Raw genomic sequence first — 72,089 nt, 5'->3', positions numbered from 1 at the left:
CCCGGAAGGAAAATTCAAGAACCTTTTCCCGCGGAATGGTGCAGAGGAGTTATCCCCAATTTGTTCTGTATAGCAGGATTGGCGCCATGATGAAAAAGATAGGCAGTGGTCTCATGCTTTCCATGCAAAGTTTCCAGGTAAATTGGAATTGCATCTGAAAAGGGAGGATTATTGAAAAAGAAATGCAAAGTTCAGAGAAGCGAACTCTTGAGCACGCAAGTATTCGCCATGATAACGAGCAATCAATATACCGGAAGATCAAATCAAGAAAACAAAATTTTCCGCTCAAGAAGAAGAAGGAAGAAAAGGAAGAAGAAGAAAACCTTTGTCGGAGAGAGAGTTAATGTCGAGTTTGATCTCCTCAGCCAAATACGTGCACACTTCCTTTTGCCGTAGATGGCACCTAAATGGAAAGCTCCGCTGCCGAGTTCGTTCTTCACATCTCTGATGGTTATGGCTAAACCCCTTCCATCCTCGAGCATTCTTGCCGCCTCTGCATCAGAATAGGAAAAGATCGAATCCTCACCAAAAGAAGGAACCCTAAAGAGGTTCGAGAGTACGCTTGAGAACAGGGAGATCTCCACGGGAAGAAGCTTCGAGGACCCCTTTGGGCCAGTCCGGAGCTGGAAATGAAAGGAGAAGAGAGATCAAGAATTGGCGTTGGAAGATAAGAGATAGAAGAAGGAGAACAGGAGAGGGACGAGGACATGGGAGCTAGGGTTTGTACCGAGGAAGGAGATTGGAGTGGGGGAAAGGGGTTCGTTTTTCGATTTCTTGGCTCTTCGTCTCCTGGGTTTTGTTGGGGTACAGGACGCCATGAGGTGATGGAGAAATGGGAAGACGAGGGGAGACGATAGGCGGTGGTGAAATTTATAGTAAGGAGTATTGAGGCGGCCCGGCCGGAGAATTGATGTGGGCCGTTCGATCATGCTTTCCCGCTCAGAACGCGATTTCACCAGAAACATGCAATATCCCGTCCGTGCATGGAGCTGATTTCTTTTACTTTGTTACAGTTGCATGGACGGCCGTGATTGGCTAACCGACCGTCCCCAATCTAACTCCAAAGTGGATGAGATGATCAAGAATCATTCGTTAATATACAAGTGATTAGTGATTTGAATTAGAGGCAGCAATTTATGACAAGATTCCATCTAAACATCCACTTTGAGTTGATTCAAATTTGGTTCTGAATTGTATATAGATCAACCAAACCTAACTTTTTATATTAAAAAAAAGTCGGTTCATATTTAAAGTTCTAATCTATTAACTTATTTTAATCTATTTAATAGTTGGATCAAATCATATGACCGATCTCTAATTAAGACATATTTAACTCATTTGAGTTCCGTTTATTCTATTTAAAACTCATTTAACCCATTCAAACCTGCTTAGCCCATTTGGCCTTCTTCGACCCATATATTAAATAAGTTATGTAGGTTGGTTTACTTGTTTGATAAAAAGGAGGGCTCAAAAAGACATATATTTGACCCATCCACAAGGCAACGTCCAATCCGACCTATATCTGCTTGAACTTTTTAGCTTTGGTATGATTAACATAAAGTAGGCATATAACTAAGCTTGATTTGGATCAAGATAATCATGATCATGAGTTAATCAAATTTTTATCTGATCATACTTTTAAATATATAACCTTATCATTTGCCACTCATGTTCAGCTGCCTATAGAATTTTTTTTGATCCTTTGATCATCCAAACCATATCGAGATCGAGTATGATGTAATATACAAGAATTATACATTATTTATTATATTTATTTTCATTAAAATATCCATATAATTCATTCTATGTTTCTAAGGGGAGCTAATAGTCACAAAAGCTAAAAGAAAATTTTGTATAAATCTTCACTATGACTTCAACTTACAAAGTGCTAGTTGTAGCACCTAACTTACAAACTTGTAAATGATAGGTTTTGTAAGTTTCAAGTTTTGGGTTAGATCAAATCAAGCAATGATAGACCATCCAATATTTGATCTGTATTAGATCATGTCAAATTGATCCTAGATTATGTAAGAAACAAAGACAAAAACCAACAACCAAATGGATCATTTTTCAAACCCAATCCATGATTCTAAACCAATAAATCAAATCATGCCTAATAAGGTTGGATCATCTAGTGATCCAACCCTATCGTAGCCCTAATAGGAAGTATCTGCCTTGCTTGGCATTGAATTTATAAGGACATTAACATTCATGCTAAAATATTTTTTTACGGACAATAACCTCCTAATGTCTTTCCAACTTGCTAAGACGTGCATGTTATTAAATTGGCAGCACCGGTTTGTTACATTGGATGATTAGAAGACCCACCTTATGGAAATGCCAGGAATGCATGGCAAATTATATTAAAAAAGAGGACAGAATATTGCAAAGTGGAATCGGTCAACCTATGCAAACTTTTTATAAACATCTGAAAATTTCTAGAAGTTCTGCCTGTCACAAGCAGTTCACAGATGCTAACAGAGTTGGTGATTGGCTAGATGTGGTAGTTGGACCCTCGACTTTCACCAATCTATCATCGTGTATTGCATCAATCATGACCGTCACATAAGACTATTACTAGATGGGAGATTTGTGGCGGTAATCAAAACATATTTCACTACATAAAGGGGTTCTCTTAGCGTCAAAACATATTTCTCTGATGTTTATACTCTGTTTTTCTGAACTGGCCATTCAAGTTCAATTAGATGCCATGGGTTCCAGCATGTCCTCCAACACTTTGTCATCCAAGTATTCAAACTCAAGTTGAGCCTAACGGGTAGTTCGCTCTGAGGCAATTGCATTAATAACCGTGCACGATGGAGATGGAGGGGAGGTCGAAAGATGGGAAGGTGGTGGCGGACGCTGTCATGGGCGAACGCCGAGCACAACCAACGCGGGATTGGGAATTGAATGTTGGGCGAGGCCCGGAGGCTAGGCCATCGAATCTCGGAAACATAGGTGGAGAACCTCCAGCGGTTTTTCACGGTCGTGCTCGAGTTGCCGAAGGAACCCATAGAGGCATCATGGAACGAGTGGGAGGGCTTGGTGGTGGTGGTCTGAAGTCTTGGCCGAGTGCTGGCAGACTAGGTCGCCCGAGACGTCACATCCCAGTGGAAGATGGAGGCGGAGGTGGTAGCGGTTCCCTTGGCCGAAGACCACCTCATGTTGAAGTTCAAATCTGTTGCCCAAATATGCAACCCAAGAGGGAGGGTGAATTAGAGTTTAAAAACTTTTTAACTAAATAAAGCAGATAAACAATAATTTCAATTTGAAAGATACAAGTATTGAATGATGGCAGAAATTTAAGAGCAGAAGTATGAAGTGTTGGGAACCCTAGTAGTCGCATGCATATATTTTTTAAAAATTTTACAGCGGAAGCATGAATTAAACTATTTAATTCCTATGCATGCTAAAGATTATATCTCTACAACAAAATTGGATCCAGGACTTTAAATATTTATCCTAAATAAGTATGCATGATTCTATGTCTAACATGTAGTCATGCAGAATTTCAGCAACCTAGTTGATTTCTAATCCTAATTTCTAATGAGATCAGATCTAATACCTTTTCGCTTTGAGGACTTTGATGATGCCTTGATCACCTTATGTAGCTGCACATGCGTCCGGCCTCTATGGATAGTCCACGCGAAGCTCTAGGAAGATCTTCCTCCGCGGGAGTGCTAGCTCGCGCAGAGGTGCTGCAATGGCTAAAATTTTCTCCCTCAAAGCACTTAACTTTTGACTCTTCTTCGAGAGGATGAAAGATGGAGATAAAGGAGAAGAAGGAGAGAGGGCGGCTGACTCTCATAATTTTTCCAGAATTTATAATCCTTTCTAAAGACCATCTTTTTCAAACCCTAGGTGTGGGGGTCTTTTTATAGCCAAAAGACCCCCCACGCCTCACACCTATTTTAGCCAATGAATTTAGCTAATAAAATTTCCAAAAAATTTTGGTGAACCGAAAGTTAAGAGGTGAACAAATCCTCTTTTAATTTTGCACCATGAATCCCTAAAAATTAGTGGATTCATGCGCCCCAAACTTCAGCCGTAGGCCACCCTGCTTCATGCACCTTAAGAAGATTTGAGGTGCCATATTTTTCTAAAATATAGCCCCACGCCTCTTTTTTCCTCATACCAAAAATTGGTCAAAAATAAAGAGGATAGGTACCACTAATTTTAGGGATAAAGATGAGGTGTTTTTCTTCTCCAAGAAAGAAAGCTAGGGTCCTAAAATTTAGGAATTCTTCTTCTTATCAATTTCTGAATTTTTGAATTTAGAATCCTTATCAAATAAGGACTTTTAATAGGCTCGGGTCAAGCCCAATCTAATTGGATCAAGTCCGATTAATTGGGTCGAGCCTAATCAACTCGGATCGAATCCGATCCAATTAGGTCAAACCCTGATATAGCCCAAATTGAATTTTATTCAATTTGGCTTAACCTAAGCTCAATCATTCAATCAATTGAGTTCATTAGCAATCTAATTGCTAATTAATCCTTTAATAATTCAATAATTATTGTACTGCAACTTTTGCTTAGGGTATTTTGTCAATTGAACTGATCGATGGACCCCTGGACGATTCTTAATCGTCGATCAACCATTTGATTAACCTAGAAACTTTTATGCGTGTGACCCCATAGGTTTAAACCTAAGTCGGTAGCACAAGAACGACTTTCTGTACTAATCGAAGTGACCATCTAGCAATGGTACCCGACGTTTGGATAGGTAGAATAATTGCAAAGCAATATTTTGGAACCCTTGGACTATGGTTACCATATAATTAATCCCTATGACTCCAAATGCCTAGGATGACTTCAGAGTTCTGTCAACTCTTTAATCAGTGCATCCAAAATATGTTTCAACTTTATAAATCCTGTGACTCCTCATAAGGATTATTCTAGCTAAGGTTTTGCTAAATTGAATAAAAGGATATTATCTTCTGTCATCAGGAGGGGTCAATTCCATCTTGACTCACGCACCGACTTCGCAAGTACTTGACTGCACCTAGTAGCCTTCCATCACTGAATTAGAAATTCAGATAGTCTGGTACCAATGTACAGTGAGTTGGTTGCAAGTCACCATGGTGATCTCAGGTCTGGAACATCTCTTGACAGCAGAGCGTTTCGAAACTGGTCACGTTTAGTGAAGTGTGCTCCTATACTTCACCTATGTGACATATCAGTGTCTCTATACTCCTTGGTTAAGAGAACAACCAACGTATATGGCACACAACGATCTATTCTTGATAATGCTATTGTCTTAGTGATAGCATATCGTTTAGTCGCAAACTAGTTTAAGGACTCGTAGATAAATCCTCCTTTATTGTTTGATAGAGTTCTAAGGACTTCATTACATTACTTGAGTTTACGAAGATGCAAAATATGTAATGAAACATTACCAAATAACTTTTATTAATTTTATTAATTCATATATAATTCAATAATCAACAAGCTGACGATTGTCTTTCAGGACATAATTTCCAACAACTCCCACTTAGACTAAAGCCAATCGGTACAGTATCGTATACCCATCTTTAACTTGTAATCATTGAACTCTTTGGTGCCGAGGACTTTAGTAAATGGGTCGGCCAGATTTTTCTTTCCATCGATCTTCTGAAGATCTATATCACCTCATTTTACTATCTCTCGAACAAGATGATATCGTCACAGAATGTGCTTGGTCCACTGATGTGATTTTGGTTCGTTCGCTTGAGCAATGGCTCCAGTGCTATCGCAGAATAGTGGAATTGGACCATCAATGGATGGTGCCACTTCAAGCTCAGTGATAAACTTTCGTATCCATGCAGTCTCTTTGGCAGCATCGGATGCAGTAATTTACTCTACCTCGCATACTGAATCAGCCACAGTATGTTGCTTGGAACTTTTCCAACAGATAGCACCACCTTTCAGGATAAAGATGTAACCCGACACACTTTTGCTATCATCCTGACTAGAAACTGGAATCAGTGTATCCCACTAATTTCAAGTTAGTATCTCCATAGACAAGCCACTAGTTCTTAGTATTTCTTAAATACTTAAGAAGGATTTTTACAACCTTTCAGTGGTTGCCACCTGGATCAGACTGGTATCTACTCACTACCCCTAGTGAGTATGCCATGTCTGGTCTGGTACATGTCATTGCGTACATAATAGATCTCACTGCTGAAGTATATGGAATTCTATTCATAGTTTCTCTTTCTTGAGGAGTTGTCGTATAATTCTTTTTAGAGAGCTGAATTCCATAGCTCATCGAAAGATAGACTTTCTTGGATTTCATTATGCTGAACCTTTTCAGCATGGTATCTATGCACGTGGATTGGGACAATCCAAGCAACCTTTTATATCTGTCTCTATAAATCTTCATCCTTAGGATGTAGGACGCTTCTTCCAAATCCTTTATGGAGAATTGTGATGATAGCCAAACTTTTATTCCTTATAATGTAGGGATGTCATTTCCGATTACGAGAATACTATCCACATACAAAATAAGAAATACAATCACTGAACCGTTAGCCCATTTATATATGCAAGATTCTTCTTCATTCTTAATGAAGCCATATGTTCTGATCACTTTATCAAAACGTATGTTCCAACTCCGAGAAGCTTACTTTAATCCATATATGGATCTCTGAAGCTTGCACACTTTTAATTCATCTGCGGAAGTAAAATCTTCAAGTTGTATCATATACACCTCTTCTTCCAAATCTCCATTCAAGAAGGCGATTTTCACATTCATCTGCCAGATTTCATAATCAAAATGTGCTGCTATTGCAAGCATAATCTGAATGGATTTGAGCATTGTCACAGGAGAAAACATTTCGTCATAGTCAATACCATAACGTTGACGATATCCCTCGGCAACCAGACGGGCTTTGTAGGTCTCCACCTTTCAGTCTGCGCCCCTTTTTCTTTTGAAAATCCATTTGCACCCTATGGATATTATTCCTTTAGGTGGGTTAACCAATGTCCATACATTATTGACCTCCATAGATACCATTTTCGAATGCATGGCTTCCAGCCATTTATCAGAGTTGTTCCTCTGCATAGCATCCATATAGGTGATCGGATCCTCATCATTTTCATCAAGCTCAACAAGATCTCCGTCCTGGATCAAGAAATCGTAGTATCTGTCCGACTGACGTAGTACTCTACCAGATCGCCTTAAGGATGTTTCTATAATGGGTTCTGGGCTTCATCTAATCAAATCAGGTTCTAATGGTTCAGTGGGTGGTGTCGGTTCTTCTACATGTCGGAATTCTTCAAGTTCAACATTAGAGCCATTAGTTCCTTCTCTAAGAAATTCCTTTTCCAAGAAGACAACTCTATTGCTGACGAACAACTTTTGTTCTTCAGCAAGGTAGAAATAATAACCCTTAGTTTCTTTTGGATAGCCGACAAAGAAACATCTATCAGACCTAGCTTCGAGTTTGTCTGCTTTTAAATGTTTGACATAGGCCGGACACCCCCAAACCCTAAGGTGAGTGAGCACCGGTTTACGCCTTATCCACATCTCATGTGGTGTTTTAGTCACAAACTTACTCGGAACTTTATTAAGAATATAGGAAGTTGTTTCGAGTGCATATTCCAGAAGAATATTGGCAGACTAGCATATCCCATTATAGATCGAACCATGTCTAACAAGGTTCGATTTCTCCTTTCTGACACTCCACTATATTAAGGTGTACTAGGAGGAGCCCACTAAGAGAGGATCTCATTCTCTCCTAGATATGTCATAAACTCACTGGTGAGGTATTCACCTCCTCGGTCTGATCGAAGAGTTTTAATATTCTTTTCAGTTTGTTTCTCTGCTTCATTACGGAATAGTTTGAACATTTCAAACGATTCAGACTTATGTCTCATAAGATAGACATATCCATACCTAGATAGGTTATCTGTAAACGTAATAAAATAAGAATATCCATCTCTAGCTTTTGTGCTCATTGGCCCACATACATCTGAATGTACAAGGCTCAATATATCATTGGCTCGTTCACTTTTTTCAGTAAAAGGTGACTTGGTCATCTTACGAAGAAGACAGAATATGCAGGTGGTCAATGATTCACAATCATCAACATTGAGGATACCCTCTTGAGCTAACCTGTTTATCCTTTTCTTGTTAATGTGACCTAGCTTACAATGCCAAAGTAGACATCGGAAGACACTATCTATTCTATGGTGCTTACTTGATGTATACATTACATTAATAGATTGCGATAATATGTAAATGATATTACTCAATTATTTATTCATTATAGTAACACCATTCATAATGATATCACAATAACTCTTCTTTATTGAAATTTTAAAACCATTCTTAGCCAAAAAGCCTACAGAAATAACATTCAATAAAAACGTTGGACAAAAGTGACAATCACTCAAGAGAATTACATGAGAATTGAAAACTAATTTGAAAGTTCCTAAAGCTAGAACTGGAAAACAAGAAAAAAATAGCCCGCGTATGCATTTTCTATCCATTTTCTCTCTGTTCTTCTCTACCGAAGATGCTCCCAGGTAAGCTTGCCATGGAAGGTGTTAACTGAAGATGCCTCCTGGTGATCTTATGGAAGGTGTTTACCGAAGATGGCTTTGGAGAAAGATTTTAAAGTAGAAAAATGGAAAAAAAACAGCCCGCAACAGGGAATTTGTTTTTGTCTTTGTTCTTCTCTGTTTTATCTTTGGCATTGGAGAATCTTTGGTCAAGAAAGAGACAGGCACCCATTAGGATGGATGCTAGACGGATAGGAAGAGAGTATGTTGAGCCTTTGTGTTGACCTAAAAACATTGAGAGTTCCTCTTATTATTTACCTATTTTTTGTTTGATGGAACGCTGAGAGTCCCTCTTCCTCTATGTGGTAAGACTCTACTCCACTCTATTCCTAACTTTGTTTGCAATTCGGCATCATCTGTTCATTGCTCCCTCTTTTTTCCATTGTCATGGCTTCAAAGAACACTGCTAGCTCTATTTTTATGACCATTTGTTGTTATGGTAGCAAAGCTGTTATTATTTTCCTGTCAAAGGATACAATTCTTGATCAAATTTTTAAGAAAATAGTTGAAAAGTGGAGATATTTATCTTCTACAATAATAGAAATTAAGTTTTATATTCCAAACAAGTCTAGAATGCTTGTTATACTCATGAGCGATAAGGATGTTCGTAACATGCATCAAATACACGTTGACTTAAATGTGGCAGTGATCGAGATGGTTGTTACTCATTCTCCAACCTTGATCGAAGGTGCTGCTGTGGTAATTGAGAGGTATTGCATATACCTCTTTTAGCTTGTGCAATTTAAGTGCAAAATATTTTAATAAGTATACTAAAATAATGTTTATCCTATTATATGGACAGTGGCTCATCCCATTGTGCAAAAATTAGTTAGAGAGGGAAAAAATTTTCAAAGGATAGCTCAAGTAATTTTTTGTCAAGTTGTTGAAGAAATAAGAGCCACAATTGAAGAGGAAGCAAGTCAAAAAAATTCGTTGGATGCTTGAAAAAGCTGTATAAATGGCATTAATCAGGAGTTCAAGAATGTAGAAACTCTACATAACACCATTCGCAACTATTACATTGCAAATTGCATAGATTTTGTGTTCGTGAAGAACGATCGTGAGCAAGTTATTGTAGAATGTGTATATGAAGGTTGCGAATGGCGTATCAGTGCTTCTCACCTTGGGAATGGTGAAAAGTTTGCAATTAAAAAAATGCACTATAACCATACATGTGAAAGAGGGTTGCAAGTGCGGTCTCATCCAAAGGCTTCGAAATGTTAGGTTTCGAAAATTGTTAAAGATCAATTTCAAGATATGCCGTTATATAAGCCGAGTGATATTGTAAAAGATATTCATCGAGAATATAGTGTTGAATTGCTGTATCATCAAGCTTGGCATGGTAAGGAGGTGGCTATGATAGATCTTTATAGTAATAGGTGGCTATCTTATGACCGGATTTGCTGGTATTGCGATGCCATTTTTCATACCAACCCCGACAGCATTGTAGAGTATGAAATAATTGAAGGTCGATTCAGACATCTATTCATTTGTTTTCATGCTTCACTAATGGGTTTTATAAAAGGATGTTGTCCTCTGATTTTTATGGATGGCACATTTATAAAGCATAAGGATGGAGGTGTACTGCCTGGAGCCACTTCCAAAGATGGAAATGATGAAAATTGGAAATGGTTTTGCTGGTTTTTGAAAGAAGCTATTCATAATTGTAGTGAGTATCGTGATCAACAGTTCACATTTATGACGGATAGACATTAGGAGATTATTAAATCGGTGCCAAAGTACTTTTCTAGTTCTTACCACTCATATTGTATCCGTCATATGAAAGAAAACTTCAAGAATCAGGTTTGCATCGTCATATTCTGAATAATTTAAACTACAAAGTATCTAAGTAATATAGTATGTGGTATATCTAATTTTTAATTATCAATGCAGGTGCTTGTCCATTATTGTACAGCTGAGAGAAAGAGGTTGATTAATTTACTAAATGATGCTGCCTATACTCCAAGACTTAATATTTTTCAAAAGCTAATTGCAAAGCTTATATCAGAAGCCCCTGGTGTTACCACCTTTCTCCTACATGCAAAGCCAGAGCATTGGGCAAATGCAGTATGTTGCCCAGAGATGGTCACCCAAGAGGGGGGTGAATTGGGTGTTTTAAAAGCTTTTGACTAATTAAAAATAAAACACACGAATATACGCACTAAAGTAAAGAAGGAGGAATAAGAAAGGTCAATCGCAAACACAAGATTTTATAGTGGTTCGGAGCTTCCACTGCTCCTACATCCACTCCCCAAATCACCTTTGGGAATTTCCACTATAATCCAAGATTACAGTACGGTAGTTTTGCGAGTTCACTACCCAACTCGTTGTTTTACACCGGGCTCACAACAAACCCTAATACCCCCAATTTCACTTAGGCTTGGGACGCCTTTCCCTTGTTCCAAGTCCCTTGACTAGAACAAGCACCACAATGAAAGAGTTTACAAAGAAAAAGTAAAGCTCTAAAAAGCAAATATGACAATTATGAACAATAGAACCCGGAAGAATCCTTTTGCCGTTGGAAGCGTGAGAAATGTTGATTCTTCCGATGTGGACCGCGTAGGGTTGAGTGTGAGCTTTGAATCCCGAGCGTACGAGAGAGGTTGAGCTTGAAATCACTTGGGAAGCTTGAAAACACTTGATTTCTTCACTTGAATGCACTCACTCCCTTGAACTTTTCTTTCTTACTTTTCTCTTGAATGATCTAGCTTTGGGTTGGTGAAGAGTTGTTGAGAAGCACTTAAGAGGTCCCTTTTATAGCCCAAAAAAGCAAATATAGCCGTTAGAGACAAAGTAAAAAGGATTTGAAATTCAAACCAAACCTGAAAAGCTGTCAGTCGCGTCCCAGGCGCTCCGGGGACGTCTCCGCTTCAACGAGAGACGTCTCGGCTACAAGATTTTACTTTTTACGTTGTCTGGGGTCGACTCGGCACTTTAAGGGGACGTCTCGGCTTGTTTGTACTTTTTGAATGGGGACGACTCCGCTGCTTTGGGGACGACTCCGCTTCTTTATCTCTGAAAAACATGTCCTCTGGAATTCCCTGAGAGAGTCGACTCCGCTCCTTCAGGGGACGTCTCGGCTTGTTTGCACTTTATGCATGGGGACGACTCCGCTGTCTCAGGGTCGACTCCGCTTCCTTATCACCGAAAAAACCATTCTTTGGAAAACCCTGAGAGAGTCGTCTCCGCTATCTTGGGGACGACTCGGGAAGTCTCCTTTTTACTTGCGGGGACGACTCCGCGTACAGTGGGGACGTCTCGCGCATATCTCTTGAAAATTGCCTTTCTGCCGCCACTGAGAGAGTCGACTCCGCTACTGAGAGAGTCGACTCCGCTAGCGCGGGGACGACTCGGCAGGTGCCGGAGACGTCTCCAAGTGTCCCAGTTCTTCCTGTTTGTGCCAGAGACGTCTCTGAAACTATCTGGAGACGTCTCGGCTGTCCCTGATCTGTTTTCTTTAACTCAAAATATTCTTCAATAAATTCATAAAAATTATGGAAACTTGCCTAGACATTTCTTAACAATATTCTCAATTAATCACATGAATTCCTCAATTAAATTGTTAAGATAAATGGAATTATACTCTAGTGTTTTGTATTCATCAAAATCCATTAGGGGGTCAACAATCTCCCCCTTTTTGATGATGACAAAACACTGAGTATATGCAAAAATTTGAAGTTTAAACATATACACAGTATTTGATCAGATGTACAAGTATAATGTTTTGATTAGTGCTAGATACAGTGTGCATAATTGCATGGGATTGAACTTTATAGCTCTTAAGCAATTTTAGCATATCAACTGAATTTGAATCAAGTTAAAATGAAATATTGATGCTGAATTTGAATCAAGTCAATATTCTTCAATTTTATCTTTTCTAAATCAACTTTGGAGTATGATTATAAATTTTGCATTCCATATTCAATATCCATATTGGTTCTTTCTATATATCTACTCCCCCTTTCAATTATATCTACTCCCCCTTTCAATATCTCCATATTCAATATCTACTCCCCCTTTTTGTCATCAACAATGAAGGGGACAAATTATCATTAGGTGCTTAAAACTCAATTCATAGTATATTATAATTAACCACTCAAGGATATTCAAGTTATCTTTATTAAAGAGTTCAGCATTCATTTTACTCCCCCTTTGATATTCAGGTTGTGCTCCCCCTGTTTCATATGCTTTGATAAGTTGTGCCAAATTTGAATACATAATGTATGTTATGAGATTCTTATGACACATCAAGAGGCACATTCATATTTACATATACAGAGTTGGAAATGTACACAGGGTTGCAAAAGAAATTGTATGTCATTCATATGTCATTGTAAATCTTCGAAGTCAGTACATAGTCAAAAGAAGAAATCATTACAAGTATTGATTTCTAATACAAAAAGTGTTTCAAAACAGCCTAGGATTTACAAAAAGAAGAGCCTGCAAAATGTCCCTCATCGGCGACGTTGCTCATGGGCCCTACCAGCTGTATTTTGTTCATACACCTTACAAGCTGCATCTATGAATGCATTGATGGAATCCATGAGGGTCTTAAATTGATCTCCCTGTGACTTGTGGAAACCTGCCACAAGTGCTTCAAACTCTATGGTTGCCATTTCAATTCTTCCTCTGAGTTGGGCAACCAAGGTGCCCACGTTGCCATCTGGTTTTGTCAGCTCTTTGAGACTCTTGGAAATGCTCCTCAAGCTGTCCTTGAGCTCTATTGATCTGATGGTTTGGGTGGCACCCACACCCATTATTTCTTGTGTTGTAGCTTCAATTTGACTTCTAATATCCTTCATCTCTTGTAGAAGCCCTTCATGTGAAGCTCTGATGGGGGCCAACTCTGTAGAGATCATGGATCTCATCTCCTCCCTCATCTGCTGGCAAATGGCAGATGCTAAGGTGCGCATCTGATCCTCTGACAGGAAGGAGGGCCCACTAACTGGAGGAGGTGGTGGCATGGATGTGGAAGGTCCAGCTGAGCTGGAGGGTATATCAGGGATATCCAAGTGGCTAGGTGGAGGAGAGTGATGGTCAGACTCATGATGTGGGTTCTCGGGCTCTAGGATTTGGGCTTTTCTCTTTGGTACCTTCACCCACGACCCATCTATCTTATGAAATTCCATTCTTCTCATTGTGCCCTCATTATAATAGTCGGTGTTTCTCAAGGGCTTTGCAGATTCATTTGTTGGAATGGGAACTTTGAAGTGTTTGAAAACTAAGGTAAAGATCATGCCGTAGGGTAAACTAAACCTAGAATACCTATGACATAGGGCAATGTAGTTTAGCATAAGTCTAGGGAGGTTTAGGGGTATCCCTAGTAGGATATGGTGCATTATAACTAAATCTCGCTCCGAAACAAAATCGAAGCGACCGGTTTTGGGAAATAGGACCCGGTTGACAATACTTAAAAGAAGTCTCATCTCTGCATTTAGGTCCTGGGAACTGACAACATCAAGAGGGCCGCAGTCCTCTCTTCCTAAAAGTAGATTTAGGGCTGATTCCCTTTGGGGATGTGAGGTTGGAGCCTCACCGTCCTTAGGGATTTGTAAGACAGTGGATAGGACATCTTCATTGACTTCTACTAATGTCCCTCGGACATATGCAGTGTACCCTATGTCCCCTAAGGCCATATTGCTAAAAAGTTCTCTAACTAGGCCGGGGTAGGTCGAGGTATTGAGGGTACAAAAGTGCTCCCACCCTTGGGCTCGGAGTCTCTCTCCAATAGAGAACCCCTCATGATCTAAAAATGAGAAATCTATGTACCTTTCGGTCGTGACTGTGCGATTTGCACAGAAAATAGTCGTGGTTGGCGGAGCAACCGGAGGAGACGGCGCGGAATGTTCTTCCCTCCATTCCTCATCGTCGGCCGCTGCCCTAGGTCGCCTTCCACGGGTCGTCCTAGCCTTCTTTGGTGCCATGGATGCTAGGGTTTGTGATGGAGAGCAAACGGAGGCTAGGGTTTGAGGTGGAGAGCAAATGGAGGCTAGGGTTTTTCGTTTTGGTCGGGGATGAAGGAGAAAGCTCGGGTCGGCTCGAGCTATTTCGACCTATTTTAAAAGCCCTCATTCGGTCCTCGAGACGTCTCCGCGACTAAGGCGAGACGTCTCCCCTGGGGGGACGTCTCTGCGATTTGCCAGAGACGTCTCCGGCACTGAAAAATTTCAGACTAAATTCTATCTTCTCCCAATTTTTGTTTAATCACCCTAATCAACATGATCTCTTTTGATAAACTTAGAGTGAATTTGTTTGTGATCCTCCCCCTTAATGATACATCCTATAATAATTTGATAATAATTTTTGAATTATTAATATTGAAATGAGGAATGTTTGACCAAATTTCGAATACCTATAAAATAGGCTCTGAAAATATCTCCATGAAGAGTCCAAGGGAGGGTAACCATCCTCCGGAAAGTCAAACAGTTCGTCATTTAGCTTACATGAATTCATGTTTTCACTTATGTTTACCTTGAGGTTGATTACTAGTTTGCGCAGCAAAACAATGCAATACAAGTTCAATTCATTTGCTAGGATCATACAAGCTCAAAGCATTCCTTAAGAAGTTGAATCTTTCTTTACAAAGGGGCTTTGTAAAGATATCAGCCAATTGATTTTCAGTACATACATATTCAATCATCACATCATTTTTCAGCACATGATCCCTAATAAAGTGATGCCTAATCTCTATATGCTTTGACTTAGAGTGTTGGACAGAATTTTTTGTTAAATTAATTGCACTTGTATTATCACATTTAATTGGTATATTATCCATTTTGATACCGAAATCTTCAAGTTGTTGCTTAATCCAAAGAACTTGGGCACAACAGCTTCCAGCTGCAATGTACTCAGCCTCAGCTGTGGACAAGGCAACTGAATTTTGTTTCTTGCTAAACCAAGAAACCAAATTGGCACCCAAGAATTGGCATGTGCCACTTGTGCTTTTTCTGTCGAGTTTGCACCCAGCAAAATCAGCATCGGAATAAGCAATTAAATTTATGTCAGATTGTTTAGAATACCATAAGCCTACATTAGATGTCCCTACTAGATATCTAAAAATTCTCTTAACAGCTTGCAAGTGTGATTCCTTAGGACATGCTTGGTATCTAGCACACATACAAACACTGAATAATATATCTGGTCTACTAGCAGTAAGGTAAAGTAGAGAGCCTATCATACCTCTGTACAATTTGCAGTCTATACTTTTACCTTTTTCATCTTTGTCAAGCTTGCAACTTGAGCCCATGGGTGTGCTGATTTCCTTTGCATCCTTCATCTTGAATTTTTCCAACATTTCCTTGATGTATTTGGACTGACTGATGAAGATGCCATCCTCTGATTGTTTTATTTGGAGCCCAAGGAAGAAGTTGAGCTCACCCATCATGCTCATTTCAAATTCTCCCTGCATAAGCTTGGCAAACTCTTGACAAAGACTGTCATTAGTAGCACCAAAAATTATATCATCCACATAAATTTGTACAAGCAATAAGTCATTTCCTTTTCTTTTAATAAAGAGGGTTTTGTCTACATTTCCTCTCTTAAATTTGTTTTCAATTAGGAAATTACTTAATCTTTCATACCATGCCCTAGGGGCTTGCTTAAGGCCATACAATGCTTTATGCAATTTATACACATAATCTGGATGTAAGTGATTTTCAAAACCTGGAGGTTGTCCTACATAAACTTCCTCCATTATATAACCATTTAAAAATGCACTTTTTACATCTATTTGATAGAGTTTAAAATCCATGAAGCATGCATATGCTAAAAGTAGTCTAATAGCCTCTAACCTAGCAACAGGAGCAAAAGTTTCATCAAAATCTATTCCTTCCTCCTGATTATATCCTTTGGCCACTAGCCTAGCTTTGTTTCTTATTACTATTCCATCTTCATCTAGTTTATTTCTATACACCCACTTGGTGCCTATGATTGAAACATTAGGGGGTCTTTTCATTAGAGTCCAAACTTCATTTCTTTCGAATTGGTTTAATTCCTCTTGCATAGCATTCATCCAATTATCATCTTTTTCAGCTTCTTCTAGTGATTTAGGCTCTATTTGTGAAACGAAAGCAAGATAATTACTAGTGTTTCTTAAAGAGGATCTAGTTCTTATACCTTGTGAAGGATCACCAAGGATTAGATCCTTTGGATGACCATGTGCATACCTCCATTCTTTGAGAAGATCTTGATTTCTTGATGGAGGTTGATCTTCTTCATCTCGCTGATTTGTATCTTCTTTGATCTCATCCTCATGTTGTTTGTCTTGAGTGGAGAGTTCCTTCATTTGGTCTTCAAGTATACCTACATCACCATCTTCTTCTTTTCTAGAAGAATCTCCATTAGTTTCATCAAAAACAACATGAATGGATTCTTCAACAACGAGAGTTCTCTTGTTGAAGACCCTGTATGCTCTACTAGATGAGGAATAACCTAAGAAGATCCCCTCATCTGATTTAGCACTAAATTTACTTAGATTGTCCTTTCCATTGTTCAAAATAAAGCATCGACAACCGAAAACATGAAAATAACTTATATTAGGTTTCTTACTTTTTATCAACTCATAAGGTGTTTTCTTTAAGATGGATCTAACTAAAGCACGATTTAAGATATAACATGAAGTATTTATTGCTTCAGCCCAAAAATACTTTGGTAGATCCGATTCGCACAACATGGTACGAGCCATATCTGCTAGTGTGCGATTCTTCCTTTCTACCACCCCATTTTGTTGGGGTGTCCTAGGTGCCGAGAAGTTGTGATTGATACCATTTTCTTCACAAAATTTTTCAAAATACTGATTTTCAAACTCGGTACCATGATCACTCCTAATTGCTTTTAGTTTAAGATTGAGTTCATTTGAAACCCTATTATGAAACTTGATAAAAGCGGGAAAGGACTCATCTTTGTGTGCAAGAAATGAAACCCATGTAAAACGTGAAAAATCATCAACAATTACAAGACCAAATTTCTTACCCCCTAGACTAGCAGTTCTAGTGGGTCCAAACAAATCCATGTGAATTAGTTCTAAGGGTTTTGATGTTGAGACTATGTTCTTAGACTTGAAAGAACTTCTTGTTTGTTTTCCTAATTGACATGCAGCACAAATTTTATTCTTTTCAAAGTCTATTTTTGGTAGTCCTTTGACTAGATCCTTTGTAATTAATTTTGAGATTAAATCCATGCTAGCATGCCCTAACCTACGATGCCATAACCAACTAGTCTCATTGACTTTGGGATTCATGGCTACAAGACATTGGCCATCCTTCATGGTGAGATCATCAAGATCTACCATGTAAACATTTCCATGCCTATGTCCTGTGAGTATGATCTCATTATCAATTGGACTACTAATTATGCATAGTGATGATTCAAATGATACTTTAAATCCCTTGTCACAAAATTGACTTATACTTAATAAATTATGTTTTAGTCCATTGACTAACAATACATTATCAATAAATGAGGAGGGTGATATGGAGATTTTACCAACACCAATGATTTGACCTTTAGCATTGTCTCCGAATGTGACTACTCCTCCTTCTTTTGATTCCAAGGTGACGAAGAGACTCTTGTCACCGGTCATATGCCTTGAGCAACCACTATCAAGATACCACATTCTCTTTTTGTTTCCGGCTGCAAGGCATACCTGCAAAATGATCATGTGAAGCTCTTAGGTACCCAAGTTTTCTTGGGTCCTTCGTGGTTAGTGTGGTTGGTTCCCTTAGGCACCCATACTTTAGTTATGTTTTTAGCTTTCACAAATGTACTCTTGTTAGTTTGGATCTTTCTTTGAATACAAGAGTAGGCTTTATGTCCATTCTTCCCACAATGAAAGCATGTAGGTTTTTCAGTTTTTACATTTTTTGCTTTTACAAAGAAATTCTTTAGGTATTTTTGTTGTGTGTTAGTTTTATATCCTAATCCGGCTTTATTGAAAACAGCTCTTTGATTTGAAAGAATAAGATTTAATTTTTCAGAGCTTTGTGTGAATTTTTCAACAATTGGTTTGTACTTATGTACCTCATTCTTAAGATTCAAATTTTCTTTAACTAGTTCTTCCTTATCTTTTTTAAGGGATTCAACATTTTGTGCAAGTGAGGTATTATTATCGAGTAGGGATTTTACTTTTAGATTTAATTCCTTAATTAGTGTTTTTGCCTTTTCATTTTCAATGCTAAGTTTTGAATTTTTGATTTCTAGGTTAGTAGTGTTAATATTTTTAACGCTCTCCTTTTCAATTAATAGGTTTTCAAAATCTTCCTTTAGTTTTTGATTGGAGGCTTTTAACTCTTTATTCTTTGCTCCTAACATACTACAATCACCCATAAGTTCTTGAAAAGCTTCATATAATTCTTCTAAAGTAAAATTTATAGTTGGGTTTTGACATACCTCGTCGTCTTCGAACGCCATGAAGCACAAATTGGCGGTCTCTTCCTTCTCTTCCTCGGAGGATGATGTGTCACTATCATCCCATGTTGCCTTCAATGCCTTCTTCTTCTCCTTTCCAAAATACTTCTTTTGTTGAGGGCATTTGGAACGAATGTGTCCCGGTCTCTTGCAATCATAGCATATGATTGGATCTCTTTCTTTTTCCTTTTCTTTTTCCCAATCATTTCTCCCTCCAAATTTCTTTCTTGGGAAAGGTTTCTTTCTTCTCATGAATTTCTTAAACTTCCTTACTATCAAACCCAAGTCCTCATCTTGGCTTTCTTCTTCACTCTCACTACTCTCTTCTTCACACACACTTGAGGTAGCCTTGAGTGCGATTGTCCTTTTCTTCGGCAGCTCTTCTTCATGTTGCTTCATTGTGAGCTCATGCATCATCAATGAGCCCAGTAGTTGTTCTAATCCCAAAGTGTTGAGGTCTTTGGCTTCTACGATCGCCGTGACCTTTGCTTCCCATGCTTTCGACAAAGACCTGAGAATTTTACTCACAAGTTCTGGGTTAGTATAAGATTTACCCAAACTCTTTAGACCATTAATTATATCGGTAAAGCGAGTAAACATGCATGTGATGGTTTCATTGGGTTCCATCTTAAACAACTCATACTTGTGAACTAGAATGTTCACTTTAGACTCTTTGACTTGATTTGTACCCTCGTGGGTAACTTCAAGCCTATCCCATATTTCCTTAGCGGAAGTACATGTGGAGACTCTATTGAACTCATTTACATCTAGAGAACAAAATAATGAGTTCATGGCTCTAGAATTAAGTTGAGCCATCCTATCATCATTCTCATCCCAATCCTCCTCAGGTTTGGGAACTCGAATGCCATTAACCATGTGTGATGGTTCTTGTGGTCCCTTGACTATAACCCTCCACAAGGCATAGTCTTGTGCTTGAATGAAGATTCTCATTCTAGTCTTCCAATAGGTATAATTTGTCCCATTGAAGAGTGGAGGTCTATTGGTTGCTTGCCCCTCGGCAGGAACATTGTTAAAGGGTGTTGCCATCTAGATCTTTGGCTAAGACGGTTAGGTCTTTCAAGAAATACACAGAGCACCCGCTCTGATACCACTTGTTGCCCAGAGATGGTCACCCAAGAGGGGGGTGAATTGGGTGTTTTAAAAGCTTTTGACTAATTAAAAATAAAACACACGAATATACGCACTAAAGTAAAGAAGGAGGAATAAGAAAGGTCAATCGCAAACACAAGGTTTTATAGTGGTTCGGAGCTTCCACTGCTCCTACATCCACTCCCCAAATCACCTTTGGGAATTTCCACTATAATCCAAGATTACAGTACGGTAGTTTTGCGAGTTCACTATCCAACTCGTTGTTTTACACCGGGCTCACAACAAACCCTAATACCCCCAATTTCACTTAGGCTTGGGACGCCTTTCCCTTGTTCCAAGTCCCTTGACTGGAACAAGCACCACAATGAAAGAGTTTACAAAGGAAAAGTAAAGCTCTAAAAAGCAAATATGACAATTATGAACAATAGAACCCGGAAGAATCCTTTTGCCGTTGGAAGCGTGAGAAATGTTGATTCTTCCGATGTGGACCGCGTAGGGTTGAGTGTGAGCTTTGAATCCCGAGCGTACGAGAGAGGTTGAGCTTGAAATCACTTGGGAAGCTTGAAAACACTTGATTTCTTCACTTGAATGCACTCACTCCCTTGAACTTTTCTTTCTTACTTTTCTCTTGAATGATCTAGCTTTGGGTTGGTGAAGAGTTGTTGAGAAGCACTTAAGAAGTCCCTTTTATAGCCCAAAAAAGCAAATATAGCCGTTAGAGACAAAGTAAAAAGGATTTGAAATTCAAACCAAACCTGAAAAGCTGTCAGTCGCGTCCCAGGCGCTCCGGGGACGTCTCCGCTTCAACGAGAGACGTCTCGGCTACAAGATTTTACTTTTTACGTTGTCTGGGGTCGACTCGGCACTTTAAGGGGACGTCTCGGCTTGTTTGTACTTTTTGAATGGGGACGACTCCGCTGCTTTGGGGACGACTCCGCTTCTTTATCTCTGAAAAACATGTCTTCTGGAATTCCCTGAGAGAGTCGACTCCGCTCCTTCAGGGGACGTCTCGGCTTGTTTGCACTTTATGCATGGGGACGACTCCGCTGTCTCAGGGTCGACTCCGCTTCCTTATCACCGAAAAAACCATTCTCTGGAAAACCCTGAGAGAGCCGTCTCCGCTATCTTGGGGACGACTCGGGAAGTCTCCTTTTTACTTGCGGGGACGACTTCGCGTATAGTGGGGACGTCTCGCGCATATCTCTTGAAAATTGCCTTTCTGCCGCCACTGAGAGAGTCGACTCCGCTACTGAGAGAGTCGACTCCGCTAGCGCGGGGACGACTCGGCAGGTGCCGGGGACGTATCCAAGTGTCCCAGTTCTTCCTGTTTGTGCCAGAGACGTCTCTGAAACTATCCGGAGACGTCTCGGCTGTCCCTGATCTGTTTTCTTTAACCCAAAATATTCTTCAATAAATTCATAAAAATTATGGGAACTTGCCTAGACATTTCTTAACAATATTCTCAATTAATCACATGAATTCCTCAATTAAATTGTTAAGATAAATGGAATTATACTCTAGTGTTTTGTATTCATCAAAATCCATTAGGGGGTCAACACAGTATTTTCATGTCTACGCTGAGGCATTATGAAATCTAATGTGGCAGAGTATTTTAATAGTTGGGTCATGAAGGCTTATCATCTTTCTATGCCTCAGATGGTTGACCATATCAGGATACAAATAATGCAGAAGATGCATGAACGGCATAATTGAGGATATAGCATTCAATTCCAACTTTGTTCGGATGCTGAGAAAGTGTTACATAAAAATGCTAAAGATGGTCAGAGATTAGTTGTGTTTACGTTCAACATAATGATATATGATGTAAAGGATATGAACTACTCATGCAAAGTTGACCTACAGATGTGCAACTGCTCTTGTGGTGAGTGGCGAATCTTCCGCATGCCATGTAAACATGTTTGTGCATGTATTGAGAAGGCCGACAGATCATTATACCAATTCACTGATAATTGCTTCTAAGCTGAATTATATGGGGTAACATATGTCGAAGCAATCCGTCTAATTCCTAATATGGAGAAGCCCCAAAGTGCCTCTGAAGAGATTCACATTCTACCTCCTATCAGAAAGACACGTCCTGGCAGGCCTAAAAAGAAGAGAAGACCTTGGCAAGTGGAGTCAGTATGTGATATGAAATATGGACGATACGAAAGGCTAGAGCACAACAGAAGGACTTGTAATGAGGTCATCAACTAAAGAATATGGATATTATTTTGAATGTATCGAGATCTGAAACTTGTATTTTGATCTTAGTCACAGCATATTAAGTGGAAATGTCTTGTATTGATATTAATGAAGTGCAATATGATATTGTATATTTTGATTTTTGGTTAGATTTTGATTTTTGGTTAGTGAAACCGTTATGCAGTTAAAAAATTCTTGAAAATAGTTAATGATACATAGTTACCTGATGAATATATATTGACACCCATTTAATCAACCATTGGCACACCATGGCACACATTTACAATCCTATGGCATGCAAAGCCACATAGTTGTGTTATTATTCTTATTGTTTTTGTAGGCCAGAAACCATAAAATTCAGAGATCATTGAGATTGGTTTGAAGAGGATGTGATCATTGAGATTGGTTTGAAGAGGATGTGCATATGCATATGATGTTGTTTCCCTTGGTCATATACCCGAAGATTGCATTGGTAATAATGTAATTATTGTAATTCAATTTCAAAGAAGTAAAGAATTTAAGTTTTTGTTTATCAATTTTAGATAGTGGAGTAATCTCATGCTTCGACCGGCATGCTGCAATTTCAGAAGTTGTGTTCCGATACCCCGGAATACAGTTAAGTTGTCTGCGAACACAGTTAATAGGACTGTGCATATAGTTAAGTATTCTTAGTAATTTGTTGTAGAAGTGGTTGGGATGAGGTAGTAAAAGGGAATAAACACTCAATCTAACTTGGCACATCCATTAATGTAGCAGTGAACACCTATTTTTGATGAGTACAAGATTTTGAAAAGTTTGGACACCGTTATTCTATCTTGGAACACAGTTAGTTCAACTATGCACACAGTTTTTTTATCTGCGAATACAGTTAAAAGGACTGTGCACACAGTTAAGTGTTCTTAGTAATTTGTTATAGAAGTGGTTGGGATGAGGTTGTAAAAGAAAATAAACAGTCAATCTAAATTGGCACATCTCTTAATGAAGTAGTGAACACCTATTTTTGATGAGTACAAGGTTTTAGAAAGTTTGAACACCGTCATTCTACCTCGGAACACAGTTAGTTCAACTGTGCACACATTTTATAATACTCTGCACACAGTTTTTTTGTCTGCGAACACAGTTAAGTTGTCTACGAATACAGTTAATAGGACTGTGCACACAGTTAAGTGTTCTTAGTAATTTGTTGTAGAAGTGGTTAGGATGAGGTAGTAAAAGGGAACAAACACAGTCTTGACACCCTCTTATTGATCAGTTCTATGCGAGTAGCGTCCTCCCCTTTGACATTCCCAATAGGATAAGGCTATGGTAAACTAAAGCCATGTTCCAGCAAACATGTCTAAAGCACTATGATATGTGTCTGAATGCCCCGCAGTGGATGTCGATCACTATGGCTGGATGACAGAACGTAAAACAACACAATAATAAATGTGGTGTATGCATTTAACTAAGGTAGGCATACTTAATTGTTTGCAGATATGAACTAAATGTGTGTGCTAGCAAGAATTCCATTAGTGCAGATACATGATATCTGTGTGCCAAGTGGATGTAAATGTGTCTTCGAAGCATACTCTATTGTGTCAAAGTGGTTGTAAGCTTTGGAAATGCTATGTCACAGTATGCGGATACCTGAGTTCCGACATGCATAAATTGTTGCAGTTCTTCATCCCTTCGCATCTCTATCAGCCGAACTAATTGGGGCCTTCCTTGCGAGAGAAGGCGCAACTCCTCCTCTCTAGATTATAGCTTCTCGATAACCTAAAGCGAGCGAACACTTAATTTTAAAAACAAGTTAAAATATTTGCAATATAAGAAATCAGCATTCAAACCTCAAATCGTTTTAAATTCTTCATAACATCGACAATCACGTCCACCCAAGGGAATGGGGTGTTGTTCCAACGTAGGAGACGTTGATACATGAACGGTGGCCAGTGGCTTCCAACAATACTGTTCGCATGCTCAACAGCTCATACCTGACAAAAACCATTGTAAACATCAAATTACAAGTAAATATATATATATCATAACAATGAAATTTAAAAAAAATATTAAGATGCTTACCATCAGAGCGACTATGCAGCCACCATGTATCTAGCAGATCCTTCACCGGTGATGTTTCTTGTCTTCACACTATCGGCTAGACTAGGTATCTACTGGTGAAGAAAAGAGAACGGCAATACCCCAACTATATGAACCTAAGCGGTCTAAATCATCAACATATGAACATAGTAGTGTACGGTTGGAAAGAGGATAGTCCCAAAGAGATATAAAGCCCATAATTTTATGAAATCCTCCACATCTTATCGTCCGATCTTACCAACAAGGTATTGTAATCTATTTTTAATTGCATGTCCATCGGCTTTTTTGTGGTCATCCTCAAAAAACCAGATGATGAGGTCAGACATAATCCTCCTCTTCCTATGCAGTTCCACCTCATTACCCATGGCACTCAAACCAATGATTAATGCCAAATCAATCCCTACAAAAGGCACTAGAACCCTACCAAACCAAAAATCTTTCTCAACATTATCCCAAAAGAAGAGCAACATGTCCAACACAGGCCTACTCTATTTTATATATGGTAGACCTAGCATGTGCTCAAAAGGAGTGCCACTTATCCTATCTTTCTATTTACAAGACCTACACGGAATTAGGATGTCCATAAAACTTACAAAGTGGGTGAAGTAAAACCTTCAATTGACCATATTACTGGGGCCAACATCAGGTTTTTTGCCTGTAATCTGCTTTAGGGCCATCTAAGATGTCTGCATCATAAATATAGTTTTAAAAAAATGAATAATATCAACTCAAAATGAATCATAAAAACTATAACAAAGAACACAATTAGCACGGAATAGTCATATTTTTCCATAACAAATATCTTAAATGTGCTACCACAACCTCTCTGTCCATTAATTCGGAAAATCCTAACCATTCCCACAATTTAAAAAGTAATGCCCTACAATACTGCAGATCATGTTGGTGTTCAAAAAATTTATTGGAGAAAGTATGTGGCAATGGTTGACAAATCTGTTGAACTAATGCAGAGACGCCTCAGGAAAGATTGGAGAGAGCAATGTCGACCAAAACTTCCACTACAAACGAATAGGGCGAAGTCGGTTTGAAGGTCGACTCCTAGGCCGGATAGAAAATCTCTTCTTGCTCCGAAAAATCGAGTCGGAAGGGTTCTCCTTTTCTATGAGGAGAACGGCTTAACAGAGGAAAAGAGAAAGATCGAATACCGGTGGAATACAGTTTGCAGTTGTAGGGTTTGAAACCGGGACGTAAAAATTAAGTGGAATCGGGCGAGAAGAAGAGGATTTTTTTTTGTTCGAAGAGAGGATTAGGATAATAACTTTGGGGACGAAACGAGGGCTAGAATCAGTGAAGAGAAATTGGGCTTCAGTTCAAATGAATAGAGAAGTATACGAGGAAAGGCGGAAGATTGGAAGGGTCAGGGGTATTTTGGTCTCCTTATGGCATTTCGAAATGTCAATGAACCGCTTGTTATAAAAGCGGTCAACAGGGACTATTTGTTATGGCCGGGTCTAAATTTGGACCGCCACATAATTTTTCCTTTTAAATATCTCATAACTATAAAATATCTAATAAAATTTAAATTAATGATATTTTTAATATATGCTGATAAAGAAATATTGTTGTTTTCTGGATATTGTAAAGGTTGATGTAGACTTAAGCATCCGTCAGCATCTACAATTAAATTGGAAGCTTTGAGTCACCCGCAGATTTGTGGTTCTCGTGCACGAACTAGCGCTGAGGATCACATTTCTCCACGTTCGAGCTCTGAGGATCACATAAATTCTCCCCTGTCTGCATCTTTTTTAATGGGCAAACAATAAATGCATGCTCTAGCGCAAAAAAAAAAAAAACACACACACACACACACAATAATTGCATGAGACCTGCTTCGCCGCTCCACAAAAACCATTGCATCCCAACACCATCCAAACAGCCATGGGGGGCACTGCAACCAACAGCCCCCTCCATGTGCTGCTCTTCCCCTGGCCAGCCTTTGGCCACATCAGCCCCTTCATCCAGCTAGCCCGCAAGCTCTCCACCACCGGCGGCGCCGCCATCCGGATCAGCTTCCTCTCCATCGCCGGCAACATTCCCCGCATCGCCACCCTCCTCCCCTCCGACCATTCCATAGCCATCATCCCTCTCGACCTCCCTCAGGTCCCCGGCCTCCCTGCCGACGCCACCAGCACCGCCGACATGACCCCTGCTGCTGCCGAGCTCCTGAAGCTCGCCGTCGACCTCACCAAGCCCCAGGTAGAGTCCCTCCTCCGCCATCTCCGGCCCCACTTTGTCTTCTTTGACTTCGCAATGCAGTGGCTCCCCTCCCTTGCCCACTCCATGGGCATCAAGTCCCTCCACTTCTCTATCTTCGCCACCATCTGCGCAGCGTACAACATCGTCCCCTCCCGCCGCCTCCATGGCCCCAACCCCTCCGTCGACGACCTGAAGAACCCTCCTGACGGCTTCCCCTCCACCTCCTCGGTCAGCACCATCCCGTCCTACCAAGCGGCCGACTTCCTCTACCTTTTCAAGAGGTTCGACAATGGTCCGTGTGTTTACGACCGCGTGGTCGCCTGCTTGGATGGCTGCACCGCCGTTGTCGCCAAAACATGCATGGAGCTTGAAGGCCAGTACATCGCTTACGTTGAGTCCCAGTTCCAGAAACCCTTCCTCCTCGCCGGTCCGCTTGTGCCCGAGCCACCCTCGGGGGAGCTAGAAGAACGGCGGGCAAGATGGCTGGATGGTTTCCCGGAGGAATCCGTCGTGTTTAGCTCCTTTGGGAGCGAGACATTCTTAAGTGATGAGGGAGTGAAGGAGTTGGTGTTAGGGCTCGAGATGACTGGGCTACCCTTTTTTGTGGTGCTGAACTTTCCCAAGAATAGTGAAGGAAGAGAAGAGGAGGAGGAGCTGAGGAGGAAGCTGCCGGAGGGGTTCGGGGAGAGGGTAAAAGGGAGAGGAGTGTTGCATAGAGGGTGGGTGCAACAGCAACACATTTTAAGGCACAAGAGTGTAGGGTGCTTCGTGTGTCATGCCGGGATGAGCTCGGTGATGGAGGGGGTGATGGCAGGGTGCCAGCTGGTGATGCTGCCACAGAAGGGGGATCAGTACTTGAACGCAGCGTTGTTTGCCAGAGATTTGGAGATAGGAGTGGAGGTAGAGAGGAGAGGGGAGGATGGGGTATTTGGAAGGGAGGGAGTGTGCAAGGCTGTGAGGAAGGTGATGACGGAGACTGGAGAAGAGAGTGGAAGGAGAGTGAGAGAGAATCATAGGAAATTGAAGGAGTTCTTGATGGATGAGGAGGTGCAGGAGAAATTTATGGTGGACATGTTGGAGAAATTGAAGGAGTTGGCTATCGCATAGCTTTTTATGGTGTGATTGTGAAGTCGTTCATTGCTGGCAAGCTGAAATTACGTAAATGCTTTAGTAAAAGTACAAAAAGATCTCACGCGAAATTATAAAAATGCTTAAGTAAAGCTCAATAATATAACTAAAAAAATCACTCAGCTGTTGTGCTGTGTTGTTGCTGCCCCTACGTATTTGCATTCTGTACTGTGCCATAGAATGAAGCCACAATGAAAGGTGAAAGACAGTTGGATAATTTTTAGAAGAAATTACTTTCCCATCCTTCAAATGACACCTCTGTAACAAAAGTCCTTGCTGACAAAAACATCTTGTCTAGAACCTTTCTTAATTGTAATTTTCGGTCCTGAGCCCCTTTTATTTTTTTAAAAAATTTCAAAATGCCCCCGTCCCTCCTGATCTCCCATCCCCTTGAAGAAGAAGAAGAAAATGGCTAACCGCGGCTGCCGCCGACCGCCCCAGCTCGCCCCCTCCCATGGCTGGGCCGCCGAGAATGCCTCCACCCCCGCTTCCATGGTGGGAACACTACAACAATAAAGGGTTTTGGCGACTCTATATTGCCGACGCTACAAAAAAGCGTCGGCAAATTTTTTTCTTGCAACGGTAACCGCCGTTGACCTCCCGCATCCTCCCGCATCCTGCGGCTATCGCCGGCCACGACCCGCCCTCCTCTAGCGTACGCCGCGACCCGTCCCCTTTCCGGCACTGCTGACCTCACGAGAGGAGAGGAGTTCTTTGCTGGCCAGCTACGGCCGCCGCTAGCGGGGGCCCGACCTCCTCCCGTGACCCCTCCTACGGCCGCCATGGCTCGACCCACTTCCAGCGCCTCTGGCTTGCGGGAGGAGAAGAAAGAAGAAAGAAGAAGAAGGAAAGAAGAGAAGGCAAAAAAAAGAGAAAGAAAAGAAAAAAAGGAAGAAAAAAAGAAAAAAAAGAAAAAAAAAGAAGAAAAAAAAGAAATAAATAAATAAATAAATAAATTTATAAATAAATATTTATATTTACATGAATGAACTAATAAATAAATAAATAATATATTGTAATAAAATAAAATAATAAATAAATAAATAATAAAATAAATAAAGCTGCCGCTGCCGGGCCTCCTCCTGTGGTCGTTGCGGTCGGGCCTCCACCTGTGGGCGCCATGGCCCGACCCACTTCTGGCGCTACCGGCTTCACAGGAGGAGAAAATAGAAGAAAAGAAAAAAAAGAAGAAAAGAAAAGAAAGAAAAAGAAGAAAAGGAAAAAAAAAGAAGAAAAGAAAAGAAAAGAAAAGAAGGAAAAAAAGAAAGAAAAGAAAAATAGTTAAGTAAGCTTGGCACCAAACACGTGGCACACATTTAAGTAAGTTTGACATGTAGCTAATCAATGTTTGAACACTTAATCTAATCTGGCACACAGTTAAATAAGCTTGGAATACACTTAATCTAGTCTAGCATACAGTTAAATCATTTTGGAACATAGTTAAATCTTTTCTGCATACAGTTAAGTCTTTTTAGTATACAATTAAGTTTGTTCTGCACACAGTTAAATTTTCTTTGCACACAATTAAGTCTTTTTAGTACACAATTAAGCTTATTTAACTGTGTACCAAAAAGATTTAACTCTGTGCTAGGCTAGATTATGTGTGTTTCAAGCTTATTTAACTGTCCCGAGAAAATTTAACTGTGTCCTAGTGTTCAAATATTGATTAACTGCGTGCCAAGCTTACTTAAATGTGTGCCATGCATTTGGTGCCAAGCTTACCTAACTATTTTTCTTTTTTTTTCTTTTTTTTTATTTTTTTTTATTTTCTTCTTTTTCTTTCCTTTTCTGCTTTTCTTTTCTTTTCTTTTTTTTATTTTCTTCTATTTTCTCCTCCTGTGAGGCCCGTGGCGCTAGAAAGGTGTCGGGCCATGGTGGCCACAGGAGGGGCCCTGACTGCAATGGGTTTATTTATTTATTTATAACTATTTTATTTTATTACAATATAATATTTATTTATTTATTTATTCATGCATTCATTCATATATATATATATATATATATATTTATGCATTTATTTATTATTTTTTCTTTTTTTCTTCTTTTTCTTTCCTATTCTTCTTTTTTTTTCTTTTTTTTTCTTGTCTTTTATTTTCTCCTCCCGTGAGGCCAGTGGCACCAGAAGGGTGAAGGATCTTTTTGGTTAAATTTTGATTCGTCTGTCTCCGATCCCCTCCTCTCGTTGAATTTCATTCACAGTTAAGCATTGTTCGAAAACACGGTTAAATCCTTGGTCACATTCAATTCTTCTCTAGACACAGTTCAATATGCTTGGAAGATAGGTAATAAAGCATGGAACACATTTAAATCAACTTTGTACACATATAAATAGAATCTCGCACGCAGTTGAGTGAAACCGGCATGCAGTTAACAAATTCTTGAAAACAGTTAATAATACACAATTATCCAGTGAATATATATTGACATCCATTTAATCAACCATTGGCACACCATGGCAAACATTTACAATCCTATGGCACGCAAAGCCACATAGTTGTATTCTTATTCTTATTGTTTTTCCAGGTCGGAAGCCATATAATTCAGAGATCATGGAGATCAGTTTGAAGGGAACGTGTTCTATGCATATGATCTTGTGTCCCTTGCTAATGTACCCTTGTGAAGATTGCATTGGATTTAATGTAATTACTGTAATTCAATTTCAAAGAAGTAAACAATTTAATTTTTTGTTTATCAATTGTAGTTAGTAGAGTAATCTCGTGCTTCGACCGGCATGCTGAAATTTCAGAACATCGTCTGCGTACACAGTTTGGGATCACATATATTTTGTCAGAGAACATAGTTAATAGAACTGTGCACACAGTAAAGTATTATTAGAAAACTATTGTAGAAGTGGTTGAGATAAGATATTTAAATTGAAGCATCTCAAAATGAAGCATGAACACCTAATCTAGCATTGCACGAAGTTTATTTAAATTGAAAGACTGATAATATACCCCGGAACACAGTTAGTTAATCTTTGCACACAGTAAAACTATCTCTGCACACAGTATTCTGAAACCAGAATACAGATATTTTGTCTGCGAACATAGTTAAATGAACTGTGCACACAGTTAAGTGTTATTAGAAAATTGTTGTAGAAGTGGTTGAGATGAGGTACTAAAACTTATCAACACTCAATCTAGATTGGCACATCCTAAAATGAAGTAGTGAACACCTAATTTAGCATCGCACGAAGTTCATTTAAATTTGAAGACTATTAATATACCCTGGAACATAGTTAGTTTATGTGTGCACACAGTAAAACTATCTCTGCACACAGTATATGTGCTTCGGAACACAGATATTTTGTCTGCGAACACAGTTAAATAAAATGTGCACACAGTTAGGTGTTATAAGAAAATTGTTGTAGAAGTGGTTGAGATGAGGTACTAAAACTTATCAACACTCAATGTAGATTGGTACATCCCAAAATGAAGCAGTGAACACCTAATCGAGCATCGCACAAAGTTCATTAAATTTGAAGACTGATAATATACCCCAGTACATAGTTAGTTTATCTGTAAACATAGTAAAACTATCTCTGCACACAGTATATGTGCTTCGGAACACAGATATTTTGTCTGCGAATATAGTTAAATAAATTGTGCACACAGTTAAGTGTTATTAGGAAATTGTAGTAGAAGTGGTTGAGGTGAGGTACTAAAACTTATCAACACTCAATCTAGATAGGCACATCCCAAAATGAAGTAGTGAACACCTAATCCAGCATCGTACAAAGTTCATTTAAACTTGAAGACTTATGATATACCAAAGAACACATTTAGTTTATCTGTGTACACAATAAAACTATCTCTGCACACAGTATATGTGCTTTAGAACACAGATATTTTGTCTGTGAATATAGTTAAATGAACTGTGCACACAGTTAAGTATTATTCAGAAATTATTGTAGAAGTGGTTGAGATGAGGTACTTGTCGAGTGATTGAGTATTCTCTAATTGATTTTGATGAGCTCAAAGCATTTGAGTATGTCTTATATTGTTCTAATGAATTCAATCTAGTGTTTCAGGTAAATCTTTATGAATTTCTGTCTAAGTGCCTTGAGCTTTGGTTCAGAGTATTTTGGTTAAGTATTGAACTCTATTTGAACCAAAGTCTGCATCACGAGTCGACTCCTGAACTTTGCGAGTCGACTCCAGGACACTTGAAGTTTCTGGCAAAAGCTCGAGCCGACTCCGGGACTCTCTGAATCAACTCCGACTGAGAACAGACAGAAAGACAGAACGATGGATTTTAGATCCTGTTAGCGAGTCGACTCCAAAAGGTTGCGAGTCGACTCTGATGCTTGGCGAGTCGACTCCAAATGGTCCCGAGTCGACTCCAAAGGGAAGCAGACAAAATGACAGAACGTTAGTTTTTGAGACCGTGTCAGTGAGCCGACTCGCGAAGACTTAGAGTCATCTCCAGTAAAGCGCGAGTCGACTTCCAGTTTTTCTGAGTCGACTTCCAGAGGAAAGCAGTCTGAAAGGCAGAGAATCAGTTTTGGGGACCCTGTGAACGAGTTGACTCCAGGTGTTCCAGAGTCGTCTCCGAAGTCATCCGAGTCGACTCCTAGTTTGGCCGAGTCGACTCGTGAGAGAAATACAGAAAGTTGGATTTCTGGAACCCTGAGAACGAGCCGACCCCGAAGTGCCCGAGTCATCTCCAGCTGTTGATGAGTCGACTCCAGTTTGGTCCGAGTCAACCCCAGGACAAGGCATGCACTTTAATTCAAATTTGGAACAGTGGCCGAGTCATCTCCAGTAAAGTGCGAGTCAACACCAGTAACAGCCGAGTCGACTCCAGATCGCGCGAGCCGACTCCGATCCCAACGGATACATTGTCAGAATGTGCAGACGGATCAGAACGGCTCATATCTCCTCTCTAATGGCTATTTTTCGAAGGGAATCACTTAAATAGCTAGAGTGAACAGTAGTAGACAAGAAGAGAGTTATTCCATTTGAGCATTAAAGATTTTCAACCACCAAAAGCTTCTCAAGATTGAATCCAAGTAAGAGAAGGGAGAAGTGCATTCAACTCAAACCAAAAATGTTTCCTTCGCATTCAAAGCTCTACCGACTGTTCTCCATCCTCCAACTCATTCAAGAGGAGACTCAGAAATCGAGAAGCCGCACTTCCTCATCTCAAATTTGTTTAAGGGCTTCTAAGTTAATCTTGTTTATATTGTTTAATATTTGCTTTTTAGAAGCTCTACTTGTGAACTTTAAACTCTTGCTTTTTGTACTTGATTCAATTAGAAAATTGAATCAAGGGTTGTAAGGTTTGTTGGTGAGCTAAAGATAAAACCAACGGTGTAAGATTGTGGTTGGTGAACCGGAAAAAACCAACTGAGTTTGATTGTCACCCCGGAAAAACAATCGTTTGGTTCGAGTCGGCGAGCCTATCAAAACCGACCGAGTTCGTTGCGATCTCGTGAAAACAACAAGTTTAGTTATGAGCTTGCAAAACAACCGGCTGTAATCCTAGGGATTATAGTGAACTCTCAAGTGAGGCTTGGAAAGTGGACGTGGAAGCAAGTGTTGGCTTTGAACTACTATAAACCTCTCTGTGTTTGTATTAGTCTTTGTCTCTTTCTCTCTCTTCACTTATTGCATCTAGTGATCTAACTAATCCACTTGCAATAGATTTAGTTAATCACTCATCTAATTTTTAATTGATCAATATTTAATCAAAACCCAATTCACCCTCTCCTCTTGGATTGTCTCCTTGGGCAACAAGTGGTATCAGAGCAGGTGCTCTCATATCGATTGGTGTTCCAATCTTTTAAAAGAGTAAAAGATTAAGATGACAACCCCTTTTGGATCTTCCCTTAGGGAGGGGCAATCCACCAATAGGCCTCCATTGTTCAATGGAGCTAACTATACCTATTGGAAGGCTAGAATGAGAATATTTATTCAAGCCCAAGATTATGATGTTTGGAGCATCATAGTTAATGGACCATATATTCCTTCTATCTATGTTGATAACATTGCTATACCCAAGCTTGAAAAAAATTGGGATGATAACGATAGAAGAAAGGTACAACTAAATGCCAAAGCAATAAATGTTCTTTATTTTGCCTTGGATCCTAATGAATTCAATAGGATCTCCACCTGTAATTCTGCCAAAGAAATCTGGGATAGGCTTGAGGTTACCCACGAGGGTACAAATCAAGTCAAAGAGTCTGAAATCAACATGCCAGTTCATAAATATGAGCTATTTAAAGTGGAATCTAATGAAACCATCACTTGCATGTTCACCAGATTTACTGATATTGTCAATGGTTTAAAAAGCCTTGGCAAAAGTTATACTAACAGTGATCTTATCAGGAAGATTCTTCGCTCTTTATCAAGGTCATGGGAAGCCAAGGTCACGGCAATCCAAGAAGCAAAACATTTGAACACGCTGCCACTCGAGGAGCTTCTTGGATCTCTAATGACGCATGAGCTCACGATGAAACAACACAAGAAGAATCCTCCCATAAGAAAAAGGTAATTGCCCTCAAGTCTACTTCTTCTAACAAAAATCTTTCTTGCAATAGCAGTAGTGAAGAAGAAGACAATGAGGAAGATGAAGAAGAGACTCTCCTTGTGCGAAAATTCCGAAGATTCATCAATAGGGAGAAGCCCTTCCATAAGAAGAGATTTCCTTCGAGTTCCTTTAATAAGGATAAAGGTAAGGAAAAGGAAAGTGAGGGAATCAGATGCTACGAATGCAAGAAGTCGGATCATTTTAGAGCCGACTGCCCCTTGCTGAAGAAGATCAACAAGCACAAGAAGAAGAAAGCTCTTCTCACCACCTGGACTGACTCCGATAAGTCATCATCATCATCGGAAGAGGAACAAGAGGAGAAGGCCAATTTCTGCCTTATGGCCAATGAGGATGAGGTAAGTACTGAAAACCATTTAGATTTTACTTTTATAGAATTATGTGATGCTTTTAATGAGTTAATGGATGAATATAGAGCACTAACCATTAGAAACAAAGAATTAAAGTTATCTAATCAAACCCATATGTATAAGACAGAAAAGCTAGCTAAGAATAAAAAAAATCGAACTAAGGAAAACTTAGAGCTTGAAACTAACAATAAAATACTGAAACTAAAAACAGAAATCTTAATTAAAAAAAAGGAAGGATTAACAAAGGAAATTTTTGTTTTAAAAAATACCAATCAAACTTTAAAAGATAACTTTACAAAAGATCTACACCTACTAAAAACAGAAAAATTGGGCTTAACAAAAGAACTTGAAAAATATAAGCCTATTGTTGAGAAGTTTACTTATAGCTCTGAAAAACTAGAAATGATTCTTAATAGTCAAAGAGCTGTGTTTAATAGAGCCGAGTTAGGGTTTAAGCCTAAGAACAAACAGAAATTTCTTAAAAACTTCTTTGTAAAAGCTAGTGAAAGTGAAGCTAAAGATGAACCTATTTTTGTTGCGGTAGAGTAGGACATAAAGCTAATGTATGCAACTATAGAAAAACAGAAAATAAAAGAAAGATTAAAAAGGTTTGGGTTCCAAAAGGAACTAACATAGCAAACCTTGAAGGATCCAAGAAAACTTGGGTACCTAAGACTGTATGATTTCTTTGTATAGGAGTGTCTTGCAACCAAGCTTAATAAACACTATTGGTACTTGGATAGTGGCTGCTCAAGACCTATGATGGGTGACAAGGAGCAATTCTTTCCCCTAGAATCTAAGAAAGGAGGTGCGGTGATTTTTGGAGACAATAACCAAGGTCACATCATTGGTATCGGTAAAATACAAATCACACATTCAACCCTTATTGATAATGTTCGGTTTGTAGATGGTCTTAAGCATAATTTACTTAGCGTTAGTCAATTATGTGATAGTGGTTTTGATGTTTTGTATTAGTCATCTTTATGCATCATAATCAATTCAATTGACAATAGCTTAGTTTTCAAAGGACTAAGACGTGGCAATGTTTATATAGTAAAATCTTGATGATCTTGCTAAAAACAGCCGCTGCTTAGTAGCTAATGATACTAAGCTCAATGTGGCAAGTTGGTTATGGCATCATAAATTAGGTCACGCAAGTATGGATACACTGTCTAAATTAATTAAAAGAGATTCTGTGATTGGTTTGCCAAAGCTGAAATTTGAGAAAAATAAAATTTGTAGAGCGTGTCAATTTGGCAAATAATCTAGAAGTTCTTTTAAGTCTATAAACTGTATTTCTACTACTAGACCTCTTGAGCTACTTCACATGGATCTCTTTGGACCAACTAGGACCACAAGCCTTGGTGGAAAGAAGTATGGTCTTGTCATAGTAGATGATTTTTCTAGATACACATGGATCATGTTTTTAGCCCATAAAGAGGAAGCATTTTCAGTATTTAAGAAATTATATAAGGAAGTAACTAATGTAAAAGATACTTCAGTTATAGCTATTAGAAGTGATCATGAAATAGAATTTGAAAATCATCTCTTTGAAAAATTCTGTAGTAAAAAGAGGATAACTCATAATTTTGCTGCACCTAGGACTCCACAACAAAATGGAGTAGTAAAAAGAAAGAATAGAACCCTAAAAGAAATGACTAGGACCATGTTGTGTGAAAGTGATCTCCCAAAGTACTTTTGGGCTGAAGCTATTAACACATCATGTTATATTTTAAATAGAGTTTTGTTGAGACCAATTATAAAGAAAACACCTTATGAACTTTGGAGAGATAGAAAACCCAAAGTAAACTACTTTCATGTTTTTGGTTGTAGGTGTTTCATTCATAATAATGGTAAAGATAAATTAGGCAAATTTGATTCCAAATCTGATGAAGGTATTTTTTTGGGATACTCTACATCAAGTAGGGCATATAGAGTTTTCAACAAAAGAACTCTTATTATTGAAGAATCTATTCATGTTATTTTTGATGAGACTAATGATACTTCCTCTAACAAGAGAGTAGCTTTTGATGATGATGCAAGGATACTTGAAGAAAAGATGGATGACATGACCTTGCAAGAGGATGAACCGTAGCAAATTGAAGAGACTTCAACAAGCCAAGAGGTAATTGCTGATCATGGGCTTACAAAGGCTTGGAGGTATGCTTACGGTCATCCTAAAGAGTTAATCTTAGATGATCCATTTCAACCTGTTAGAACTAGAGCTTCTCTTAGGAACTTAAATAATCATCTTGCATTTGTATCATATTTAGAACCTAAAAACATTGAAAAAGCTGAAAATGATGTAAATTGGATAAATGCTATGCAAGAGGAACTTAATCAATTTACAAGAAACAATATATGGAACTTAGTTGAAAGATCCTCTGAATACTCAATAATTGGAACTAAATGGGTGTACAAAAATATGCTTGATGAAAATGGAGTTGTGATTAGGAACAAGGCTAGACTAGTAGCAAAGGGGTATAATCAAGAAGAATGTTTAGACTTTGATGAGATCTTTGCTCCTGTGGCTAGATTTGAGGCAATTAGATTGTTACTAGCATTTGCATGTTATAAAGACTTCAAGTTATTTCAAATGGATGTAATGAGTGCTTTCTTAAATGGGTATATTAATGAGGAGGTTTATGTAGAACAACCACCTAATTTTGAAAATCTTCAATACCCTAACCATATTTACAAATTAAATAAAGCACTTTATGGTCTAAAACAAGCTCCTAGAGCATGGTATGAAAGACTTAGCAAATTTCTATTAGATCATGAATTTTCTAGAGAGAATTTTGATACAACCTTGTTTTTGAAAAAGAAAAGCAAAGATATGTTAATAGTGCAGATTTATGTAGATGATATTATTTTCGGTGCTACTAACAATCATCTTTGCGAAGAGTTTGCTGAATTAATGCAGAGTGAATTTGATTTGAGCATGATGGGAGAGCTGAACTATTTCCTTGGACTTCAAATCAGACAATCTAAGGAAGGAATTTTCATCAATCAAGTTAAGTACATCAAGGAGATGCTAAAGAAATTTGATATGGATGGAAATAAGTCAATCGGCACCCGGATGAAAAAGGGGGAGGGGCGCATGCCCCTCCCTGATGGTTAACCCTAATCCTCCTCTAAGGAGGATTGGGATGCCCTAATGTGGCTAAGCCCTAATCTAATTAGGCTTAGTCCAAGGGTGAACCAATTTTGGGTTTGATCAATGCAATGTCCTAATCCAATTAGAACTCAATGAATCATGACTCAATTGAACTCTTCAATCCTAATCCAATTAGGAGTCATATTAGATTAACAATTAATTGAAACTTAAGAAATTTTAATCCAATTAGGACTTATTCAATTTTAGTCCTAATCCAATTGGGACTCTTATTTGAATCCGAAGTCCTAATCTAATTAGGACTTCTAGGAATCCTATTCTAAGTAGGAATCCATATTGAATTCAAAATCCTAATCTAATTAGGATTATAGGAATCCTACTCCAAGTAGGACTCCCAGTCCTAGTCCAAGTAGGATTTTCAGTCCTAATCCAATTAGGACTCCCGGAATCCAGGATTCGTGTTTAAGTCCAATTAACTAATTTCCATTGTTCCTTCTTCAACTGATCATCAATCGAATTGATTATTTGTGATTCATAATCATGATTCAGCTATCGGATCAGTCAATGCCTCTAATGTGTGTGACCCCATAGGTTCTATTCTGACTGGTAGTAAGATATATTGCAATCTCTATCACAATATCATTGAAAACTTCTTTCAATGGGTTGGAACGATTCCAACTCAACTCATTAGGGTTTATCGACCATCGAGATATTTTCTGTGAGTCTCACCATCCACCAGTGACACCTAGCAGCATGTAGTGGCTACCTAGCAAAATGGAATAATTAATCTCTAGGTGCAGTTATTGTGTGATACAGTCCTACTATCGTAGATCTCTACAGGACGGAGGTCATGGACAACTCGTTAAACCCCATCGTCTGTCATATGTCAAGATTTATTTGACTTAAGCTCGAGAGTGGAAAACTCTTTCTTCACTATTTTTACTGCCCCGGCCGAGGTCTTACGAACTCAGTCTTATAAATCACATAGGATCTCTTCTTATCTTCCATGGTCGATAGATTCCATATAGGTGCATACCCTACTCCTACAGTGAACCTATTGCAGTCAATCTTGATGGTGTGCGTGCAGAGGGCTAAGCATGAATTTCAAAAAATTTTTATGCGGAAAGAACGGGTTAAACATTTTAACCAAAAACATGCTTGATATTTTAGATATTTTAACTCTGGTACCAGTCGAAGACAGTCTTCAACTGCACATCACATGTGGCGCAGGCTCAGTCCCAATACATAGGGTGACACCCGCGCGTGCCTATCAAAGCACTCATCATATGAGCCCCCGGGTGGAGAGCCACGCTTCGTCACACGATCACGCGTGAGAGTTCCCGAGAATCGGATAGTCTCCACTAATCCTTTGCTTTGACACCATATATCACAAAGCCCTCAGATCCCGAGGATTGTGTAATTCAAATCAATATGCATAAATCACAATTTCTTGTGATTTGAAGATTGAGATCATATCTCAACCATAAAAGAGATCAGATCTCTTACCTTTAGAAGGAGGTTCCTTCAAGGATGCTTCGCAGCCGCACAAGCGTCCGGCCTCGATGACTCGTCCACGCGAAGCTCCGGAATGATCAGCTTTCCGGAGAGTGCTAGCTCGCAGGGAGGCAGAAGGTTGGCTGAAAGGGAGAAGGAAGAAGATGGACCTTCACAGCTCAAGAACTCCTTCTTGGGCTTTCACCTTCAGAACTACTCTCTCCTCTCACTCTCTTTCTCTGGTGCTCTCCATGTGTTAGGAAGAAGGAAGAGGGGTGGCCTATTTATAGGCCAAGAAGAAGGTGAGGTGTCCCTATGAGGTGTCCTGTGAGGTGTCCTGCCAGGACACATGTCACACATGCAAGGAAGAGAGATGTCCTGCTCAGCCACGTGTCACGCATGCAAAGGGGTGAGGTGGCCTGGAGGGCGATGTCATGGATGACCTCATGAGGCAGATGAGGTCATGGATGACATCAGGAGGAGTGTGAGGTGTCCAGGCCCGCCACATGTCACACATGCAAGCAAAAGAGGTGTCCTGCTCCACCACGTGTCACGCATGCAAGCAAAAGAGGTGTCCTGCTCCGCCACGTGTCACGCATGCAAAGGGGTGAGGTGGCCGGGATGTGGGTCCCACATACAGTATGTGGGTCCCACCTAAGCAGGACATGGGTCCCACATACAGTATGTGGGTCCCACCTAGGCAGGACGTGGGTCCCACATACAGTATGTGGGTCCCACATAGGGAAGGAAGTCCTAGTCATACTAGGATCATAATTGATTTTAATCCAAATTGACTCAAGCCAAATCTGATTTGGTTGGGGCAAATTAGACATTTTCACCAAACCAATTTTGGTGTCAATTACGGTTTTACCAACTTCAAATCATATTTGAATTTGGTCAAGCCCAATCTCTATTACTCAATCAAATTGAGTCTAATCAGTGATCTAATCACCAATTAACTTCTCCAAGCAACAATTGCTTAGGGCAATCAGTCAATCACATTGACTATTTTACCTCTAGACGATTCTCAATCGTCAATCAGCCATTTGATCAATCCAGAAACTTCTAAGCGTGTGACCTCACAGGTTCGAACCTAAGCCGGTAGTACAAGAACACTTCCTGCACTAATCGAAGTAACCATCTAGCAATGGGACCCGACGACCGGATAGGCCGAATAGATGCAAAGCAACATTCTAGAACCTATGGACTATGGTTACTGCATAATTCATCCTCTTGACCAGAAAATGCCCAGGATGGGTTTAGAGTCTGTCTACCCTGAAACGATCCATCCGGAAATATGTTTCAATTCAATAAGTCAAGTGATAGTGATTTGACTTTTCCTGGCCAGGGTACTACTTAATTGAAAACACAAGGCATTCACCCTTATTTCTAAGGGAGGTCAATCCCATCTTGATCTGCAACTGACTACCACAAGTACTTGACTGGACCCAGAAACCTTTCGTCGCTGGATTAGAAATTCAGGTAGTCCGGCACCAAAGTACAGTGAGTTGCTTGCAAGCCACCGGTTGCAATCTCAGGTCTAAAGGATACATATACCCATATCCACTCGGAACAACTCTTGACAAGAGAGAGTCTGTCAATTGGTCACGTTCAGTGAACGTACACTACCATTCACCTGTATACCATACTAGTATCTCTATACTCTTTGGTTTGGAAGACAACCAACAAATATGATACACAATGACCTACGCCCGATAATACTATCGTCCTATTAATAGTATATCATACGGTCATGAACATTTAAGGACCTGTGTGACAAAATCATATTTCATTACACAAAGCAGTCCTAAGGACTTCATCACATCGGAGTTTGTGAAGATGTTCTGGTGATGAATAAATACCATGTTATTTATAATTGATTCAAATACATTTACAATCAACAATTGATTGGATTTAGGACATAATTTCCAACAACTCCCACTTTAACTAAAGCCAATCAGTACAGTATCGTATACCCATCTTCAAGTAATGATGGTCAAACTCCTTTACACTGAGGGCCTTAGTGAAGGGGTCGGCTAAGTTATCCTTCCCGTCAATCTTTTGAAGATCAACGTCACCTCGTTCTACTATCTCACGAACCAGGTGATATCTGCGCAGAATGTGCTTGGTGCGCTGGTGAGCTCTTGGTTCCTTGGCCTGAGCAATGGCACCAGTGCTATCCGAATAGACAAGGACTGGTCCACTAAGGGAGGGTGCAACTCCGAGCTCAGCAATGAACTTCCGCAGCCACACAGCTTCCTTTGCCGCATCCGATGCCGCAATGTACTCCGCCTCGCACACAGAGTCCGCTATAGTAGTCTGCTTGGAACTCTTCCAACAGACAGCCCCACCACACAGGGTAAAAACATAACCAGACACAGACTTGCTATCATCACGGTCTGATTGAAAACTTGAATCGGTATAACCGACAAGTCTCAACTCAGTATCTCCATAAACAAGCCACTTATCCTTAGTATTTCTCAAATACTTGAGGATAGTCTTTACAACTTTCCAGTGGCTTTCTCCTGGGTCAGATTGGTACCTACTCACTACTCCTAGTGAATACGCCACATCTGGTCTAGTACAAGTCATAGCATACATAATAGATCCCACAGCAGAGGCATATGGAATTCTACTCATACGCTCTCTTTCTTGGGGAGTTGTGGGGCAATCTCCTTTAGAAAGAGTAATTCCATGACCTATCGGAAGATAGCCTTTCTTGGAATTTTTCATGCTGAAACGTTTCAGCACAGTATTTATGTACATGGATTGGGACAGACCGAGCAACCTCCTAGATCTATCTCTATAGATCTTCATCCCAAGGATGTAGGATGCTTCTCCCAAATCCTTCATGGAGAATTGTGATGAAAGCCATATTTTTACTCCCTGTAGTGCAGCAATGTCATTCCCTATTAGGAGAATATCATCCACATACAGTACAAGAAATAAGACTACCGTACCATTAGTCCATTTGTATATGCAAGGTTCCTCTTCGTTCTTAACGAAGCCATAAGTTTTGATAACCCTGTCAAAACGAATGTTCCAACTCCGAGATGCCTGCTTTAGTCCATATATGGACTTTTGCAGCCTACACACCTTAGACTCATCTGCAGAAATAAAACCTTCAGGCTGTATCATATACACCTGTTCCTCTAAATCTCCATTTAGAAAAGCGGTTTTAACATCCATCTGCCAGATCTCAAAGTCCAGATGGGCCGCAATCGCAAGCATGATCCGAATGGATTTCAGCATTGCCACAGGCGAAAACGTTTCGTCATAGTCAATACCATAACACTGACGAAATCCCTGGGCAACCAGACGAGCTTTATAGGTTTCCACCTTTCCGTCTGCGCCTCTTTTCCGTTTGAAAATCCACTTACACCCTATGGGTTTAAATCCTTCGGGTGGGTCAACCAATGTCCATACATCATTGACCTTCATGGACTCCATTTCAGATTCCATGGCTCCAAGCCATTTATCAGAGTCAGACCTTTGCATAGCATCCATATAGGTGACGGGATCCTCATCGTTCTCATCGAGACCAATGGGATCATCGTCCCGGACAAGAAAACCATAGTATCTATCCGGTTGATGCGGTACTCTACCGGATCGCCTAACGGGTGCAACCTTAATGGGTTCTGAGTTTGATCCAATCAAATCAGACTCTAACGGTTCAGTTCTAGTTGTCTGATCCTCTACCTGTTGAACTTCATCAAGCTCAACCTTAGAGCTGTTCGTTCTTTCACCAAGAAATTTCTTCTCCAAGAAGACAGCTCTATTGCTGACGAACAACCTTTGTTCATTAACCTGGTAGAAATAATACCCTTTGGTTTCTTTTGGGTAGCCGACAAAAAGACATTCTTCCGACCTAGCTTCCAGTTTATCTGCTTTCAAACGACGGACGTAGGCTGGAGACCCCCAAACTTTAAGGTGAGAGAGTACAGGCTTTTGACCGGTCCATATCTCATATGGAGTTTTAGTCACAGATTTACTGGGAACTCTATTAAGAATATAACAAGCGGTCTCAAGTGCATAACCCCAAAATGATAAGGGCAAAACTGTAAACCCCATCATGGATCGGACCATGTCCAACAGAGTCCGATTCCTCCTTTCAGACACACCATTATGCTGCGGTGTTCCGGGAGGGGTCCACTGAGAGAGAATCCCATTCTCCTCCAGATATGTCAAGAAATCACTGGAGAGGTATTCACCACCTCGATCAGATCGAAGTATCTTAATACACTGTCCAGTTTGTTTCTCTACTTCATTACGGTATAATTTGAACATTTCAAATGATTCATACTTGTGTTTCATAAGAAACACATACCCATACCGAGATAGGTCGTCGGTAAATGTAATGAAATAGCTGTATCCACCTCTTGCACTAGTGCTCATAGGTCCACATACATCCGAATGTACAAGACCTAATACAGCACCAGCTCGTATACCTTTTCCAGTAAAAGGCGACTTGGTCATTTTTCCAAGAAGACAAGACTCACAGGTAGGTAATGATTCACAATCATTAATATTTAAAATATCCAGTGAGGCCAACCTGTTGATCCTGTTCTTGTTAATATGACCTAGCCTACAATGCCAAAGGTAGATATCAGAGACATCATCAGATCTAGGGCGTTTACTTGTAGTGTACATTACACTAACAGGTTGTGACAATACATAAATGCCATTGTTTAATCGTTCATTGATTACTGTAACACCATTCATAATGATATCACAATAATCCTTCTTTATACAAATTTCATAACCGTTTAAGGCCAAATGACCAACGGAAATGACATTCATTAAGAAACTAGGACAATAGTGACATTCACCAAGGGCAATTATGTGAGAATTTGAAACAATTTGAATATTACCTAATGCAAGAACTGGAACAGTTCTTCCATCTCCAACATTTAGGAATTTCTCATTGTTACCGAAATTCTCAATGACTTGCAGTCCTTTCAACGTATTACAGATATTAAAAGGACTTCCGGTATCCAATACCCAAGTCATCATATCACATACAGAGAAATTATAAGGTGTTATCATATAACCACCTTGACCAGCAACTCTTTGCTGATTTCTCTCATTAGCACTCGAGTTAGCCTGATTCTTAATCAAAGGTCTAGTCGGCTCATCACTATCCAATAGTGATAGGGGGAACTTATAAGAGGACATTTCTGCATAAAGGATAAAACCATGGCCTTATTAGTAAATGAATCAATTAATCTAAAGACATGGATTTTAGTCTAAAGATCCTTCCACTATTTTATACGAATCGGGAGCCTCTACCTCTAATCCGAAGAATTACTCTTAATTCTTTAGTGGGCACTAGAATCCAATAGGCTATACCTGGGCCCGACTTTGGTCGGTATCAACCCAAATACACCTAAAGGTAGGTTCATAACAAATTGCTTCAACTAAACAACTTCTAGTGATCATTCTGCCCCAGGAAGCACTTCAGCAGGCGTATATCGACACTACTAAAAGTCCCGGTCAGGTCCAACCATTAACATGTAGCAATCAATGCAAACTATCTAATAGATGGTCAAGCCCGACTTTGGCCGGTATCCAACCGGACCACCCATTCCAATAGTTGCAACCGACTCATCATTATTGTATGACAATTCCAATGGCCGATACGCACCTGTGCGCGCACGCGCCTCCAATGTATATAGACGTATTGGACTCATTATCACACAACTAATGGGAGGCTATGACGTGGTCATCTCCATTAACCATATCATTTTATGGACCTAATAATTTAGAGGATTTTTATAATAAAAAGCTGACTCAATCCAAATCCTCCCACTGACTTCATAAGTCAGGTATCATAGGAAATAGATTCAAGTCAGCGCACCTAAATCAGTCCAACTGATTTTCTTACAGGCATGGGTCAATTAGAGTCAATCAGAGATCTGATCAAAAGAGATTCACCAAGATGGCCAGGTAAGTGAGATCAGCGGAAGGGTATGCCATTAACTTGACTGGACCGAAACCCAGCAAGTAGCTCCCAATTAAAAACCTACTGATTACAGTTGCCTTTGACACCAGCTGGTTTATCAATTTCAATTCGATCAATATCATAACTCAAGCTCAACCACGAAGCCTAAATCAACATCCATTTGGTCTAATCAAAGACATGGACTTGATCAACTACAACTATTGCAAAGATCAAGAGCAATCTTGACCCAATCTAAGAAACAACTTTAATTAGATTAGATCAACTACTCTACCAAGTTTGATTTCAACCATTGAGTCCAAATCATTTGGATTTGATTTAGCTAACCCATTACCCCATGAATTATGCAATGTCTTAGACATTCAAATCACATTTAAAGTCTAGGATCTATATCATTACTCAATTCATAATTAAGTATATTACATTATTCATGTCTTATCTTTGTTTTGCATGCTCCGTAACTTTAAATCGTTAAAACACTTTTAAGATTCAAGTTAATCATGCAAACAAACATGTTCATTCATCATATGAATAACATAATGAAATAATATAATTAGTTTACATCATATGTAAAAGATCACATCTTGCATAGATATTTGATATTACAAAGAACCTGGACGGGCTCTGATACCACTGATGGTGTGCGTGCAGAGGGCTAAGCATGAATTTCAGAAAATTTTTATGCGGAAAGAACGGGTTAAACATTTTAACCAAAAACATGCTTGATATTTTAGATATTTTAACTCTGGTACCAGTCGAAGACAGTCTTCAACTGCACATCACATGTGGCGCAGGCTCAGTCCCAATACATAGGGTGACACCCGCGCGTGCCTATCAAAGCACTCATCATATGAGCCCCCGGGTGGAGAGCCACGCTTCGTCACACGATCACGCGTGAGAGTTCCCGAGAATCGGATAGTCTCCACTAATCCTTTGCTTTGACACCATATATCACAAAGCCCTCAGATCCCGAGGATTGTGTAATTCAAATCAATATGCATAAATCACAATTTCTTGTGATTTGAAGATTGAGATCATATCTCAACCATAAAAGAGATCAGATCTCTTACCTTTAGAAGGAGGTTCCTTCAAGGATGCTTCGCAGCCGCACAAGCGTCCGGCCTCGATGACTCGTCCACGCGAAGCTCCGGAATGATCAGCTTCCCGGGGAGTGCTAGCTCGCAGGGAGGCAGAAGGTTGGCTGAAAGGGAGAAGGAAGAAGATGGACCTTCACAGCTCAAGAACTCCTTCTTGGGCTTTCACCTTCAGAACTACTCTCTCCTCTCACTCTCTTTCTCTGGTGCTCTCCATGTGTTAGGAAGAAGGAAGAGGGGTGGCCTATTTATAGGCCAAGAAGAAGGTGAGGTGTCCCTATGAGGTGTCCTGTGAGGTGTCCTGCCAGGACACATGTCACACATGCAAGGAAGAGAGATGTCCTGCTCAGCCACGTGTCACGCATGCAAAGGGGTGAGGTGGCCTGGAGGGCGATGTCATGGATGACCTCATGAGGCAGATGAGGTCATGGATGACATCAGGAGGAGTGTGAGGTGTCCAGGCCCGCCACATGTCACACATGCAAGCAAAAGAGGTGTCCTGCTCCACCACGTGTCACGCATGCAAGCAAAAGAGGTGTCACGCATGCAAGCAAAAGAGGTGTCCTGCTCCGCCACGTGTCACGCATGCAAAGGGGTGAGGTGGCCGGGATGTGGGTCCCACATACAGTATGTGGGTCCCACCTAAGCAGGACATGGGTCCCACATACAGTATGTGGGTCCCACCTAGGCAGGACGTGGGTCCCACATACAGTATGTGGGTCCCACATAGGGAAGGAAGTCCTAGTCATACTAGGATCATAATTGATTTTAATCCAAATTGACTCAAGCCAAATCTGATTTGGTTGGGACAAATTAGACATTTTCACCAAACCAATTTTGGTGTCAATTACGGTTTTACCAACTTCAAATCATATTTGAATTTGGTCAAGCCCAATCTCTATTACTCAATCAAATTGAGTCTAATCAGTGATCTAATCACCAATTAACTTCTCCAAGCAACAATTGCTTAGGGCAATCAGTCAATCACATTGACTATTTTACCTCTAGACGATTCTCAATCGTCAATCAGCCATTTGATCAATCCAGAAACTTCTAAGCGTGTGACCTCACAGGTTCGAACCTAAGCCGGTAGTACAAGAACACTTCCTGCACTAATCGAAGTAACCATCTAGCAATGGGACCCGACGACCGGATAGGCCGAATAGATGCAAAGCAACATTCTAGAACCTATGGACTATGGTTACTGCATAATTCATCCTCTTGACCAGAAAATGCCCAGGATGGGTTTAGAGTCTGTCTACCCTGAAACGATCCATCCGGAAATATGTTTCAATTCAATAAGTCAAGTGATAGTGATTTGACTTTTCCTGGCCAGGGTACTACTTAATTGAAAACACAAGGCATTCACCCTTATTTCTAAGGGAGGTCAATCCCATCTTGATCTGCAACTGACTACCACAAGTACTTGACTGGACCCAGAAACCTTTCGTCGCTGGATTAGAAATTCAGGTAGTCCGGCACCAAAGTACAGTGAGTTGCTTGCAAGCCACCGATTGCAATCTCAAGTCTAAAGGATACATATACCCATATCCACTCGGAACAACTCTTGACAAGAGAGAGTCCGTCAATTGGTCACGTTCAGTGAACGTACACTACCATTCACCTGTATACCATACTAGTATCTCTATACTCTTTGGTTTGGAAGACAACCAACAAATATGATACACAATGACCTACGCCCGATAATACTATCGTCCTATTAATAGTATATCATACGGTCATGAACATTTAAGGACCTGTGTGACAAAATCATATTTCATTACACAAAGCAGTCCTAAGGACTTCATCACATCGGAGTTTGTGAAGATGTTCTAGTGATGAATAAATACCATGTTATTTATAATTGATTCAAATACATTTACAATCAACAATTGATTGGATTTAGGACATAATTTCCAACAAATCTATACTGCATGGACCCATATTTCTAGAGACCATGTATACGTGCAGTCAAACTACAATAACCTCACTGTGAGTAGCCGAAGCACCGTAGGTCAAAGGACCAGTCACACTACTGCAACATCAAGCAAGTCACTGATGAGTGGATAGACATCCAAGTGACTTCTTGTCTTGGTCACGCTCAGTACCCTTGTTCTCTAACAAGCACCTGCACTATCACTTCAGTGTCCCTACATTGTGGACTCGAGTCTCGTCCATCCATAAGGAAAGCGATGTGTGCACTGATCTCATCGGATCGATCACCGTCCTCGTGATGATTCATTGATCAAGAACATTCAGAAATTAATCACCAATGATGCATGGTTCAAATTCTTAACTCTTAAGAATATGCATCATCATTTTATTAATTTTTGGACGATTCATAGACACATAAACAATATGAATTAAAAAGATGCCTTTTATTTATTCAATAATAAATAGTCAAGTACAAAATTATATCCTAGAATTAACAATGTGTCAGCCAGATTGGCTTCTAGGGCATACATCTAACAATCTTCCGCTTGCACTAAAGCCAATCAGTCATATATCTAAGTTCCATCTTCTCAAGGTGGGCTTCAGTCTTTTGCTGACTCAGCTGCTTAGTGAACGGGTTCGCCACGTTGTTCGCGGAGTCTACTCTCTGCACCTCGACATACTTTTTCTCAACATAGTCGCGTATGAGGTGGAAGCGCCGCTCTATATGCTTGGGCTTCTGATGAGACTTTTGGCTCCTTAGCAAGAGCTATGGCGCCATTATTATCACAGTAGAGTGTTATGACATCTGATGTCATCATGTCCAACTCTGCAATGAATTTTTTGAACCAGAAGCCTTCCTTAGCAGCTTCAGAGGCGGTGATGTATTCAGCTTCCATAGTAGAATCAGCAATGATCGGTTGTTTAGAACTTTTCCAATTCACCGTACCACCATTGCACAAGAACACATATCCAGATGTAGACTTTCTATCATCGATATCAGTCATGAAGTCTGAATCTGTGTACCCTTCTACCTTTAATTCTGATGTTCCTCCATAGACCAAGAATAAATCTTTAGTTCTTCTTAAGTACTTAAGAATATTCTTCACAGTTGTCCAGTGCTCTTCACCTGGATTCGACTGATATCTGCTTGTGACACTCACAGCAAGGGCTATATCAGGTCGTGTACACAGCATGGCATACATGAGGCTCCCTATTGCCGATGCATAAGGGATCTTGCTCATTCGTTGAATCTCTTCAGATGTGTTGGGGCACATCTTCTTGGAGAGATGAATTCCATGCCTAAGGGGTAAGAGACCTCTTTTGGAGTTTTCCATGCTGAACCTTTTCAGCACTTTCTCTATGTACATCTTTTGTGATAGGCCAAGCATCCTTTTAGATCTATCTCTATAGACTTTTATCCCCAAAATATAGGATGCTTCCCCAAGGACTTTCATGGAGAATTCTTTTGACAACCGACCTTGACCGAGGTTAGCATTGGAATATCATTCCCAATCAGGAGAATGTCATCTACGTACAGTACGAGAAAAACGACAGCACTCCCACTAACCTTTTTATAAACACACGGTTTCTCTTCATTTTTGATGAAATCAAACGTTTTGATTGCATCATTGAAACGAGTGTTCCAACTCCGAGATGCTTGCTTTAGTCCATAAATGGACCTTCGCAGCTTGCAGACCTTATGATTTTCATCATTGGAAGTGAAACCTAAAGGCTGTTCTATATAGATATCTTCATCAAGATATCCATTTAGGAAAGCTGTTTTCACGTCCATCTGTCAAATTTCTTAATCATGAAATGCTGCAATGGCAAGCAATGTTCGGATGGATTTCAGCATGGCTACAGGTGAAAAGGTCTCCTGATAGTCAATGCCTTCGCGTTGACTATACCCTTTCGCTACTAGCCTTGCCTTATAGGTCTCTACCTTTCCATCTGAACCTATCTTCCTTTTGTAGATCCATTTGCATCCAATAGGTACAATACCTTCTGGTGGATTACTAAAGTCCAGACTTGGTTGGAATGCATGGAGTCAAACTCTGACTTCGTAGCTTCCAGCCATTTCTCGGAATCGATATCTGATATCGCCTCGTTGTAGGTTTTGGGATCCTCTATGTGTTCCCTATCTCCCATGAGGAACATTTTCTTAGTATCCTCTTTAATCATACCTAAGTATCTATCAGGAGGATGGAAGACCCTACTAGATCTGCGAGGTGGAGGAACAACATGTACTGGCTCTGTATGAATGGGTTCTATAGGATCCATGACTCGTTGCTTTTCAGAGACTTTCTCTTCAAGCTCAATTTTCTCCCACTGCTTCTATCAAGGATAAACTATTTTTCTAAGAAGATGGCATGTCGGCTCACAAATACATTTTGATCCTCTAAGACGTAAAAATTATATCCTAATGACTCTTTAGGATATCCTATGAAACGAGCACTTATGGTCCTAGCCTCTAGCTTGTTCGCCTGTAGTCGCTTGACGTGGGATGGACATCCCCAAATCTTGAGATGACCAAGACTTGGTTTCTTACCATGCCATATCTCATACGGTGTGGTAGGAACGGATTTAGAGGAAACTTTATTCAGTAGATAAATTGCAGTAAGTAAGGCATCTCCCCAAAGAAACATAGGTAAATCAGTGAAGCTCATCATGGACCGGACCATATCCAATAGAGTCCAATTTCTCCTCTCTGACACCCCGTTGAGTTGAGGTGTACCCGGAGGAGTCCATTGTGAGACTATGCCATTCTTCTTGAGATAGTCCCAAAATTTTCTACTAAGGTATTCTCCTCCTCGATCTGATCGAAGAGTCTTAAGGGGTTTTCCAGTTTATTTTTCTACTTCATTTCTGAACTCTTTGAACTTTTCAAAAAATTCAGATTTGTGTCTCATAAGATACACATATCCATACCGTGAATAATCATCGGTAAAAGTAATGAAGTACGAATAACGTTCCCTGGCTAGCACATCGAATGGGCCACATACATCTGTATGTACTAGGGTAAGTATTTCAGTGGTCCTCTCCCCATGTCCTACAAATGATAATCTAGCCATTTTTCCTTGAAGACAGAACTCGTAAACTGGATATGACTCAGAAGTCAATGAGCCGAGAAGTCCATCTTTATCCATTTTGTTCATTCTGTCCTTTCCAATATGGCCAAGTCTGAGGTGCCACAAATATTTTTGGTTTATCTCATCCCTGGATCTCTTGGATCCTTTGGCACTCATTTCTTGCTCAGACACATTTATAGACATATCCATATGCAAATGATAGAGACTGTCAATCATAAAACCACGTGCGACTATTTTATTTCTGAAATAAATAGAATAGCAGTCTTTGTCAAATGTAAAAACATGACCTTCCTGTGCTAGACATGAAACAGAATCAAATTTCTGCTAGCAGCAGGTACATAATAACAGTCTCTAAGTAATAAACTAAAACCAGATGGTAGTCGTAGAGGGTAGGTGCCCATAGCCACAGCAGCAACTTTTGCCCCGTTGCCAACCCAAAGGGTTACCGCACCTTCCGCCAGTCTTCTACTTTCCTTTAAATCCTGCATAGTAGTGCACAAGTGAGCACTAGAACCAGAATCTATAACCCAACTCGAAGTAGAGGAAACCGTAAGGTTAGTTTCAATTACGAGCAAGTTTAGCATACCTTCTGAAGGTGTGTCTGCCTTTTTGTTCTTCAGGCTCTCGAGGTAAGGAATATAGAGCACTAACCATTAGAAACAAAGAATTAAAGCTATCTAATCAAACCCACATGTATAAGACAGAAAAGCTAGCTAAGAACAAAGAAAATCGAACTAAGGAAAACCTAGAGCTTGAAACTAACAATAAAATACTGAAACTAAAAATAGAAATCTTAATTAAAGAAAAGGAAGGATTAACAAAGAAAATCTTTGTTTTAAAAAATACCAGTCAAACTTTAAAAGATAACTTTACAAAAGATCTAAACCTACTAAAAATAGAAAAACTGAGCTTAACAAAAGAACTTGAAAAATATAACCTATTGTTGAGAAGTTTACTTATAGCTCTAAAAAACTAGAAATAATTCTTAATAGTCAAAGAGCTGTGTTTAATAGAGCCGGATTAGGGTATAAGCCTAAGAACAAATAGAAATTTCTTAAAAACTTCTTTGTAAAAGCCGGTGAAAGTAAAGCTAAAGATGTAACCTATTTTTGTTGTGGTAGAGTAGGACATAAAGCTATTGTATGCAACTATAGAAAAACGAAAACTAAAAGAATGATTAAAAAGATTTGGGTTCCAAAAGGAACTAACATAGCTAACCTTGAAGGACCCAAGAAAACTTGGGTACCTAAGACTGTATGATTTCTTTATATAGGAGTGTCTTGCAGCCAAGCTTAATAAACACTGTTGGTACTTGGATAGTGGCTGCTCAAGATATATGATGGGTGACAAGGAGCAATTCTTTATCCTAAAATCTAAGAAAGGAGGTGCGGTGACTTTTGGAGACAATAACCAAGGTTACATCATTGGTATCGGTAAAATATAAATCATACCTTCAACCCTTGTTGATAATATTCAGTTTGTAGATGGTCTCAAGCATAATTTATTTAACGTTAGTCAATTATGTGATAGAGATTTTGATGTTTTGTTTAAGTCATCTTTATGCATCATAACCAATTTAATTGATAATAGCTTAGTTTTCAAAGGACTAAGACATGACAATATTTATGTAGTAGATCTTAATGATCTTGCTAAAAACAACCGCTGCTTAGTAGCTAATGATACTAAGCTCAATGAGGCAAGTTGGTTATGGCATCGTAAATTAGGTCACGCAAGCATGGATACACTGTCTAAATTAATTAAAAGAGATTCTGTGATTGGTTTGCTAAAGCTGAAATTTGAGAAAAATAAAATTTGTAGAGCGTGTCAATTTGGCAAACAATCTATAAGTTCTTTTAAGTCTATAAACTATGTTTCTACTACTAGATCGCTTGAGCTACTTCATATGAACCTCTTTGGACCAACTAGGACCACAAGCCTTGGTGGAAAGAAGTATGGTCTTGTCATAGTAGATGATTTTTCTAGATACACATGGGTCATATTTTTAGCCCATAAAGATGAAGCATTTTCAGTATTTAAAAAATTCTATAAGGAAGTAACTAATGTAAAAGATACTTCAGTTATAGCTATTAGGAGTGATCATGGAACAGAATTTGAAAAATCATCTTTTTGAAAAATTCTGTTGTAAAAAGAGGATAACTCATAATTTTTCTGCACCTAGAACTCCACAATAAAATGGAGTGGTAGAAAGAAAGAATAGAACCGTAAAAGAAATGGCTAGGACCATATTGTGTGAAAGTGATCTTCCAAAGTACTTTTGGGCTGAAGCTATTAACACATCATGTTATATTCTAAATAGAGTTTTGTTGAGACCAATTATAAAGAAAACACCTTATGAACTTTGGAGAGATAGAAAACCCAAAGTAAACTACTTTCATGTTTTTGGTTGTAGGTGTTTCATTCATAATAATGGTAAAGATAACTTAGGCAAATTTGATTCCAAATCTAATGAAGGTATTTTTTTGGGATACTCTACATCAAGTAGGGCATACAGAGTCTTCAACAAAATAACTCTTGTTATTGAAGAATCTATTCATGTTATTTTTGATGAGACTAATGATACTTCCTCTAACAAGGGAGTAGCTTTTGATGATGATGCAAGGATACTTGAAGAAAAGATGGATGACATGACCTTGCAAGAGGATGAACCGTAGCAAATTGAAGAGACTTCAACAAGCCAAGAGGTAATTGCTGATCATGGGCTTACAAAGGCTTGGAGGTATGCTTACGGTCATCCTAAAGAGTTAATCTTAGATGATCCATTTCAACCTGTTAGAACTAGAGCTTCTCTTAGGAACTTAAATAATCATCTTGCATTTGTATCACATTTAGAACCTAAAAACTTTGAAAAGGCTGAAAATGATGTAAATTGGATACATACTATGCAAGAGGAACTCAATCAATTTACAAGAAACAATATATGGAACTTAGTTGAAAGATCCTCTGAATACTCAATAATTGGAACTAAATGGGTGTACAAAAATATGCTTGATGAAAATGGAGTTGTGATTAGGAACAAGGCTAGACTAGTAGCAAAGGGGTATAATCAAGAAGAATGTTTAGACTTTGATGAGATCTTTGCTCCTGTGGCTAGATTTGAGGCAATTAGATTGTTACTAGCATTTGCATGTTATAAAGACTTCAAGTTAATTCAAATGGATGTAAAGAGTGCTTTTTTAAATGGGTATATTAATGAGAAGATTTATGTAGAACAACCTCCTGGTTTTGAAAATCATCAATACCCTAATCATGCTTTCAAATTAAATAAAGCACTTTATGGTCTAAAACAAGCCTTTAGAGTATGGTATGAAAGACTTAGCAAATTTCTATTAGATCATAAATTTTCTAGAGGGAATGTTGATACAACCTTGTTTTTGAAAAAAAAAGCAAAGATATGTTAATAGTGCAGATTTATGTAGATGATATTATTTTCGGTGCTACTAACAATCGTCTTTGCGAAGAGTTTGCTGAATTAATGCAGAGTGAATTTGAGATGAGCATGATGGGAGAGATGAACTATTTTCTCGAACTTCAAATCAAACAATCTAAGGAAGGAATTTTCATCAATCAAGTTAAGTACATCAAGGAGATGCTAAAGAAATTTGATATGGATGGAAATAAGTCAATCGGCACCCCCATGAGCTCATCATGCAAACTAGATAAAGATGAATCAGGTAAGTCAGTAGATCAAAAGCTGTATAGAGATATGATTGGTACATTATTATATCTTACAGCAAGTAGACCTGATATCATGTTTAGTGTATTCATGTGTGCTAGGTATCAATCTAATCCTAAGAAATCACACCTAATTGCAGTTAAAAGAGTTTTTAAGTATCTAATAGGAACAAAAGATATAGGGTTATGGTACTCTAAAGAATCAAGCATAGACTTAATAGGGTACACTAATTCTGACTTCACTGGTTGTAAACTTGATAGAAAAAGCACTAGCGGGTCATGTCAATTCTTAGAAGAAAACATAATTTCATGGTTTAGCAAGAAACAAAACTTGGTTGCATTATCTACGACAGAAGCCGAATATGTTGCTGCCGGGAGTTGTTGTGCACAAATTCTATGGCTCAAACAACAATTGGAAAATTATGGCATTAGGCAAACTAATATTCCCATAAACTGTGATAATACAAGTGCCATAAATCTAACTAAAAATCCAATCAGCACTCAAGAACCAAGTACATTGAGATAAGACATCACTTCATAAGAGATCATGTATTAAATGGTAATGTGATGCTTAAATTTGTTTGTACTGATGATCAACTTGCTGATATCTTCACAAAACCCTTGAGTGAAGATCGATTTTGTATACTTAGAAGAGGCTTAGGAGTGATTGATCCATTCCTTTGATTCTTTTCTCTTGTTCATTGATTTTGATCACTAATTCATGTTTTATATAGCATCCCACGCCTATGATCATCAAATCATTCCTTAAGCTCTAAAGATTACCATTTCTCTCTTTTTTGGCATGGTTCTAACTGAGATTTTGGTTTGTGCCAAAGTTCAAGTCGACTCGCAAATTTTCAGTAGTCGACTCGAGGTCGGAAATTCATCTTTTAACCCTAAACGAACCGACATTTTACCAAATCCTCTCTTCCACCGTCACTGTCCCAAAATCCCAGAGTCGTCTCCTATGGTCGTCTCAGCCTCCTTCCTTTGTTTTTCCTCCTATTTTCCTCCCATTTCACGTCTCTCTCTCCTTGGGTAGGTCGGGATGCCAAAGAAAGCTACCGTGTCTCGCCGAAAGAGACCTCTTATTGCGAGCGGCGCCGAGAGACGATCCAAGGCAAGGAACGAATCGGTAAGATCACCTCCTTCGGTTCCCTCTCTGCCTCAGTCGGTTCCCTCGCGCTCGTGTGCCGGGAGAGTCATCTCAACCGGAAGGAAAGTGGATTTTGACTTCCTCTCCCGAGAAGGGTTTACCGTAGGGAATCATTTTAGGGCTCAAGATCTAGAGTTCTTTTGTTCTCTTGATCTTTCCACATACCTTGGGTTAGTACGAAAATTTTATGGCACCGTCGTACGGGGTGGCAGCGGTCTTCAAGAGAGGGTTGCCAATGTCTCCATTTGCATCTCGGAGGACTTCATTGCCCGACTCCTCCATGTCATGACCCCCGCCCCGTTCCCGGCGGGCCGCCGCGACGGTCCTAGGGTGCGGGTAGGCATAAGGCCACCAGCCACCACGTAGAACCCTACTACCTATCAATCATCAATAAATCTTGAAAAATTTGGCATGATACATGCACAAAATGATCACTTTTTCTTTAGTGACCTGTCAGGATTATCTCATTATATACAACAACACTACCTGTCAGAGCAGCAATCACATAACCTGTCACATAATGAACCTGGACAATATATATCAATACATCATCACAGGCATATAACTCATCTGTATAAAAATCTGGTTCCCATTCCATCCATGGTCAAATCCATATCCACAACAGGATCTATGACTGTAACTATACACTATATACAACAGAAGGTTTATAATACACCAAAAGGGTATAAACCTCTATCTACATTATACTATTCTATGGAGCGGCACAGCTAGCAGGCAACCACTAATCCTGCTCCTCTCTATACAATACCTGCCCTGCAATCAAAAATATCAAACTGGGGAGTGAGTATATGAATACTCAGTGAGTGGAGTAGAGAGTACTATGCACATGAGATAAGATATAATCATGGCTCGAGGTGAAATCTCAAGAGCATATGAGCAGTCGTCAAGAACAGGGTACACATAACTCAACATAAGAAATAAGGAGTAAATCATCACAATCCCAATCAACTCATCTGGAGCATATATAGAATAATCAAATAAGTATGTATGATAACATGAATATGCTCAACAGGTCATAGTACTGAATCATATAAATCAGGTGTCAATAGGCTGAATCATCAACAAGACAGCTATCGGGAGGTGGGTTTTACACCCCAGGCGAACCAGCAACAACTCCCTACTCTCACATGCATATGCAGGATAAGACACCATATCGATAATGTAAATGCTAGACAGCTGTCGGGAGGTGGGTTTTACGCCCCAGGCGAACCAGCAACAACTCCCCACTGTCATATGCATATGCAGGATAAGACACCATACCGATAATGTAAATGCTGGCCAGTATCCAGAACAGAAATCCATCTCACATCTATATACTAAACGGCACCTCGCGGGAATTCTATATCCGCGGAAAGCCATACTGCACCTCGCGGGGTCTTACTATGCCCGGCGGCAAGCAGAATATAAGTCGTAGGACCGGCCGATCCTACGCCTAGGGCCGTGTCCCCCCTAGGAAGGGACTGGGCTCCGCCCACCCAGAAGACTACTATGTGCACAAAGGCCGATGTTCAACCCCATCGACTATAGGTGTCCTGCAGATACTGCCAAGCCATGCATAAATGCCATAATGCACCCTCCCAATACTCTACTAAAAAGGAGCATAATCAAGACTACCACTCACTCGGCCACGACCCAATTATAACTAACATCAGGGTTGGAAGTGAGGAATCACGGGAGTACAATGCAACTCAATATACCATGAGAAGGGCTCTACAAGTCTTTGAAATAGAGGAAATGAAATCAATTTACAAAAGAAGTCATTTCACAATTCAGATCCAATTTAATTACTCATAAAGGAGTATAATCAAAGCTACCACTCACAAGTCTTTGAAATAGAGGAAATGAAATCAATTTACAAAAGAAATCATTTCACAATTCGGAATCAATTTGATTACTCATCAACCCCTCGTAATTCCTCTCAATGTTCCCTCAAATGCATGTACAAAATAATCAAGCATAGAGAATCAAGATTATAGAGAAATCTACTACAACAATTAATCAATAAGCTCAGGTGGAATCAAGTCACACTTGGCAACATTCATGAAAATGAATAAAGAATGTGCTCATGGTGCAAAGTACAAACTCCCACTCACCTGTCAATCCGGCACAGCCCTGATACGCCTCTAAAAATCTACAGCAGGCAGTGGGAAACTTCTTCCTCTTGTTTTCTAGCTTCTTGCCCAACTGTGACATGCATTTACAATACATTTAGTCTTGTATCAAGGGCTATAATCTACGTGCCAATTATAATATAGGGGACTTTAATTGATTCAACTCCCCCATTCCCTAAATTTTTTCTTTTCTTTCTTTTTTTTCTATTAATTAACTCACCATTTATGTTTATTAGGGACTCCCTTGCATGAGTACAAGGTCCCCTTTGCTTAATCTGGGCTTAATACCCTATTATGGCATGAAATCCCCTATTTTTCCACTCGGATGAACAGTAACCCGGACCGACAGCCGGTTACTTCATCTTGGGTTTGATCCACTTTCCAAACTCCAAATTTGATGAAATTTTTACCTAACATTCTAAACTCATAGGAAATTCCAAAGAGATAAAATACATTGCTATCGGAGGTCGTTTGACCCCCTAAATAATTCACCGAAGTTGGGACTTCGACACAGTTTTTCCGTAGTGCCGGAAAAATTTGTCAAAATCCGATTCTTCCTCTTTTAACCGCCTCTACAACCCTTATCCGACCCCTCTGGACTATATCCACCCTTTGTATAGCCTAATGTCATCAAAAGACTAGATAGAGATGGATATTTACCTTTTTTTTTTTGGAAATCGAGGTCCTTGCGTAGAGGGGAAGGAGATCTACGTTTTTCCCTTCAGCTGGAAGTGCAACCGGGATCCCTCTCCTCCTCGAATCTCCTTCCTCTTCTTCTTTCTTCTTCTTCTTCTTCTCTTTTTTTTTTTCTTTCTCTCTGTGTTTCCACGCCTGAGACCTCCTCTCCCTCTCTATCTCAACCGAGCCACCAAACCCTCCTAATTAAGTCACATCACACACCAAAAATTCCCATTTTGCCCCTAACACTTCAGCATATCTGCTGTTATGCCATTAACTTTTGATTCCTTCCCATTTTGCCCCTTATATCAATTTAAAGGACTATTCTATCCCCTTTTTATATAAAAATTTTTTTTGGGGTTATTACATCCTCCCCCCTTATATAAAATTCGTCCTCGAATTTAAAAGAGTAAATTACCTGATTACTCAAAGAGGTGAGGGTATTTGCTCTTCATACTTTGCTCCAACTCCCAAGTGCATTCTTCAACATTGTGCCGGTGCCATTGGACCTTCACCATATATATTTCCTTATTTCTTAGCTTCCTGATCTGAGTATCAAGGATAGCTACAGGAAGTTCTTCATAAGAAAGGTCTTCCTCTATTGTAACTTCCTGCACTGACAGCACATGGGATGGATCTGGCACATACTTCCGGAGCTTAGATATATGGAATACTGGATGCACATGGCTGAGGTTTGGAGGCAGTGCTAATCTATAAGATACATTGCCAACTTTATCTAATATCTCAAAGGGGCCAATGTATCTGGGACTAAGCTTGCCCCTCTTTCCAAACCTCATTACCCCTTTCATAGGAGAGATCTTTAAGAAAACATGATCCCCCGTGCCAAACTGCACATCTCTCCTTCTGACATCTGAGTAGCTCTTCTGCCTACTGAACACTGTCCTCAACCTTTTCTGTATTATTGGCACTTTTTCTGATGTCTCTCTGATCAAATCTGGTCCTTCTAGGTGCTTCTCTCCAATCTCAGACCAGCACAAGGGAGATCTACATTTCCTCCCATAAAGTGCCTCATAAGGTGCCATACCAATAGTGGAGTGATAACTGTTATTATATGCAAACTTCACTAAAGGTAAGTATCTGTCCCAGCTACCTCTGAAATCCAGTACACACATTCTGAGCATATCCTCGAGGGTCTGAATGGTCCTCTCCGATTGCCCATCTGTTTGAGGGTGAAATGCTGTACTGAAATCAAGCTGAGTTCCTAATGCCTCATGGAGTTTCTGCCAAAATCTAGAGGTAAACTGTGAACCTCTATCTGATATAATAGAAACTGGCACTCCATGCAGAGATACTATTTTATTCACATATATTTCGGCATACTGAGCTACTGAATATGTGGTTTTCATCGGTAGAAAATGGGCTGATTTTGTCAATCTATCCACAATCACCCAGATGGAATCATATCCTTTTTGTGTTCTGGGCAGCCCGACCACAAAATCCATAGTTATCCTCTCCCATTTCCACTCGGGCAAAGGTAACTCTTGCAAAAGCCCTGTTGGCTTCTGATGTTCAAATTTCACTTGTTGACAAGTCAAACAAGAAGCCACATATTTGGCCACATCCCTTTTTAATCCGTTCCACCAATATATGCCTTTGATATCATGATACATTTTGGTGGAACTAGGATGAATGCTATAGGGAGTGTTGTGTGCTTCATGCATAATCCTCTGTCTCAGATCTTCCACATTTGGCACACATAGCCTACTGCCACACATCAACATCTCATCCATAATCTGGAACTTTTCTGTATGTCCTGATTGCACTTCTCCTTTCAGTTTCATAAGGATTGGATCTAAATCCTGTGAAACCTTGATTTCGTCTATCAACCTCGGTTTCACCTAAAACTGTGCAATCAAAGGACGAACCTCTGATACCCCAAAAGATAGTCCCTGAGCAAATAAATCTGCCAGATCTCTGACTATCTCTCTCCTCTGGACGGAGATGTGAGATAAACTGCCCATTGATTTCCGGCTCAATGCATCTGCTACAACATTAGCCTTGCCCGGATGATACAGGATTTGGCAGTCACAATCCTTCAACAGTTCTATCCATCTTCTCTGTCTGAGATTCAAATATCTTTGCTGCTGAATGTACTGGAGGCTTTTATGATCAGTATATATTTCACATTTCTCACCATATAAATAATGCCTCCATATCTTTAATGCAAATATGATAGCAGCCATTTCCAAGTCATGAGTGGGATAGTTTACTTCATGCTTTCTTAGCTGTCTGGATGCATATGCAATCACCTTGCCATTCTGCATCAACACACATCCCAATCCCACTTTAGAAGCATCACAGTAGACTACAAACCTGCCTGTATCTGTGGGTAGAGTCAAAACTGGAGCTGATGTGAGGCAATCTTTCAGCTTCTGGAAGCTCTGCTCACAAGAATTTGTCCAAGTGAACTTAACCTGCTTCCGAGTCAGCTTTGTTAATGGGGTAGCTATTTTTGAAAAGTCCTTTACAAACTTCCTATAGTACCCAGCCAGACCCAGAAAGCTCCTGATTTCTGTTACATTTGTTGGTCTTGGCCAATCCATAACTGCCTCAATCTTCTTGGGATCCACCCTGATTCCTTTCTTACATATTATGTGTCCCAAGAATCCAACTTCTTGTAGCCAGAACTCACATTTGGTAAGTTTGGCATACAGTTCATGTTCTCTCAAGATTTGTAGTGCTATCCTCAAATGCTCTTCATGATCAGCCTGACTCTTAGAATATATGAGGATATCATCTATAAAGACTATCACAAATCTGTCAGGATAGGGTTTAAAGACCCTATTCATCAAATCCATGAATGCCGCTGGGGCATTTGTCAGCCCAAATGGAAGCACTAGAAACTCATAGTGCCCATATCTCATTCTGAATGCAGTCTTCAATATATCTTCCTTTCTGATTTTTAACTGATGATACCCAGACTGCAGATCAATCTTCGAGAAGTACTCAGCCCCTTGTAATTGATCAAACAGGTCATCTATCCTGAGGAGTGGGTATCTATTTTTGATGGTCACTTTATTCAGCTGTCTATAATCTATACATAATCTCAGCGACCCATCCTTCTTCTTCACAAACAGAACTGGGGCACCCCATGGTGATGTACTGGGCCTAACAAACCCCTTGTCTAGCAGATCCTGCAACTGCACCTTCAACTCCCTCAGCTCTGTAGGTGCCATACGATAGGGAGCAATCGATATAGGGTTTGTACCAGGAAGAAGTTCAATACTGAACTCAATTTCTCTATCAAGTGGCAATCCTGGTAATTCCTCTGGAAATACATCAGGATACTCATAACAACTGGAATCTGCTGCAGATCCACAGACTCTACCTGGGTGTCTATCACATAAGCTAGATAGCTTTGACACCCCTTTCTCAGCAGCCTCTTTGCTTTTACTGCAGACACCTAATTCATTGGGATCTCACTCCTGTCCCCTTGATATGTAAATTTCCCCTTATCTAAAGGTCTGAAGATAACACTCTTTTCTTGGCAGTTAATGGTGGCACGATTGTCTGATAACCAATCTATTCCCAGTATGACATCAAAGTCTAACACTGCCAACTCAATCAAATCGACTGGGAGTGTCTTACCTTCTACATCTACCACACAGGTAGGATACACATATCTCACTTCTATACTATCCCCTACAGGTGTGCTAATAACTAAGGGAATATGCATCAATATCTTATCCTTAGCTAACTTTTTAGCAAAATAAGGGGACACAAATGAATGGGTAGCTCCAGAATCAAATAACACTCTAGCTTTAATCTTATCAATGAGGAGCATACCTGTCACAGCTGCATTTGATGCCTGTGCCTCTTGTGAATTTACCGTGAACACCCTTCCTTGCCCTCTGCCTGCTGGAGCTAACAGCTGAGATGGTCCAACACTCTGTTGTGACGCTGGTGTCTGACCTCTGCCTCTGCCTACAGGCCCTCTACTACTAGGCCTGTCCATCTGCACAGAAGGGTAGGATGTTAAAGGCACAAACTGCTGGGTGGCACCCTGCGGGCATTCTCTGACAAAATGACCCGGCTGTCCACATCTGTAGCACACTCCCTGACCCATTCTGCATCTGCCAGGGTGCTGTTTCCCACATATGCCACACACTGGCCATGATTGGAACTTGGATTCAGTTCTGGCCATAGTGACCGGAGGACGAGGTGCTAATGGTAGAGAAGCATCCTGTGACTGACCTCTTCTCCTCCACTTCCTCTTACGTGGGGCAGGTGGAGCTGAGTGTACAGACTGCTCCGTCGGGCCCTCCGGGAGACTTGCTCCCTCAAATCTACCTCGACTGCTTTGCCCTTTCCCCTTACTTATTTTCCTCTGTTCTCTTTCAGCTCTTTCTTCTTTGTTTCTGATCTCCCACTGTTTTGCTTTATCAATCAGCATAGACAAGGTGGGGACCTCTACTGCCAATACTGCATTATAAAGCGGAAAAATCAGACCCCGCCTGAATCTTTCTATCCTGGCAACTTCAGTGGGGTTGATGTAAGGAGCATACTTCCCCAATCTAGTGAACTCACGAGCGTACTCAGATACGCTCATTCCGGGCATCTACTTCAGCCTCTCAAACTGAAGAGCCCGATTCTACCTCTCAGCCGGAGACAAAAACTCATCCATCACTGCTTGCCTGAACTCTTCCCAGGTTGGAGGATTCCTACTGTACAATCTGTCCTCCACGTGCCTCTGGTACCAGCCCCAGGCATCTTCTTTCATTGTGAGCCCTACAAGTTCTATTGCCCTTGCATCAGAACAGGGCAGTCTCCGTATCATCTTTTCAGTCTCCTCCAGAAATCTCTGAGGATCTTCACCTTCTTCCCCCTTAAACTCTGGGGTTCTGAGCCTCAGAAATTCCTGTACAGTAATCCCCTCATCATCTAGAGCCCGCCTGGCCAAACTTCTTCGCACAGCTACAGGAGGTGGGATGGATACTACTGACAGGGTAGGAGATTTCCCCCGAGCAATCTGCTCCCTCAGAGCCTGATTCTCCGCCAGTAACTGTTCCATTAATGCATCTCTACTTCCTACCTCTCCTTGATCATCAACCCTCCGTCTATCAGCAGGAGGAGATTTTTCTTTTTGGGGCTCGACATGTGCGAAACCCGCATCTAATGCTATATCTGGCTCCATTCTCCTTGGAAGTATTCTTTATATGTCTCTAAAAGAGTCAAAAAGAGAGGGCAGTCGTTACACAGAGCCATAATATATTTTACTGAATTGTAAATGACTCATAAATTAATATACAGAAAAATCCTATGCTCCATAGTATAATCTTATACTTAATCCTGACTCACCCTATTGCTCTGACAGGACTCTTGTTTAACCTTTGCTCTGATACCACCTCTTGTCACGACCCCCGCCCCGTTCCCGGCGGGCCGCCGTGACGGTCCTAGGGTGCGGGCAGGCATAAGGCCACCAGCCACCGCGTAGAACCCTACTACCTATCAATCATCAATAAATCTTGAAAAATTTGGCATGATACATGCACAAAATGATCACTTTTCCTATAGTGACCTGTCAGGATTATCTCATTACATACAACAACACTACCTGTCAGAGCAGCAATCACATAACCTGCCACATAATGAACCTGGACAATATATATCAATACATCATCACAGGCATATAACTCATCTGTATAAAAATCTGGTTCCCATTCCATCCATGGTCAAACCCATATCCACAACAGGATCTATGACTGTAACTATACACTATATACAACAGAAGGTTTATAATACACCAAAAGGGTATAAACCTCTATCTACATTATACTATACTGTGGAGCGGCACAGCTAGCAGGCAACCACTAATCCTGCTCCTCTCTATACAATACCTGCCCTGCAATCAAAAATATCAAACTGGAAAGTGAGTATATGAATACTCAGTGAGTGGAGTAGAGAGTACTATGCACATGAGATAAGATATAATCATGGCTCGAGGTGAAATCTCAAGAGCATATGAGCAGTCGTCAAGAACAGGGTACACATAACTCAACATAAGAAATAAGGAGTAAATCATCACAATCCCAATCAACTCATCTGGAGCATATATAGAATAATCAAATAAGTATGTATGATAACATGAATATGCTCAACAGGTCATAGTACTGAATCATATAAATCAGGTGTCAATAGGCTGAATCATCAACAAGACAGCTATCGGGAGGTGGGTTTTACGCCCCAGGCGAACCAGCAACAACTCCCTACTCTCACATGCATATGCAGGATAAGACACCATATCGATAATGTAAATGCTAGACAGCTGTCGGGAGGTGGGTTTTACGCCCCAGGCGAACCAGCAACAACTCCCCACTGTCATATGCATATGCAGGATAAGACACCATACCGATAATGTAAATGCTGGCCAGTATCCAGAACAGAATTCCATCTCACATCTATATACTAAACGGCACCTCGCGGGAATTCTACATCCGCGAAAAGCCATACTGCACCTCGCGGGGTCTTACTATGCCCGGCGGCAAGCAGAATATAAGTCGTAGGACCGGCCGATCCTACGCCTAGGGCCGTGTCCCCCCTAGGAAGGGACTGGGCTCCGCCCACCCAGAAGGCTACTATGTGCACAAAGGCCGATGTTCAACCCCATCAACTATAGGTGTCCTGCAGATACTGCCAAGCCATGCATAAATGCCATAATGCACCCTCCCAATACTCTACTAAAAAGGAGCATAATCAAGACTACCACTCACTCGGCCACAACCCAATTATAACTAACATCAGGGTTGGGAGTGAGGAATCACGAGAGTACAATGCAACTCAATATACCATGAGAAGGGCTCTACAAGTCTTTGAAATAGAGGAAATGAAATCAATTTACAAAAGAAGTCATTTCACAATTCAGATCCAATTTAATTACTCATAAAGGAGTATAATCAAAGCTACCACTCACAAGTCTTTGAAATAGAGGAAATGAAATCAATTTACAAAAGAAATCATTTCACAATTCGGAATCAATTTGATTACTCATCAACCCCTCGTAATTCCTCTCAATGTTCCCTCAAATGCATGTACAGAATAATCAAACATAGAGAATCAAGATTATAGAGGAATCTACTACAATAATTAATCAATAAGCTCAGGTGGAATCAAGTCACACTTGGCAACATTCATGAAAATGAATAAGGAATGTGCTCATGGTGCAAAGTACAAACTCCCACTCACCTGTCAATCCGGCACTGCCCTGATACGCCTCCAAAAATCTACACCAGGCAGTAGAAAACTTCTTCCTCTTGTTCCCTAGCTTCTTGCCCAACTGTGACATGCATTTACAATACATTTAGTCTTATATCAAGGGCTATAATCTACGTGCCAATTATAATATAGGGGACTTTAATTGATTCAACTCCCCCATTCCCTAAATCTTTTCTTTTCTTTCTTTTTTTCTTTTTCTATTAATTAACTCACCATTTATGTGTATTAGGGACTCCCTTGCATGAGTACAAGGTCCCCTTAGCTTAATCTGGGCTTAATACCCTATTATGGCATGAAATCCCCTATTTTCCCACTCGGATGAACAGTAACTCGGACCGACAGCCGGTTACTTCATTCTGGGTTTGATCCACTTTCCAAACTCCAAATTTGATGAAATTTTTACCTAACATTCTACACTCATAGGGGATTCCAAAGAGGTAATATGCATTGCTATCGGAGGTCGTTTGATCCCCTAAATAATTCGCCGAAATTGGGACTTCGACACAGTTTTTCCGTAGTGCCGGAAAAATTTGTCAAAATCCGATTCTTCCTCTTTTAACCGCCTCTACAACCCTTATCCGACCCCTCTAGACTATATCCACCCTTTGTATAGCCTAATGTCATCAAAAGACTAGATAGGGACGGATATTTACCTTTTTCTTTTTGGAAATCGAGGTTCTTACGTAGAGGAAAAGGAGATCTACGTTTTTTCCTTCAGCTGGAAGTGCAACCGGGATCCCTCTCCTCCTCGAATCCCCTTCCTCTTCTTCTTTCTTCTTCTTCTTCTTCTTCTTCTCTTTTTTTTTTCTTTCTCTCTGTGTTTCCACGCCTGAGACCTCCTCTCCCTCTCTATCTCAACTGAGCCACCAAACCCTCCTAATTAAGTCACATCACACACCAAAAATTCCCATTTTGCCCCTAACACTTCAGCATATCTGCTGTTATGCCATTAACTTTTGATTCCTTCCTATTTTGCCCCTTATATCAATTTAAAGGACTATTCTATCCCCTTTTTATATAAAATTTTTTTTTTTGGGGTTATTACACTCCACCTCTCTCATGAGGGTATAGCTTCCACTCACCCCTCTGATAGATCCGAGGCCCTTATAGCCATTCTAGAGAGAGTACCTCAGTCTCCTATTGAAGAGGTCTTCGCAAATCAGCTCTCCGCTGAGATGCGCCTTCTACTTAGCATTATTTCTCGCACCCTCTTTCCTAAAATGAGTAGGTTAGATTTTATTTCTGAGAGAGATCTTGCTATTATGTTCCACATCTTACATGACGTCCCTCTCAACTTTCCTAAACTTATTTACAGTTATATTTGTGATCCCTTAGAAAAACCTAGACTGAGTCTTCCTTATGATATGCTCTTCACTCTGATCTTTAGGGAGTTTGAGGTCCCTATCCCTGAGAGGAAACCCTCCCATTCACTTCGTTACACTGACTATATGGACGAGGGAACTCTCCACCGAATGGGATTCCATAAGATTGAGGGTACATGGGTTAGAAAGAATTCTTCTGACATACCATCTGACCCCGTTGCTCCTCACTCTCCCACTTCTGACCGTGATCCGGATACCTCCACTGATCTCTCCACCTTCCCATTCACTGATTGAAAGTGAATCCTAGGTTCTTCGGTGTTTAGCATGCTGAATTTTTTTTTTTTTTGAAAACCATGGCTGAACCTAATCGGGTTGCCTACGTACCCCTTCACAAGGGGGATCAAGCCACACGTAGTTCTTTTTAAGTTTCAAAAATGCAGCGAAAAAATGAATCAAACAATTTAATTCATGCATGCTTATAAGATCAAATCTAGAAATCAGCACATTAAGAACACATAGGATTATGCCGGAATCGTTTAAACAATTATGCTAAAACTTTTATACATGATTAACTATCAGATCTGAAACTTAAGAACTCTATTCCAATTAATCTTCGAATATCCATCGAATGGATTCTGAAGATATCTCCGTGAGGAGCCCCAAAAGAGGGTAAAACCTCGGAGAATCAGACCTAGACCTTGACACCATAATAAATGATTAATGCTAGATTAATACCTTTTATGATGGATGAAAGTTGTGGATCTGATCCTTGACTTCGCAGCTACGCACACGAATGGCCTCTACGAGAAGTACACGCGAAGTCCTGAAGGATCTTCTTCCGCAACAGTGCTAGCAGCTGCAGAACACTTGAAAGCTGAAATTTGCTCGCCGAGATTCAATCAACTTTTGATCAATCGTCTTGAAGCAGATGGAGATGAGGTTTGTAAGGAAAGTAGAGGACTCATATCTGATCTTGAATCTTCTATATATTCACCCGGAAAACCCTATCTAAAATGGAGAAGAAGAGGAGGAGGAGGCGTGTGAGGAAGAAGGCTGCAATGGATGTGTTTTCGGTGCCCATGTTTTGTTAGATGTATGCCCTAGAAGCCAATCTGGCTGACACATTGTTAATTCTAGGGACATAATTTTGTACTTGACTATTTATTATTAAATAAATAAAAGGCATCGTTTCATTCATATTATTTATGTGTCTATGAATCGTCCAAGAAATTAATAAGATGATGATGCATATTCTCAAGAGTTGAGAATTTGAGCCATGTATCATTGGTGATTAATTTCTAAATGCTCCTGATCAATGGATCATCACGAGGACGGTGATCGATCCGATCAGTGCACAGATCACTTTTCTTCTGGATGGACGAGACTTGAGTCCACAGTGTAGGGACACTGAAGTGATAGTGCAGGTGCTTGTTACAGAACAAGGGTACTAGCGTGACCAAGACAAGAAGTCACTTGGATGTCTATCCACTCGTCAGTGACTTGCTTGATGTTGCAGTAGTATGACTGGTCCTTTGACCTGCGGTGCTTCAGCTACTCACAGTGAGGTTATTGTAGTTTGACTACACGTATACATGGTCTCTAGTCATATGGGTCCTTGTAGTGTAGATTGGCTGCATTAAGTTCACTGTAGGAGTAGGGTATGCACTTATATAGAATCTATCGACCTTGATAGAAGAGGAGTGATCCTATGTGATTTGTTAGACTGAGTTCTAAGAACTTGGCCAGGACAGTAATAGAAAGTGGAGAAAGAGTTTTCCACTATCGAACTCGAGTCAAATAAATCTTGACATATGATAGACGAAGGGGTTTGACGAGTTATCCATGACCTCCGTCCTGTAGGGATCCACGATAGTAGGACTGTATCACACGATAACTGCACCTAGAGGTTCATCATTCTATTCTGCTGGATAGCCACTACATGCTGCTAGGTGTCACTGGTGGATGGTGGGACTCATAGGGATTATCTCGATGATCGATAAGCCCTAATGAGTAGAGTTGGAATCGTTCCGACCCATTGAAAGGAGTTTTCAATGATATTGTGATAGAGATCACAATATATCTCACTACCAGTCAGAGTAGAATCTATGGGGTCACACACACTAGAGGCATTGACCGATCCGATGGTTGAATCGTGATTAGGAATCACAAGTAATCAATTCGATTGATAATAAGCTGAAGAAGGAACAAAGAGAATTAATTAATTGGACTTAAAACAAGAGTCCTACTTGGAGTAGGATTCCTAGAGTCCTAATTGGATTAGGACTAGGAATCCTACTTGGACTGAGATTCCTACTTGGACTGGAATTCCTACTTGGACTGGGAATCCTATTTGGAGTAGGACTAGGATTCCTACTTGGAGTAGGATTCCTACAATCCTAATTAGATTAGGAGTTTTGAATTAAATTTGGATTCCTACTTGGAGTAGGATTCCTAGAGTCCTAATCGGATTAGGACTTCGAATTCAAATTAGAGTCCTAATTGGATTAGGACTAGAATTAAACAAGTCCTAATTGGATTAGGATTTCTTAAGTCCTAATTAATTATTAATCTAATGAATCAACATGACTCCTAATTGGATTAGGATTGAAGAGTTCAATTGAGTCATGGTTTATTCAAGTTCTAATTGGATTAGGACTAGCATAGATTGAACCCAATTGATTCATGATTTGGACTAAACCAAATAGGAGCCCTAGATGCCTTTATAAGGCTTTGAAAGGAGGTGCCCTAATGATAAGTGAAGCCCTCCTCCTCTCCATCACGTGGCCACCCTCCTCTCCTCTCTTTTCAGCCACCAACAACAAAGGGAAGAAAAGGATCTTGGTGGCCTCCTTCTTCCTCCACCGTTTGGTTCCAACGCAAGGAAGAAAAAGAAGGCTGCAGGGCTTCGTTCCTCTTCTTCTCTTCATCCTTCTTCTTCCTCCTCCCAAGCACAATCAAGGATTGATTGAAAGGGAGGATATCAGCCATCAAAGTTATCTCTGCAAGGGAGCTAGCACCCCGGGGAGATAGAAAGCTTGGATCGGTTTTCTGCTTCGTGTGGATACCCGTAGAGGCCGGGCACTTGAACGGCTTCAAGCGAACCTTCATCCTAAACCACAAACTTCAGTTTGCGGTGATCATCTATCCGCACAAGGTGAAGATCTGATCTTCTAATGTTTTAAAAAGTTTTTAATCCTTATCTATCTACGAACGGTTTTTGAACAACGCTCATGCGATGAACGGTTGATCCCGCGCATGCCTCTTCCGCTGCATCTGAATTTTTTTAAAATTTCAGCGGCATGATCGGGGTGTTCTAACAGTGGTATCAGAGCCTAGGCTTCGTAGATTAAGGTAAGGATTAATTATTAGTAGGCTTATTAGATCTAAAAATTGAATGATCATGCATGCTGAAAATTTTCTGCATGCAGATTTTTTCTAGGGTGCTGATTTTTACATGCTGATTTTTATGTGATAAAAAGATGATTCTAATTGCATTGTTAATGGGATTACAAAGTTTAGAATCATGATTTGCATGATCAGCAACCTATGTCATGAGATAATCAATTAGTTTTCAGATCTGAAAAGTATAATTGTTGCATGCGGTGATGATCATAGGATTCAAACCCTTTTGGTATCAAATGTAATGACCTGCGATGCGATTTGTGATGTCATGTAATTTTTCACATGCTTGCTTGCATCTTATTTGATGTTTTGAGAGGCCTGCGTGCCTCCTAAAAGGAGATGTAATTTATTATTATTTTTATTTTACATCTGGTTGTATTTTGTGATGTAATGTACGTCAACGATCAAGTTGAAGACAAGGCATGAGATGAACAGGGGTCTCAGCGGTTGATGGCGATTGGATCAAGAGTTGGTCAAGGATCGAATCAAGGAGGCTTGGAACCAATTCAAGAGTTGAAGATCAGTTGAACGATTGACGTACATGTGCTTGCAATACTGTTGCTGGGGGTTCAAACCGAGAACGATTGGCACAGCGGTGTGAACGGGGTTTCCTTGGAATTGCTTCGGTTGCGCTCCACCTTCCGCCGGGAAACCTGCAAGCAAGCCTCGCATCACCACCGGGGTAGTGGGGGCCCTCCGACGATCAAGTTAGGAAAGATCGAAGGAGAAGGAGAGGTAGCAGGTAAGATGATACTCTGGAAAATCTTGCTTACCCTTCCCCTTCCCCCCCAGCCGCATATATACCAGGCTGGGGGGTTCTTTTGGGGATTGGTCATCGTGTGGCGCGATGGGGTTGCCACTGACATGGCCGTTACAGGGCGTCGTGGGGCAGCGCTGGGTACGGCTATGGCAGGGCGTAGTGGAGTTCCGCTTTGTACGGCTGTTACAGGGGATCGTGAAACAGCGTCGGATACGGCCGTTGCAGGGAGTAGTGGAGCAGGGGGCCGCGGCGTGCCTCAGGGGAATAGTCTGTTGTTGTCAGAGATTGCCGACTCGGGGTCGGATTGCTGGATCAAGGGGCAGCCGACTCGGGGTCGGGCTGCGGAGCCGAAGATATCCGACCCGAGGTCGGATTGCTGGATCAAGGGGCAGCCGACTCGGGGTCGGGCTGCGGAGCCGAAGATATCCGACCCGAGGTCGGATTGCT

The 72,089-nt window shown here is 40.2% G+C and overlaps 1 protein-coding gene across 1 annotated transcript; it reads left to right on the top strand.

The window, feature by feature from the left end:
• Positions 1-26,140: 26,140 nt before the first annotated feature.
• LOC103698348 (anthocyanidin-3-O-glucoside rhamnosyltransferase-like) lies at positions 26,141-27,911 on the top strand. The gene has a single exon (XM_008780346.4). The coding sequence runs from the start codon at positions 26,236-26,238 to the stop codon at positions 27,658-27,660; it is 1,425 nt and encodes a 474-aa protein (XP_008778568.2). The 5' UTR covers positions 26,141-26,235; the 3' UTR covers positions 27,661-27,911.
• The last annotated feature ends 44,178 nt before the right edge of the window (positions 27,912-72,089 follow it).

Source organism: Phoenix dactylifera, unplaced genomic scaffold (assembly GCF_009389715.1).
Source record: "Phoenix dactylifera cultivar Barhee BC4 unplaced genomic scaffold, palm_55x_up_171113_PBpolish2nd_filt_p 000263F, whole genome shotgun sequence".
NCBI lineage: Eukaryota > Viridiplantae > Streptophyta > Magnoliopsida > Arecales > Arecaceae > Phoenix > Phoenix dactylifera.
The sequence above is the reverse complement of the archived record's forward strand: the minus strand, read 5'-3'. Positions and strand labels throughout refer to the sequence as shown.

Bases quoted from the DNA above. Each gene is read 5' to 3' on its own strand.
- LOC103698348 (XM_008780346.4), top strand. From the start codon at position 26,236: ATGGGGGGCACTGCAACCAACAGCCCCCTCCATGTGCTGCTCTTCCCC.